General features: G+C 35.2%; 4 protein-coding genes and 2 long non-coding RNA genes across 6 annotated transcripts; 3 read left to right on the forward strand and 3 right to left on the reverse strand.

Annotated features, from left to right (window-relative positions):
• Nucleotides 1-24041: 24041 nt before the first annotated feature.
• Nucleotides 24042-26625, reverse strand: LOC121729044 (achaete-scute homolog 1-like; the record flags this gene model as incomplete). The annotated part of the gene is made up of 2 exons (XM_042117431.1): nucleotides 24042-24591; nucleotides 25900-26625. A coding segment is annotated over one exon (720 nt), but the record flags the coding sequence as incomplete, so codon positions are not given.
• Nucleotides 26626-29855: 3230 nt separating this feature from the next.
• LOC121729153 lies at nucleotides 29856-37442 on the reverse strand. Its single transcript, XR_006035920.1, has 4 exons — nucleotides 37126-37442; nucleotides 30749-30825; nucleotides 30077-30382; nucleotides 29856-29870 (listed from the first exon to the last, which is right to left on the reverse strand). It is a non-coding gene; the product is annotated as an uncharacterized LOC121729153 (long non-coding RNA).
• LOC121729152 lies at nucleotides 32291-37047 on the forward strand. Its single transcript, XM_042117561.1, has 2 exons — nucleotides 32291-34096; nucleotides 34703-37047. Exons 1-2 carry the CDS (start codon nucleotides 32411-32413, stop codon nucleotides 36887-36889), a joined length of 3873 nt encoding a protein of 1290 aa, XP_041973495.1. The 5' UTR covers nucleotides 32291-32410; the 3' UTR covers nucleotides 36890-37047.
• A 1879-nt stretch (nucleotides 37443-39321) lies between the features above and the next one.
• LOC121729151 lies at nucleotides 39322-40462 on the forward strand. The gene is made up of 3 exons (XM_042117560.1): nucleotides 39322-39431; nucleotides 39519-39719; nucleotides 40041-40462. Coding segments are annotated over exons 1-3 (552 nt in total). The 5' UTR covers nucleotides 39322-39429; the 3' UTR covers nucleotides 40390-40462.
• A 5430-nt stretch (nucleotides 40463-45892) lies between these two features.
• On the forward strand, nucleotides 45893-47064 carry LOC121729154. The gene is made up of 2 exons (XR_006035921.1): nucleotides 45893-46316; nucleotides 46421-47064. It is a non-coding gene; the product is annotated as an uncharacterized LOC121729154 (long non-coding RNA).
• A 556-nt stretch (nucleotides 47065-47620) lies between these two features.
• LOC121729045 lies at nucleotides 47621-48829 on the reverse strand. The gene has a single exon (XM_042117432.1). The coding sequence runs from the start codon at nucleotides 48827-48829 to the stop codon at nucleotides 47621-47623; it is 1209 nt and encodes a 402-aa protein (XP_041973366.1).
• Nucleotides 48830-72089: the final 23260 nt, after the last annotated feature.

Raw genomic sequence — 72089 nt, forward strand, 5'->3', positions numbered from 1 at the left:
TTCATGTTAAAAAAAAAGTTTGATACAATATCTGACCCCCTCTTCGGTCCCCTTAAAGGGGTGGGGGAAAGATTTTATACACCAGGTGTTAAATTGGAAAATACAGTTAATAATATGAAGTTAGTCCATTGAAGAAAAAAGTTTGATACAAACTTTGACCCCCTCTTTGGCCCCCTTAGAGGGGTGAGGGGGGAAAAATTTATACACCAGATGTTAAGTTGGAAGAAGATAAATATATCTGCGAAAACTGTATTCAAATCGGATCAGTAGTTTTCGTGTTAAAGAAAAAAGTTTAGTACAAAATCTTACCCCCTCTTTTGACCCCTTGGAGAGATGGGGGGAAAAATTTTTGTACACCAGATGTTAAGTTGGGAGAAGACAAATATATCTGCGAAAACCGCATTCAAATCGGATCAGTAGTTTTCGTGTGATGCTGGAACAAACATACAGACAGACAGACAGACAGACAGACAGACAGACAAAAAACTAACTACAGTTTTGGCTTCTATAGCAATGTAGTAACAGCCCCCGCTTATTATTTTTTGGATATCTTTAATGTACAGAATTGTCATTTCTACAGTTTTATTATATGTATAGATGAACCTTTACAAAAGAACCACGTGAAGCCAGAAAAGATGATTATTCCTCGCGAAGATAACTTACGCAGATAAAGTTCGCTCATAGTTTGAATAAAAATTAACGAGACTATTAACAAATCAATGGCGGTATTCCAATTAAGTAGCCGCGGTTATTAAGAGCTGGTTTATAATTCTCGCCTCCATTTTTATTATCACAAAATGAAATCTTCGAGAAGCATCCCCGTTATATGTTCGTGCGTTTCTCAACGTCATATTTTAAAAGCCATCTTGATCCTAGCGGGGAGGTAAGCAAATTATTATTCAAATCTATTAGCTTCAGCGTCTGGCCTCGTGCTATAAAAAAAATAAACCGAGCAAAACAAAAAGCCATCGGCGGGCCTACGAAGCCTTAAAAATTCAAAGAAGGAATAAAGGATCGCTTTAGTTTATTTATAAAATTAAAACAATGCTTAATTATATATTTCTCGTCAGAAGACAATGGTAGATCTCATAATAATCGTAAACTTCAATATCTGTGCCCCATTTAATCGTTGATCGGAGCCCGCGACTCGCTCTGACCATATAAAACGTTATTGCTTTAACTAGCCGTTTAAGTAACGAGAAGTCTCGGTTATTATTTTTTTAATTGTTTGTATTCCATTCGCATTTATGTGCTTTTATCAGATGATACAGAATTATTTCATTATATTTTATACTGCATTAAGCGTACCATTTTTAGATGCCATTGTTGTCGGTGGGTCCGATTTAGGCTGCAATTTTTTTAATCATGGTAATTATTGCGATCGCTTCGTCTAATCCCGGCCGGACCCACGTTTTGTGCTGATATTATGTCATTAATTTTGATTAGAACTTTTATGTTGATTAGATTCGTCTTGTTAATAAAATACACAAAAGGTTTTGAGAGGCTTTAGTTTTTTATATATTAAAACTAAATGAAAACAGGAGGATTTGAAATATTTATTAATTTTAACAAGCTAGAGTGTTTCCGTCATCATTTCGCGAAGCGGTTCCCTTATGGCCCTATTCAGTGGTGTAAAGGCGGCGTGTCAAAGGTTGCACCTGTACCCATCCGGTTGCCGCTAAACCAATAAAAAATAAAACAATAATTTATGGTCACTATTAATATTAATAAAATATTTAATCTGCTAAACGTTCGCCAGGGTGACCATGGTTAAAAAAAACAAAAGAACAAAATAATGACGTGGTGGGATTATAATTTATGCCTACTTAATAAGTACCCATAATATTATATTTAGAAATTAAGAAAACTTTTATGTTATACCAACAAAGGCAGCTTAAACTCATGATGACTGTTTTCACATCCAAAAGTTCACATCGTCTCATAAAATTCTATATTTTTTATAGCTATTTATAAATACTAGCTAAAAGCCGAGCTTTTGAGGGCTCGCGTCGTCACACCTTGACTGACTGATGATGACACCTACATATGAAAAACCATGACTGACTGATGATAACACATCTACATGTAAATGAAAATTACTATGAGCACACATCAATAGGCTTGATAGTTTTTTCGTAAAGTGTGTACCACAAAATGTAGTAAACAGGTTGTGGGATATACTACGCTACGCTCACCCTGATTAATACCTTACGACAACAATTTAAAATTAAAACAAATTTTAAAGTAAAGTTCCAAGCTGTCCCATTTTCGAACGAAATATTGTTACCCTTAAATGTCAGAATTGTGCGCCAATTTGGACAAAGCGCAGGTCGATTAGTTTCGCCCAAAAATTAATCAAAACGCCTCTTTTTGGTACCTGTTTGTTTTAATTTTTATGTTTGCTTTTCTTTGCTTGTTAGTTTTGCCGCTGATTAAGATTTTATTCATAGCCCAATATTTTATAAGTTTTGGAGATGAAAAAAAAACACAATCTGCTACGTGAATTTTAAAGCATTAAAATTGTTTTGTTTCTAAAATATAATTAGAAATGAGGATTTTTAAAACATAGTTTTTTACGCCACTGCTTTGAATAATAATATAATAAATTTTGATCAATTCATTCTTTTTATATGTAGCATCAAAGATTTTATATAAGCCTATCTTGGCTTCACTTTGAAAACATGTCAACAATTTGTAAGCAGTTAGTGTAACATAGGGGCTATAAATTGCGGTTATTGAGGATAAGTTTATTAATAGTAATTATTCGAGGCTCAAAATACAGCTGTCGATGACCACAGGGGCAAAGAGTGTCCAGATATGATCAGTTCATGTTACAGCCACGGGCCGGGCGCAGAAAAAGTGACGAAAAAAATACCGCTTTTACGTAAACAAGGCAAAGTTTGCAGCTCTACTGACCGAAGAGCAACATTGTTGACTTTGGTTTATGGATTTTTTTACTTATCCCAGTTAGTAGGTACTTATCAGATAGCAGGGAAGTTTGATTCCTATCGGGGACCTAAGTAGTTTGGTTGCGTTACGTCAAACCCAGCTGACAGATCACAATTAACATTGAATTGACATATTCGACCAAATAATATTGGTCTGTCAATTGCATAGGAATCAACTTCCTCGATGGTACATTGATGATACTTTTTTTGCTATATAAAATTTTTATTTTTTATTTTACCTTAATTTTTTTTTGGGTAAGGTTAAAAGTTAATAAATTTCTTTTTCTATGATGATATTTGCTATTGTAGATAGTTATTATCGATTTCTTGTCCTCATGCTTTTGGTGTGACTGTGACTAAAGTTGTTTATAGTTTTTGGCATTAATATCGTAGTGTATTATTGTGCACTGCACTCCGCAAATTCTTTTAGAATTCGAATCTAATATCGCCACCGAATCCGTAGATATATTTGCGAACAAAGCCTGTTTGCTACGGCTTTTAAACATCAATGGGCCGCTATTTAAATGATATTTTTTTGGTGAGGTACGCCAGTGTTCTCTTATTTACCTTTTGTCGAGCTGTGGGCGCGACAATGCCGCAAACCCACCACGCTGAGCGACCGACATATTTTTTGTCGAAAATCCGTATTTTATTTCGTTTATCGACGTTCGATGCAGAAAAAATTTAACGTCTTTGCGCGAAAATAATAAAAGATCATGATATATCATCCTGCGGCTAGGCTATCTATTCTTACATTTTTGAGGTATTGTGGTTGATTTCTTTTGATGGTGTGGTCACCTGAACTAGGTACATACCATCGAACCATTTTGCAACGATTGCTGATAATATTACTTTAAATTGTTGCCTATTTTTTGTAATTTACTAGAAAATTTAAGCAAAACACAATATCGCAAAGCAAATCACATTAATGATCTAAACAATACATTAGTTAAAGAGGAAGAATTACAACCTGAAATCTTCATGGTCAGTTGGGAATAGGGATATTAGGGGGGTATAAGTTATATTTACTCACCTATAAATTGTCAAAATTAACTGCAAAAAAATCAAATGTCTCAAGTTATGGGGGAATCGATGTGGTTTCATGTATCAATCAATGAAGTGATTGACGTCGTGATAATAAGTAGGTACTTAATAATTGTTGAACCCCCCCCCCCCCTCCCAAGCCGACTGGTCCTCGTGAGGGAAGGAGAGCATAACCCTCCAATTTTAAGAAAACGGTTAGAGGAGGCCTTTGCCGACTGGCAAACGGATCTGCAAAAAAATTGTAAGAAAGAAATTCTAGGTTAGAACATAGCTGCGTAGTTAAGTTAAGTTAGTAACTTGGTAATAATTAAAGGACTATATTATTATTTATTATTATTATTAATAATTATTGAAGACATGAGTGGATGAACCGGGTAAGTAAAATTTTACAACATAAGAGCAATAAGTACTCATTTTTCCCATATAATTTGAAGAAACCTTTTATCTTACCTACTTCATCTGGCCAAAACCACAGTTTTCAAATGATTACCCGCTTCATCCACTTATGTCTTCAATTTAAACTTAAAGACATGTTTCAAATAGTTTAAATTAGTCTAAAGGCCTGTTTCACCACTTTCTAATAAAGTGCCTAATAGGCTATTCACAACTTTTTTGACAGATCCTCCATACTTGATCTGCCAAGTTAATTGGTGGATAGCCTTATCAGGAAGTGGTGAAACAGGCCCTTAAACTATTGTGGTACTACCAAGTTAATTGTAATTTGTAACGAAATGAGAAATATTTTATTAAGACATACTTTTGAATGTATCCTATCTAGTACGCCGCAGCTCAAGCGGATTGTAATTAAAATTACAATCCGCCGTATTTTTATCCTAAATCCAATTTTTATCGTAAAATTGATGATAAATGAAATAAAGAAAAAGTATTATTTATTTTGAATTTTACAAAGCATTCATGTGCCAAGTGCAATCCTTTCGGAACGCTTACTTCTCTTCACTTCTGAAATATTTCGTATTAATTAAGGCTTTTCGGATTCAAAGTCCCGGAACACGTGCAAGTTGGCATAATGCCAACTTCGCACAATGTGAGTTTGCATTTCCGGCCGTGCACTTCCTTCATTTCGGTTTTACTTTTTATTGAGCTTTTGTTGTGGTCTGGCCCGCTTTGTGCCTTTGTGAGAACATTCAGGAACGCATCGTGGGTTTCGATTTCGATCGCGATATCGGAACTGCGAAATCGAAAGGAAAGGAAGTAGAGGAAGGGAACTGAGATCGAACAGCTGACTTATTAATAAAACTCATTTTGTATGGAAACGAAGCATAAATGAAAGGATCTCAATGTTTTCAGTCGTATCGTACTTACATAATCTTAGCATGTTCATGTCATGGTACATGACGAACGTCGTCGTCATGTACATGACATGAAATAAGCCCTTTCAAATATATTTCCTCCCGGTTTTCCACATTTTCCTCTATTTCTTCGCTCCTATTAGTCTTAGCGTGATAAAAATATATAGCCTATAATAGCCTTCCTCGATAAATGGGCTATCTAACACTGAATTATTTTTTTAAATCGGACCAGTGGTTCCTGAGATTATAGCATGTTCAAACAAACAAACAAACTAACAAACTCTTCCACTTTATAATATTAAGTATAGATTAACCTATCAATATACAAAAAATCAGCTAGTTATGGTTCCGTTTTCTAGGGTTCTTAGTCAACGAGGACTTGTCGATTGTCAAAAAATGTTCTAGGGAACCTGTTCTATCAGCTTATTTACTACAAAAATTTTACAATATGACAGTTGGAATTCTGGAGGTTTTGCCCATCGAGTATTATTATTACTTATTTGGTATTGTAGGGCCAAAATCTCGTATAATTGATTACGTTTGCTGGCTTATAAAAAGCTTTTAATGTATAAAAATAAGATAATTAACATTTCATTCTACACACACCGTAATCTACTTATAAATAAAACATAGTCTATTTAGAAAAGTAAGTTTTATATATCTATCATAAGTATGTAGGTATCGTACTCGAAATACATGTTTCAAATTCCCATGGCTAATGGATTAACTTGTTTTATCAAAATTTTGAACTTAATAGTCACAAAGATGTCTCTATTTTGTACTTTAAGTAATTTATTTCATAGTTTTATTAACACATAAACGTAAATTATGTTTTATGCCAATCCACTATCACAATAAAATACAGTTACATTATGTTTATTTTCTTTAAATCTATTTATCTTTATGTTAACGACATAATAAGTTTAAAGCTTTGCTGTTTAAGTATTAAAATAGTGTTTGTGTAAATACTAAATATACAAGGATCAGTGTGCATAATTTAGAGAAGCTGGCAGCGACTCCCGGTTGGTGTGCGCAGGAATTTTAATCTCATAATATCAAAAACGTGTTCGGAGTCAATTTAACACTCATAATCTCGCTCCCCGCAATCTCCTGTCAAGATAAGGAGCCCCCACGAAAGCCTTTCTGCTAAATTTATTTGCATTGGACTTAAAAACAAAACCGAACACCTTTCCGAAAAAATCGCACATAGATCAGATAGTACAAAAGGTGTGGGTTAGAAGATAAATAGATTTTTTTCTTTCGAAACATTTTCGTCGCAATGTGAGCTTTACGACTGGAGCATAAGATTTAAATACGAACGATGCTAAATGCTAATGTCCGAGCAGAGTTTCTATTGTGGTCAAGCCCTGATTACTTTTATCGCAAAATATCAGCGACGGCGTCAAAACTCATGTCCGGATCGCAGCGTGGTACAGGAAGGTGGCTCGCAGGAGGTCGATGCCACACAAGGTGACATCTTATTTCGGGAAGATGACATTAATGTGACAAATTAGCGCACGCCACCCTCCCACGGGAGGTAAGCTTATTGTCGTTTCCACGTATAATTATTGCCCCGTATCATCATTGTCGATATTGCCAGCCTGCCAGTATTGCCACAATAAATATCGTGTCGCGGCGATAACGTATAACTCAATTAGCAGACGGCAGCCATGTATCATATCGTAATCGAAATCGTTGTTTGATTTAAAACCGTTGTAGTTTATCTGAATGATGTACGATTTCAAGATGTAGTGTTTTTTCTATAAATAATAGATCAGTTCACGCATAACAGTTGCTTTCTCTTAAAAGTCTAAGTGCCTATAAAGTGCCTAATAAGCTATTCATAACTTTTTTGACAGATTCTCCATACTTGATCTGCCAAGTTTTTTAGTGGATAGCCTTATCAGGAAGTGATGAAACAGGCCCTTAAGTTCTAAACTATTAAAAAAAACCAGAGATTCAGTTAAACAAGAAAGTCGCAATTTTGTCCTTCATGTAAAGTAATAATAGTTATTGCATACTCTTTAGACTTCAACATTCCAATAAAATACAGTAATAACTGTAGTTTAAATCAAAAATATTATTCAAAATCTAGGATATCGATACAATTAAAAAGAAGCTGCGCTAAATTTCTCAATTTAACGGTTGTTGATGTAAGTCGTAAGAGATAGGCATAGGCAGGTGTACAGGCGGGAAAAAACTAAATCTAATATTTCGAGGCTAGTTTTAAATATATTATAATGTTATGCAAGAAAGTAATTAAGAATGTTATCTTATTTCGATGAGCGTTTAAGATAGAGAATCAGATTCTCGATCGGTACAATCATTCAAATTTACGCCAATTTTATAAGCCTAAAAATAATATATTATCTATTCTTTGTCACTTTTAACGACAAACGATACGACTATATTAGGAATCACTCGAATTATTTGGACCTGCGAGTTTTCCATGCCAATCTTTTCCTCTTTGGACTACTGATCAATATCTCCACAAAATACGACTAGAGTTCACAGTCGTAATTACTTCAATATCTTCGGTAGCGTTAATAGTTATTTATTGGTATCGAAATTAGCGACCGCTATCTGCGGCTTATGCTAATATAAATCCAGTAGTAATGAAAGATCAGTAAAACAAAGTGGTAGCCGCGGGACAGTGTTTACATCATTAGCCCGGCACACAGACTAGTGACATTGCATGATATCGTCCATAAACATGATGCCGGCTGCCCCCGGTAGAAGTTGAAGGAGAGGATGAAAATGGACATTATGTAACGGCGGTTAGAGAGCACGCAGCGGCAGTGCTTAATTTGTGGTGTGTTAATGCGTGTAATCAGCCCCTGATTGGCTTGAATTAATCGTGCGCATGCGTGACCGCTACCATCCTCGTGACGCCGACTTTATGAGAAATGCCCGAGCCCCGAAGTGAATTATAAGTAATGGCATAATTAAAACTTACATCGCTCTTTGTATATCTCGTGAAACGGTACGCTTTCGTCGTTACTGACTCCATATCTGAAATAAAATGAGAACTCGTGTTATCAGAATTTTAAACGTTTTGAAACAGAACCAAAATTTTGGTCTTTCGGTCTATAAAATTTATAGAGCAAAAGACCAAAACTTTGTCATTATATTATAATTTAATTACAACAAAATACAAAGTTTGCCTAATGCTCTACTCACATACGGTTCTGCTCGATCGAGCAAAACCCGCGGCTCGGGATTTCGTCCACACATTCAGCATTTCTCGATAATTTTATTCTAAATCGATATATATATAATATATATATATATATATATATATATATATATATATATATATATATATATATATATATATATATATATATATATATATATATATATATATATATATATATATATATATATATATATATATAATTCCATCGAGCCGGCTCGATGCGAGAGCCTTCGAGCTGTGAGTTTTGTGGTGCACACAGCAATTATTATTACTCGAATTGGAGTAAAACTATAGAGTAAAACCGTATGTGAGTACTTAGCATAAAAGGTAACAATGAGATTGTCTGTTCATATTTATTGTGAGACATAGCACATGCCAATGAATTAGAAATTCCAACCAAATCATCTTACGTTCATAATCTATTTAATTCTCGTGAAGCGTCTCTAGGAATTATTATATTATTATTATAATTCTTAATTATATTAGTCTGGCTACGTTGCAGGAAAAAATTGTAAACAATTTCGCAACAGGCTTGTTAATTAGGCTTATATTTTTATACTTATAGATATAAGATAGGATAGATTATAGATTTATCTAAACGTGTACGCCTAAACCAGTTGTTAATCTTATTTGGCGTGCTATTGACCGAATCATGCGAGCATTAAAATCTCATAACTTTTATAAAGTCGTAAGAGAATTTATTTCATTAGAGGTATGGTAATATGTAATTATTATGTCTCTAATTTTACTAAATTTCATCTGCCATAAATAATACGCATAAAATATTGCGTATGCAGTATGCTAATAAGCTCCGTTGGATATTAATGATTTTAATTTTAAATTACCAGAAAATCTTGGAAACCGTTTTATTTTATGTCTATCAGATGATAAAAATGATAAATTTTAACGCATCAACGGCTTATTGAAAGTTTCCATCCAATGATAGAGTAGTGATGAAAAGTCGACTACTTCACAAACATGAAGAATCAGGGAAATTTATTCGAAAGGAGGTCTACGTTATTTGGTAGGATTCTGTCAAATCAATATAATTAGCTATAATCTGGGCTGAGTGAGTGAATTAGCATTATGTTTAATTTTCAGCAGTTGACATTTTGAAATGTATAAAATAAAGTATAGAGATATACATACAGAAAGTTAATACGTCAATCAGGCAAGATTACCAATGATTCCATAAAAATTGATATGAGTATAAACTCATCTCATAAAGGAGGCTCTGAGTTACCGAATTTAGAATCGATCATAATCAAGATATCATAGTCATTAACGCGTTATCGTAGAGGTATAATTAATACAAAATTTTGTAATATGTTATAATAAAACGGGTAATGTAATAGCTATGGGCGGGCTGCGGTTCGATTCGTCAACGTAATAACATCAGTTTCACTAGCTGCTGTTTTCGGACCACCAACAAACATGGCTGCCTGATTTCACATTAATGAAAATATTTTGATTACTTACCTCATAAAGATATTCCAATAAGCATAGTATTACATTTTGGAAGTTTCCGATGAAGTTATCTCGTTTCAATATTTATTAAACTATATCAATGGCAGCCCTGACATTTTAGTTACCCAGACCCATAGTTACATAACAGGAAGTATTATAATAAAATATCTCTAGAAATACAAGCGTCTTCAATTATAATTGATGCGGTTTTAAATCCTAATTAATCTACTTATTGCCTTTCAGTATAAAACTAGCTGTTGCGCGCGACTTCGTCCGCGTGGATTTCAGTTTATAGCGCGCGATGTCAACAAAATTGGTGTCAAAAGCTTTTATAAAAAACCCTGGTACCCCTTAAATCAAAACACCTAAAAACAGCTGCTGTGCAGTGTGCAGCACATAACTTATTTCATTTTTTAAATTAAACTTTATTTATGCCAATATTTAGCCCCCCAATTACACAACTTTACCCATAAACTACTTATCATTGATAGGTTTAAGGTTACGTCACTGCATAGATAAAAGTACTGAGTTTAGAGTTATTTAATAACGTAAAATAGAAATAACATTAGAAAAAATCGGAAACTTAACGAAATGATACGATACCACCTCTTATATAAAGACGTTTAAGTAAGTGTCAGCGCGATGTAGGAGACGGCACGGCGCCATCTATTATAAATTTTTGGAACTTACTTAATTTGAACAAATTTTCGCATTTTCACCCCTTACAACCATTTTTTCCGGTTAAAATTAGCATATGTCCTTTCTTAGGCTTTAGACTATCTGTGTACAAAATTTCATTACAATCGGTTCGGTAGTTTTGGCGTGAAAGCGAGACAGACAGACAAACATACAGAGATACTTTCGCATAATATTAGTATAGATAAGAAGAAGTGGATTATAGTCTGTAGTCAGCTAAATGACCTGTGTAATTTAGCCGGGTTATGTCAAGTTCAAGCCCAGCCAACAAAATTATAAATCGTCATGACATAACCCGACCGAATGGTGTAGATATCCAGTTTAAAATGTCATTGAATCAATTCTTTTGATGGTCCATATGCAGTAAAGTACCACATAATTTAATAGTATATCATATTAAATTTTACCAACATCCAAGTTAATAGTTTTGTTTTATATATGTTAACCTTTGGTGTTAACTGATTAATATAAACGATTAGATTAACGTTCGTGAGGCGTATTTATTTCTTTTAAATTGACATAACAATAATTTTGATTTGTTACGCGACTACTGCCCATTAAACTTTGATTGCTCGAGCCACACTCGATTATCTATGGTTTCCTCAAGAGATGTTTTTACTTCTAACTGCACACCTAACTGTCTATAATGTCGAGTTTTATTTTGTACAAGAGAGTTTCAAAGGAAAATTGTATTTACTGCAAAATATTTCCTGGTATTATGAAGATAACAACGTGCTTTTGTATTTTGAACAAACCTAATTTCAAGTTAAGGTAATATAGCACCATTTATGCTCTCAAGGTGTTTAAAAAGAAAAAGTCGATTTTAATGACATTAATTGGAACGAAGTTCCTTATCGCGCATTGCAAAAGGGGGCTATACGAAAAGTTGTAACGACACAAAAGTATCGTGAGTCGCGTCACACACGAAAGTGTGTGTCGCGTGTTTCTCTCTCTGTCTCTCTCTCTCGCATTGAACAGTGTGCTGTAGTTTTTTTGTTGAGTGTATACAGATTATAGGTTTTTTGTACATAAGAAATAACTTCGTTCCATCCGGGTGTCCCTTGACACCTCTCACAATAAGTGTTTTTTTTTTTATCTTAATCTCATTAGGGTTTGTGAAACGACCAATAGCATACCCAGTAAGAGACCCTTTTAAATCTTCAATGTGCATATTTTTCGGTAAATCGTAATATATTTACGCCAGACGCCAATGCAATAACCGTAATAAAGTGAGTTCATTTTATACGACTCCTACGAGAGTTATGGGATCCCGGTAACTGTTTTAATGAATTTTAAACAATCCAAATTAATTCTCCGACACGTACTACTGTGCCTTGTAGTTGCGTGGTAGACCACAATAAACTCACCGTCATGTTAACGAAGGATAAAGAACTAAAAAACTCTTAATCGTTATTGTAATTTCCTATTAATATTACAAGAATATTAATTTGGTTATATTAATAACACCTCAGGGTATATCGAGAATAGCTTTTTTATGAAGAACAATTCCTTTTTTTTTGGTATTTGCTACTTTACTCTCCCGTAATTTGATTTAATCTTAACGCAAGTGGGAAAAAATCTACCAAAATAATGTATTATGTATTATTCAATGACAAATATATAAGTGTTATTTGAATTGATAATATTCTATGTGTTATGATGTTCTTCTTTTCAATTTTTTTTAAATTTTTATTTCACAACAACTTGTTTGTAAGGCTTGTTCGGATTCCAATTTTAATAAAAAATCAGTTCAGTTCAGATTATTTATACATTCAGAATACAGCCGTGACAATATTTTCTGTCAAATCGATATTTTTTCTAACATAATACATTTTTACAGTCGAGCTGCCGTTTAAGTCCTAAACTATTACAGTCAAAGGAAATAGTCAATATTAAGCTTCGGTTCAGTGCCTCGCTCGTGCCGTACCGACCTGGTCGATGAGACAGAAAATTATCAAACAAACGATGCGGTTTCAAAACAATCTGAGAACTTGAATTTGAATGTCAATGACATTGTAAAATTGTTCTCTTAGTTCTATAATTAAGAAGACATCGATGTCTTTAGAAATATGACCTATCACCACGTGCCCACCTGTAATAACTAAGCAAGGTTTTGCGCCAAAAGAAGTAAATGAAAAAAATCGTTTAATCCAATTTCAGCAAACATGAAACTACAAAGGAGTACCGGCAAAATTGCATCGTAACCGTATCTACATTTAAGAGGATACCACAGCGGCTAGAGAAATGAAAAAAAAGTACGTGTAATATCTATAGCTGTCTCCCTTACCTCAAGCCTATACCGCAGAACGCGATAGAGACAACTGCAGAAAATCCAGAAAATCAACGATTCGTTGTCCCCTGATTCCTTCTCCAAAACTTAACCGATTTAAGTACTTTTTTCATTAAAGATTAAAAAAAGGCTTGAGCTGTGTTCCTATGTTTTGCTTTTTTTGTATAATCTATCCAAATCTGTTTTCTGGACGTTTGAACACAGTGGAAAATCTGGCCATTTTTTTGGGTTTTTGAACGTTCATATCTTATTTAATAATTAAATTATGAAAAAAAAGAAAACATAGGGACATTGTATTAGTGGCCGTAGATATTCAGGAAAAAAATTATAACTCTACTAGCATTATCCAGGGAGGAAACAGGGGACAACGTTTGTATGGAAAAAATGGCGGTGTGGAATCCTCTTAAGAGTCAGTAAAAAATAAAACACGAAGTGAAATAAAAGCTTTTTCATACGATCGATTACGCATTACGAATTCAATTAAATTAATTAATAATTATCATCGCGCTATTGAAATGAAATGTGATGGTGCTGAAGACGAAGATAAGTCAGCAGATTGAGGTGCGACTAAAAAGCCAAGCGATGTACGCCGCTACCTTTGTACACGAAGTATTAACAAATCGCCCGACTCGTTTATTTTTGTATTACGTATTTGTAAATGTCTTTATCGTGCGATCATTTTATCGCCTCGTTAGGTGTTGACAAATGAACAATCCTATGAGCACAATGGTCTTTAACATAATAATATTCGAGAGTCATTTATTAAATCAAGATTATAATTAAACGCACAAGCGTGATTGCCAGTACGTTCGTAATTGTGTCGTGATTTATAATTCTACGAGCTTTTGTCCGCGGCTTCGCTCGCGTTAAGAAGTATTATTATAGACAAACTTTCATCCCCTATTTGAACCCCTTGGGGTTGGAATTTATCAAAATCCTTTCTTAGCGGATGCCTACGTTATAACATCTACCTGCATGCCAAATTTCAGCCCGATCCGTCCAGTGGTTTGGGCTGTGCGTTGATAGATCAATCAGTCAGTCACCTTTGAGTTTTATTTATACAGATTAAGTTATTACTGTATTTTGTATGATCTGACTGGTACCGAATATTTTTGGGAGAAATCTTGATATTTGATTAATACCTCTACATATTCAAAGTCATAATTTATGAGCTTCTTCTGTGACCTAACAAGTAACTATAGCTATTGACAATAATCATAGGTATATCTTTAAGTGAGCAATTCTTTTATATATATATATATATATATATATATATATATATATATATATATATATATATATATATATATATATATATATATATATATACACCTAATTGGAATCTCGGAATCGGCTCCAACGATTTTCATGAAAATGGTATACAGCGGGTTTTGGGGGGCGATACATCGATTTAGCTAGGAATCATTTTTAGAAATTAATGTAATTTTATTCGTGTTTTATCGAATACCAAGCAATGCTCTAAAAATAGCTAGTAACAATTAATACAAAAAGGTCGTAAGTCCCAAGGTCATCTCTTTTGTTGTAAGTCCATTGTGAGTTTGGGTGCTCCTCGTTTAACGAGTTGCGTGCTCGCGTGGACTTATCCCTGCGCTTGCATCTAATTTGTTCTTTAACGATAATTCGATTTGAGCGAGATTCTCGTTTTTTTCGTAATGAATGGTTACAATCTCATTAGTGCTAACCGCCTTTGAGTGGCGGTCGGCCGGTTATTGTGCTGGCGAAATGCGTGACCGATACGGTTACAAATTTTGATACAGTCGTCATTATTTGTTATTAACCTTGCTCATCATTCGAGAAAATTTTGGCTACTCCGAGAGGCCAATATCCGATTTGAGCGTGATGCTCGAACGTTCATTATCTTTTTAACTGGACTTTAAAGTGACGTTAAGTGCGCTATTAATTTATGTTTAGTACTAAAAAGCAATTCAGACTTTATGGTATTTTACCGTTTATTAGGGCTTGCTTCAAATTAGTAAGTCTTACTTAAAACTAATATTCGTTAAGCGTTATCAGTTCCGTGTCCAAGATCTGATAGTGCTAAAGTCCGTTCGCAATAATTCTACCTCGGAGCATCTATGAGAGTGGTCCTTATGTCGTCTGTATAAATGTCATGTTGCGGTAACTGTAACGTAGTTGTAGTAACGAGCTTGTAAGTCACCGGGGTAATGACGGCCGGTAGCGATCTGCTGTGACAGACCACCGGAGGCGAGGGTTTTTTGACCACGTTCATTAGAGCGAAGCAACTGATTGACATGAGACTACGGGTATGCTCAGAAATAACTAACCCTTAATCAACCCTTGCTAGCTTAACTCTAACGAATCAACCGGTAGCATTTTTCTTGTTTTTGGTTTTTTGTTGTTTATAGAGAAGTTGGATCATTTTTTTTTCCAATGAAATAAGGGGACAAACGAGCAAACGGGTCATGCTGCCTGATGGAAAACAACTTCCGTCGCCCATGGACACTCGCAGCATCAGAAAAGCTGCAGGTGCATTGCCGGCCTTTTAAGAGGGAATAGGGTAATAGGGGAGGGTAGGGAAGGGAATAGGGTAGAGGATTGGGCCTCCGGTAAACTCACTCACTCGGCGAAACACAGCGCAAGCGCTGTTTCACGCTGGTTTTCTGTGAGAACGTGGTATTTCTCCGGTCGAGCCGGCCCATTCGTGCCGAAGCATGGCTCTCCCACGTATAAACCTTATAAAGAAAGACGTTTGTGTGTATGTTAATTTCTTTAAATAAAATTATTTGATGAGTATGACAACATATTTTTATAAATAAATAAATGAAAATATGTATTTTGTAGTACACTTGCTGTGAATATGATGTGTGAATAATAAATCAGAAAACTCCAATTCACACATTATAGTATATTCACTAACTAGCATAACAACCTCAAGTGAATAATACTAAAGAGATGACATTAAGCTAAAATAAAATCTTATCATTTTTCATTAACTTTCTTTTATTGTAATAATAATCTAATCACTTTTATTAGGTGACAAAATTGAATCGGATAGGAGGTAACAACCGGAATTTAGAGATAGATGAGAGAAGATTCGGGACTATCGAGTGATCTAGATGAAGTGACACACTTCATTTTATTATGCTATTACAGAAAAGAAAGTTAAAGAATGCGGCAAACGTTACAGACGATCTCGATAAGAATGATGCCTGTTAAAATATTTATCGAAGTCATAACAATCGATAATAGAATTTAAATAGGCTTCATTGATAATGTAATAGCTGTAATCTACGGCGCATTATGCTAGGTCAGTTCTATGGGATCAGATACCATAACGTAATTTCTTCCATATTGATAAATCAATGTTTGCTGTCACTCCACCTGGTAGGAGCGATGAACTTTATACGTTGGATTCGATCCTTTATCTAGTGTTTTATGTTTTTGATATTCTACACTTTTATACGTTTGATAGTTTAACACTTAACGTGCGATCAAATCTTTTGTATATAAATCTCATATCTTTAAGCGAGCAATTCTTGTATATAGATATATATATATATATACAAGAATTGCTCGCTAAGAATATATATATCTCGGAATCGGCTCCAACGAATTTAGTATATAGGGGGTTTCGGGGGCGATAAATCGATCTAGCTAGGAATATTTTTTATAAAATGTCATTTTATTCGTGTTTTATCGAATCGGTCAAACAGCTAGTTTTCATTAAGCTACAAATCTAATTGTTGAATTTTGGTGAAAATACCGCAAGGAAACAGCAAGATTTGCTGAAGAGCAATTAGCTACTGCTCGTCACGTCAAGTAGCTACGTAACCTACTCCTCATTAAATTTAAATTAATGTTAAATTTGTTTTTTTCTTCTTAAGGTTCCGTGCTTATAATAATAAACCCATACATATTATACGTAAATGAGAAAGTATGTTTGTTCAAGTTGGTGTCCAGAAATGAACGTGCTCCTGGGCTAAAAAATGTACGGTTCTCGCAAGGTTATTTCTGCGCAACAAACATATTCACATAGTATAACTAGCGTTATAAAATGTTCGTTTACTTGAGTAACCTCAAAACAGGATAAGAAATTTATTTTACGAATTATAATTAACTTTTTTTATACGAATCTATAAAGTTATCTCAAGTAAATATTTTTTTATTAATGAATTAAGATTTCACGCACATATTAAAACACTAATAAATTAAAGATATAATTTTAATGTGTTTTTAAGTATGTTGTTAAGAATTGAAAAGCCTAGAATTGAGCAAGAGTAACTCTTGACATAAAACTTATCTCTATGGTACAATCTATGGATTTGAAGCTATACTTTTTATTAGCGTTATAAAATTGTTGGTAATTTTGAATTATAGTATATTTTTTATTCATTAAAAATGTTCAAAAGATATAAACCAAAACTTTTGAAGGAATGAGTAATCTGATGGGACTACATTTAAGGTCATCGATTTTCAACCAAAATTTCGTCCATATCTCATTGATATTGAAATGAATAAATTGAATATTTGTATATATTCAGCATTTATTTTTAGCACCAAATATAATGTTTTATAGTTTTTCCCCTCAAATATTTGTATTAGAGCTCCTAAGTATTAGAGTAAGTTGTAAGAGTTCAGTATAAGTTTTTCTCTTGTCACTATATTTTGTAGAGTCCGTGCGATCAGCCATCATTTTTTTTCTACATATTGCTTTTGCTGTATCGTTATTCTTTAGACGTAATAAATAATTATTATGAGCATGATATTCATCGTAATATATATTATGTATTTAATATTTCAATATAGCTTGGTTATCGAAATATGTTACCAAATGTGGGAAAATATATTAAATCAAAATTAATTTCATAACAATTATTACTCTTGAAAAAATATATTTTACTTTCTTTATTATAAATGCAGTATGCATCACTGATAAACAGAAGTCGTAGTTGACTTTTCAAAACTTTTGTTTAAGGCTAATCCAATTAAAACGGCGCGTACCTACAATTTATGATCAGTTTTGTTTCCATTTATACTTGCAGCGTATAAATCACAATTCCCGATTTGGTATAGCAATTTAAGCAGCCAAATTGTTTACATATGGAAAAATTTGCAACATTCGCAGGTGGGTAGCCGTGTTTACATCACTATAAGGCTTTACACGCCGACTATATGGTATTTTATGAGCGTCTCGATACATCACGATGGCTCATGTTTTTGCACCGACGATCCGAACGATTTTTATGTAGTTTAATTCAATGTCCGATGCCGGTATCGAGCCTAATTATTTGAATAGCGCGATACGACGCTTTGAGTTAAGCCGATAACTCCCGAGACGGACGTCCATGGAGCTGCTTCAGATTACGTATTTTCTGTAGGAATGAACTGAATCAAAGTACACTTTTATTCAGCTCATTCCAATTATACTGTAAAGATAAAATAAAAAAGTTGCATCTCGACCAAATTAATGTGCAATGACTACGAGCGACCGCACTTTGTTAACATTAACATAACGATGTAACTAAATCCTAATGTGTATGGTATGGTCTATGACGGAGATAATACGAAGTTTAATCTTTGTTTTTATAATATAACTTAAATGCTTAAAATAAAATACAAGCAAACGCATTTAATGATAAATCCACAATCTAAAAATGTATGTAGGTAAAACTTACGTAATATTTTAGTGCGCGACATCTCCATTCATTTGTTGACTAAAAATGTCAATGCTCAGATTTTCTTCACAATTACGGCTGCAATCTCAATCAAGCGCAAGTCAACTTGATTGAAATTGCGTTTAAAAATATTAAAACGATTTAAAACAAATTTGGATTAGATTAACAAAAAGTTTAATGAGCATTTTGTTTGTGAGCGTAATTAAGGGGACCCGCAACGGAGACATTTGTGGGAACTTGCACCTTTCCTGTAAGTATCATTATTCCGGTGGAGAAATCCAAAATATTTTTAATACGGGCTACCTGTTACCGATCCCTAAAAACTTTATAGCCATCCGGTAATTTATTGCACGAGGACGAAATTTAAAAATTTCATAGTCCGAGCCAAAAATGTGGGAACTGGCAGCCCTTGTAGCTGCGTTTTTTTTTAAATTGGCCACGCGCTGCAGTGCTTTGTAAGTATCTATTTTAATTTTTTTATTATTACCTAAGTATATTGTATGTATCATAGAAAAATTGATTCAAAGGCGGTTAAGTTTTTACTACAAAGCGACTACGACTCTACTCTACCTAGATATTAATAATAAAATATGCATGCTATCAAGGTACGATTCACATATTGTGATCCAAACAAAATTAAAAGATTGAAAATGATCATATACAAGATTTGCATATAAATCTTTTTTTTTTTCTCCCCTTGGACGTCTGCAATCGGCTAATTATAACCATAATCAGATATTATCTAATAATGAATTGGGTTCTATTTGTCCAAACTCCATTAAGTAAGTCCAAGTTTTCTGTATTGGCCATTTTCACCCTATCTTTTGTCAATATCCAGTATATTCCACTTTTTTAATAGTGATTTAGTATTACTAGTAATGAGAGCTCTTGCTTGTGTGTTCACATGTTCATGTAACCTCTTTTTGTACTCGGTACTGTGTCGTTCAGCTTCCTCTTTGACACTTAAGATGTTAAGATGCTCGTGGATTTCTGCATTGCGTGTAAACCAAGATTTGGATTACACGCAATGCAGATTTCAGATTTGCCTCGTTTTACTTGGTTTTCAGGTGTGTGGTCCAGGTAAGTCTCCAATCCAGAGTGAAGCACAGATATTTGACGGTTGTCTTGTGTGGTAGGACATCTCCATCTAGTGTAACTGGCTTACAGTTTTCTTTACAGAGAGTAAAGGTAACGTGGGTAGATTTAGTGCTAGTGGCCTTGATGCGCCACTTTTCCATCCATTTTTGTATTTTTCCTATGTGATCTTGCAGTATGTCTGAGGCCTTATTTGGGTTATAAATCTATATATTGATAATACGCGAGCGAAAAACTTTGGATCCCTTTGGATTTTGACGAAAAATGCGGAAACGTAGATGAATGAAATTTTGCACAGTTATAGTTTATACTAGCTTTTGCCCGTGAAATTCGAAAATATTAAAAAATATTCTTGCAAAATTTTTTGGATATCTTTAATGTACAGAATTGTAATTTCTACAGTTTTATTATATGTATAGATGGTGAAGGAGTGCATTGAACTAATATTATTTTGAAATTATGCTTTTATCATACATTTTTTTAACAAATAAAACATTACACACACTGCAACACACACACACTAGGAGATTTTGATTGACAAGCCCATACACACGAATTGTAGTCTTTTATTTATGGTTGAAGTCTGTTGTTAAATTGAAAATTTTAAATTTTTAAAGGCGTCCATTACAACTATATTTCAATAATAAAAAGTTAATATTAAGTTATTACTGATACATATTCTATAGCATAAACGTATCTGGCAGATACTCAGACGTATTTAAATCTACTGAGTACGGGCCTACCTACTCATTACGCGTACTGGCTATAAACTCGGTTTATAACTATCGTTTTATGCCAGGTAGCCAATTTGTGTTGGTCGAGTGTACGCCCAAAATAACCCAAGCTGAATGATTTAGGTCATACGCTTATTGAGAGGGAACTGTATACACTCGGCCAAGGGCAAAGCTTTGTTATACTTACTTTATACCACTTATTGCTAACAGTTGAGCAAAAGTATTGCCTATTGAATGCCGATTTTTAACTGCGAAAATGGAGAACGTTATCTGACTTAATAATAAATGTGTTTGTCTATGAGATTTGTCGTTATTCTCATTTAATATAGGCGACCAAATTAAAAGCAATATAAGACTAATTAATTATATGGTATCAAATAGACTGATTCCAAACAATTTCCATTAAAGAGCAATCTCTACTATTTCGCATGTCGTTTTAAAAATGACATGTCACGTATGCTAATCTCGGTCTAAGATATATACGTTCCGAATAAATTGAAACCGAAGTTAATTAATATGCATTTTTTGCTCTCGAAAATAATCGTTTTCTGAGCAAGCGACCTGCGAGCAGGGTTGTCAATGCTAACTATAACAGCTGTTCCCTAATGATCTGGCGAAAACTTAAATTTTATTCAATTACATTGATCAATTTAAATATGTACATCAAAATATTATAGGATTTGTTTCTGTCATGAATTATATGTGTTAAATTAAATAAATTCGTGACAAAAAAAAAACAACTTATCGACTGCGCTATACTGTATAGATCCCAAAATATATCAATGTTAATAGCTAGCGAACGATAAAAAAATGACAATAAAATATCAAAAATTCAAAATCCCTTTTATTATTTTCAGTTAATTTTCCTCACATAAAATCTAATCATCAATTAATACCCAGACTACTTGAGAATCCCTACGTTTTGGGATTTCCTTACAGAGTGGTATTTGGCAACCCTATTGTGCAGTGGGCATCGGCATCGCGCCGGGCAGCTGCCTAGCGGCGAGCGGCCAGCGAGCGCGCGCGCGTCGCGTGCCCGCCCGACCGAAAGCTCTCGAACTTACCCGAACTTAGCCGAGCGGCCGCGCGAGTCACACGCACCAATTACGCAGAAAATAATCAGCCAATAATTTATCTAATATTCTAATTATATCTAAGCCTCCTATTATCGCAATTTTATTATTTTAATGTTTGATTTTGTGGACTACGACTATCATAGGACATAGGAATACTTTTAGTTCGCATTGTGTACCTATTTCACTGAAAACAATTTATAATGTAAAGTTATACCAAGCTGAAAAATAGATGAAGTAGTAATAAAAATTGAAAATCAATACAAAAACAATTAATTATTTACTGTAGTCTACAACTAAATACAAAAATATCATTACAGCACGTTTATACTTTTTTCGACACTCTACCATTGCATAGATAATAGAGACGCTCCAAGAATCAAGAGGCGCATAACTTATTCTATTATCTATTCTTGATTCGCTTTTTTAATCGTTACTTCAAGAAAAAAAATATTTTGAAATAGATTACACTAGTGACTAGGCCAATGTCGTACTCCACAACACGGTCTTTTAAATTTATAGCTGGCTGGGCTGCCTCTCGAGAAAATGGTAATTGAAGCCACTTACGACTCGACTGGTTAAGTTGTATACGGCAAAATTACAGGCGTCCCATTTGAAGCATGCACATCAAACGATCGCCCCTGTCGATTGTTCATTTCATACATGGCACAACTAGTTATCCAAACTAGAATTGCAACATAAAAAGTCGCCTCGATGTAAGGGGATGCAGCATTGCCAAGCGACCGACAATTAATATAAGGAGAATTAATGAGACGCGTGGTGGTACGCGAATATTCAGGTGTGCAGTCGGTTTCGCTAACAAAGACGACGGACGTATCCCTCAGCCTTCCCTTCTCTTTCATTATCAAAAATTACTATTGCGCTTCGATTTAGTGACGACGTGATCCTGGAGCCCCAAATTGTCTTTCAAATTAATATTATACTCGAAGCCCTATTTATTTTTTCACCAAATTGTAACATGATCGAGAACGTCCTGTATAATTTCGCCTGCTGCTTCTGCTGCCTTTTTATTGTAGTCTAAGGGTAAAGCAGTAAGGGTGAAGCCAAACGAGCGTAATTTTGTGAGTCGTGAGTCGCAGAATTTCTGCCGCGTAAATCTTTTCATACAAATCATGACTCACAAAATTACACTCGTTTGAAACAAACAGCACCTTTGTATGAAACCGAATGCAGCAGAATTTCTGCCAGCTGAAATTCTGCGACTCACAACTCACAAATTACGCTCGTTTGGCTTCACCCTTACTGCTATCGCGAACTGGCCGAGCCTACTATTTTTGCGGCGACGCTCTATAAATTCATAGTGTAATAAATTATATTCGAAGATTTATTGCGACATAATTACACCAACTACAATTTCGTAGTTCAGTAGTGGTGGTTATGATTTATAAGCCTATTTTATCACATCAGGAAAATTAGAATGTCATAAAAACTGAGTAGTAAAGACTGACGTCACAAATAGCGGTTCATGGTTTTAACTTTAAAGTGTTATGGTGAATCAGATCCTTACTAATAATGAAACTTGATATAATATGAATATAAAAATATATTTTAATATCAACATATTTTATACTCTCCAATAGGTAATGGAACTTTTAAATACTTATTATGTTTATTTGAAAAACTTTTAAAAATAAATGAATTCTGAGAACTCTGAAGTACATTTAAAACTTTACTGAAGATTGTAGAATTCTTATAGAAACAAACTGTTATGTTTATACGTCAATATAAATATCATCAATCCGAACAGGGGTAGATTAAAAATCGAAGGTAAATCAAATTATTTTTATATCGTAAATATAGTATGGATTGGACATTTGTTTATGGCTGGGGCCATAGCCTCCCTCCATAGGGGGAGGTTATGGTATGATAAATGCAACATCCAATTCCTACGCATAATGGTAGATGCGTGTATTAATTAAAGTCAAATCTTGTAAGTCGCCTTAATTGTTGCAGATTATACTATAGAAAACTAAATATGTTTGTAAGTGAGTGAAAATAAAAATATCTAAGTAATATACATTCTATGTTGCCATAATATCGTTATATTATGGTTTGGTTAAAAAATCTAAATGACATGATGAAAATGTGAAGTGACAAAGTGACTAGCAGTTGATTTCACAAAAGAATTGATATTTTCTACATGATTCTGTCTTAAGGAAAATCAACTTTTTGCGTTTCTTTATAATATCTCAATAGTTAATACGAAACCCTCATATTTTCTAATTCTTTTTGTCATTTAAGATTCATGCTTAAAGTGTTAAAATGTTAATAGAAACAGAATGTTCTCATGTAGTTTTTCATAGATCTATTCAAATTTTGCTTCATAGTTTATATTAAATTGATGTTATGAGTGGGCATTAAGATTCAGGAAAAAAAACTATATTAATAAGAATTTAAATTTATTTAGTATTCACAACCAAGACGGTGGATGACGTTGTGTAATAATAACTTTTTCTTATAATTAGAACAATATAATGTACTTAGCCTTAAGAGTATTAGGAATCTGTCTTAGGGTGCTAAAAGCTGCTTACTGTTACATCATAGTCTTTGTTTCAATATTATAGAATAAAGGCACAAACATTACATCTTCGACATATTCAAAACCGCTAACACTTTTATTGCAATCTTAAAACTAAGATTTTATAAATCTTTAGATACTTATATTACTTAAATCTAATGACTAGATAACAATAACGTGTCTAAAAATCTTATCATAAAATATTAGGCTATACAAGGCACAGCGAATTTAAGTCTTCTAAAGTAAACTAAATGCTTAAGTGGAACAATGAATCATTTCAGTCTTGTTGCTATTTCATTGACGTATGAAATGTACGCAGAATGTTCGATCGTCGTTCAGTCGCGGGAATGCTCCGTGGCGTCGTTACACTCTACCATTATCCCCTCTCATTAGGAATATACTGATTGCGCTTAATTAGAGGTTCTCTCTGAGACTCTGTCGTTCGAGCGTTCGGGTACTTCTTGAAGCGAATACTCGTTTTTTTTCACAATCAACAAGCCGCGTAATGGCTGCAATTCCTTCGCCATAAATCACGGTACCTGAGAAAAAAGAAAAGTTCCGTTAATAAAGTTCACGTTTGCGAATCTACGTATGATCGAGGACCTGCGATATTTCCATTCAAATCCGACTGACGTAACCAGATGTCTGCGGAGCAAATATTGTAACACGTGTGCTTCCCCACCGCCCCATAGTTCCTCTTGAGATTTCGACTTCCGGCACGATAAATTAATCGCCGACAAAGTGTTTTTTCTCGAGGTTTTCGATGGCGCTAACAAATTTTATGCAATTCCCGTGAAGTACCATATGGCTGAACGTGCGTTGACAGCCCTTACTGAGCGGATACCCCGTGTAGATCCGAGATACAACCAATTTAAAGGAATATTGAGAAACCTGTTTCCACTTGTAGAAAATCAGAGCTCTATCATGTTATTTTGTAATATTGACCACTTTTTATGTGTGACTTAAGTAGGAGATGCGGCGCCCGATATCGTTGGAAGTAATCGATGCCCTGCTAGTGCTATAAAAATCTATATTTTTATATTTTAATAAAATTCTAAGTCTGCGGATAAAATATAACCTGCACCCACGTCGGTGTTAAAAAATATTATCAAAGGACATTTCGGATTTTGCTTTTGTGCAATATTCTTTTGTGATGGGATTCAACAATGAGTAGATAGTGAATAGGACGATTCAGTGCGCAACTATAATAGATCGTGTTTACTTTTTGGCTCGTAAGCCAAAGGGCCTTAAATCTTCTTTGGAATCGTGCAATATAAAAGCATAGACCTGACCCGATAGGTAACCGTGACTAACGAATAGGACAAAAAGCTTAGTTATGTTTTTTATACCTGAGTTTTTGCTCCTACGCCGAAATTCAGCATGATATTATAATATATAAAGTTCACTGGTTACGTCCCAAATTTATCAAGGTTGTATCATATAATATGATACAACCTTGATATTGGTAAGTAATTCGTAGTGTAAATAAAGTCGCGACAAAATGTAAATAAAATGATATCAGTAATACTCAATACCAATTTTATCAACACGAAAGCTTTTATCGATACCAAAGGGTTCGTTCAAGTTTGGTGATCTATCTTATCTATTTGAAGTTAAAAACCTTGTTCTTATCAGAAGTAAACGATGAAATTTAAGTTAAAAGCACACGACGAAAAATTTAATCAACAGTATATCCCATTCAAATATTTTATTTTTTGATTTTAAATTAGAGTAAAATAAAATTTTAATAATCGTTACAGAAAATTCAATAAAATATTTAATTTGTTCGGTTTAGCATATATATGAAAGTATAGTTAAAGTGAAATAAATTACAGTAAAAAGCTTACCTCAGGTCATTGCTGCTGCCACCACGATATCGCGTCGAGCAGCTCCTCGTCTTCCGGACTCATGGGCTCGTAGGTGTCGTGGCAGTTCTGTCCGATCGAGCCCTCCGACACGAGGGAAGGCGCCGGCGAGTGCGACTCCTCCGAGGACGGCGGAGTCTGCGGGCCGTTCGAGACCAAGCTTAGACCCATCTGCGACTCCGAACATCCCTCGTCGCTCTCGTCCAGCAGCCTCTTCAAGCTCCTGATGTACTCGACTGCCAGCCTCAGAGTGTCGACTTTGCTCAGCTTGCGGGACGACCCTCTCCCTCCGGCGAGAGCCGCGGTTACGGCCGAGGGAATGTGTTGGCGGAGGGCGGCAAATCCATTGTTAACTTGTTTCACTCTGTTCCTTTCCCTCGCGTTCCTCCGGGCCACCGAGGCGGGTTGACTCGGGTAAGTCTGGAGGTAGGTCTTCTTCTTGCATCGGTTCGTGTCGACTGGAGCCGGTGCCAGACGTCGGGGCACGGTCTGGAGCTGGGTGAGTTTTTGGCTAACACCGAGATTCTGATAGGGGTGGACGGCCGCCATCGGCATCGCGTAAATAGTAGTCGACGAAACGGAGACGAGCGCACGTGTGCGTGCCGCGGAGGTCGGCGGTGGATTGGCGGAGGTGGCGCACACCCCCGTCACTAAGTAGCGCGGCGAGGCGCGGCGGTGGGGCGCGTGCCGTGCGCGCGCGCAAGCACGGGCCTACGGGACCCCCGCCCCGCTGCGCCGCGCCGCCGCCTGCTACTTGTAGAGCGCCGATCAAAATACGCCGGCTCTTATTATGCCATAGACTCATCGGCCTGCTCGCCGCGGCTATTGTGCACGTTGTTGCACATAATTATTATCCATTACCTTGTTCAGAAGGAAAGTTGTTTTGTATCTATTCGAGACTCATTACGTTCAATGGACGCTGTAAAAGATTTGAGGTTGCGATTATGCATGTAAACTAGCTGCGTGTCATATTACATGGCTTTTATGGAAAGCTGCAATAGCGAAAAAAGTTTATAAGAAAATTTTAGAATTTCTCTATAACATAATTGGCACTATTATTAAATTGTACCTTAATATACACCATAACATTAGTCTTTGGCGGAAAACAGCTAGGTATTAAAGCTATTAAAGCTCTCTTAAGCTTCACAATCTACGAGCTTTCGGGCAGGTGTTTGAGGCCGTAAAGTGGTGAAGTGAGTAATTCAAATATTTTCCCTGTCTATTTAGTATTTTGTCTATTTTCCAACAAGAATATTTTGTAATATTGAAAAATTATGCTTGCCTCACTTTATAAGACTCTATTCCCTGAAATCTTACACCAATACTTACCAATATTTATAATTACTACAGTAAACATACAAAGTAATACAACAATTATTATTATTGTAGGTGCATTTCATGTTGAGTGTTAAAGAGACGAGTTTTAAGTTATGAAGTTAATTTTAAAATTTGTAAATATGAGCTTGGTGGTAATTTTATTTGTGCACGTCTGAATTTAGCCGTTCAGAGTTATTTTACTTTGTGGTTTGTGAGAATGATCCTTAAATGATCGGTATAATGCTCCTGTCGGAGGTAAGTTAAGGCCGAACGTCGCTGCGGCAGGTTGGCAGGTGCGCGTGCGCCGGGCGTGCGACACCGTTCTCGAGCGGTCGGCACGTGACGAAAACGACACGATTTCACGTAAAATTTTGGAGTTCAGAAATTTGAAACTGAAATCACTCGAAAACCTTTTTCGATCGAGATGTCAAACTCAGTCTAGTGTCTAGACTCTTCTAGAGTACTTAAACAAGAAAGATGACGTGTTATAGTGCGTTTAGTATGCGCGTACAACAAGATATCCCACTCTCGAGTGTAGTTATATTGTCGATATAGATATAATGTCAAATTCATTTTTTGACATTATATCGAAGGATTTTGACGACAGATCTTTTTTTTTTATGAAATAAGGGGGCAAACGAGCAAACGGGTCACCTGATGGAAAGCAACTTCCGTCGCCCATGGACACTCGCAGCATCAGAAGAGCTGCATGTGCGTTGCCGGCCTTTTAAGAGGGAATATAGGGGAGGGTAGGGAAGGGAATGGAATAGGGGAGGGTAGGAAAGGGAATAGGGTAGGGGATTGGGCCTCCGGTAAACTCACTCACTCGGCGAAACACAGCGCAAGCGCTGTTTCACGCCGGTTTTCTGTGAGAACGTGGTATTTATCCGGTCGAGCCGGCCCATTCGTGCCGAAGCATGGCTCTCCCACGTATAAAGATCTACACGAAAAACAAATTATTTTATGTTAGGGAGAGATGAAGAGACAAACCATCAAACATCGAGAAAACATGTAGACAAAATTTTCTCGATTGCGCATCTTAGGCCGGCCGTTATTTTATTCTTATCGACTCGCGTCGTTCATTTTGAATTTTTGAAGTCCACGCACTCGATTTTCCATTTTAACGCAACATTAGGATTGATTGACAGCTGAAAATACATAAAGTAACTAGGTAGTAGACGCGTAGACGCTACGTTATGTTTCATACCTTCATGACTTTAAGGATTTTTATTTAATTCTCTCTAAATTTTAATGTTATATTATATTTTTAAACTTCTGAAACGGGTGAAACGTATTATACAAACTTACATATTTTATCGTTAGACTTAAAATTATTTTTATGTCAAATTTAAATAATAAATTATTAATTTTATCTTAACTTTTATCTTGTTTATAAACATAAACGTGAACATTTATACGTGGGAGAGCCATGCTTCGGCACGAATGGGCCGGCTCGACTGGAGAAATACCACGTTCTCACAGAAGTCCGGCGTGAAACAGCGCTTGCGCTGTGTTTCGCCGAGTGAGTGAGTTTACCGGAGGCCCAATCCCCTACCCTATTCCCTTCCCTACCTTCCCCTATTACCCTATTCCCTCTTAAAAGGCCGGCAACGCACTTGCAGCTCTTCTGTTGCTGCGAGTGTCCATTTCATCACGGAAGTTGCTTTCCATCAAGTGACCCATTAGCTCGTTTGCCCCCTTATTTCATTAAAAAAACGGCATATCTCAAACTATTATAAATATAAATTAAGAAAATAAGGTTAACTAAGCGGTAGAATCTGCAATTGTAATAAAGCTTTTGAATCGTGTTTACTTCTCAGCAGCCAACTTGAAACGAACTTGCTGATGTTTTTATTCTATGATCATCCCCTAAAATAGTTCTGTTTATAACATGTAGATGGCATTTAATATAGTTTTCCCAATATTATAAAAATATCAAACTAGTTTCATATTTTTAGTGATCTTGATTAATAATAAAATTAATGTTTGCCTCAAACTCCAAAAAAACACATCCGAATGCCGAATTTGGAGTTTCAAATCGAAATTTTTTATTCTAATTGGAAATTCTGTTTTACTTCTTAACCCGATTAGAAGCAACAAAGTTTTTCTTATTAGAAATTCTTATAGGAATTGACTGACATAATTATGTAACGCGCCTAACAGATGTCGCTTTTCGATCGATGAATATTGAATGACAGCATCAACCCCGCATGTTAGTTTCCTCACCCTTCCATAGATGGCAGTTTTTATATTATACCTGCTTCTTATTTTAATAAATTAACAAGTTGAAAGTTTGCCTTAAGGCTTAGACCCAGTTTCATCACGCAATGTTAAATAAATAATGGCTTGTTAAATCAGATAATGGCCTGTTAGAGCTATCGAGCGTTCCACCATGCCCTAATGTCATGTTAAATCACCTAACACGGTGTTAAATTTAATTCCTGCTATAGAGGTCCGTTAAATATTTAACAGGCTGTTATATGAGTCAAAATAACAACTTTTAAAGACAATAATATGCAATATCAATAAAAGAATCTGTTTTGACTTTTGAGTCTTTCCGCCATGTTTCCGCTACGTCCTTAGTAGGGAGTTATTGGGCATTCTGTCCCACCTCCGTTCGCTCGCGCGCTCGCTCACTTTGGTGAAGGTGGGACAGAATGCCCAATAACTCCTGTTCGTTTATGCATCAACTGATGGTAAATGAAATGACATGCTCACGACATGCACCTCTGTCCGCTCGCGCCCTCGCTCACTTTGGTGTGTCAGTGTGCCACTTACGTTTATGCATCAACTGATGGTAAATGAATTGACATGCTCATGACATACACCTCTGTTCGCTCACGCCCTCGCTAACTTCGGTGTGTCAGTGTGCCATTTACCGTGGGTAAGATCACGTACCGATCATACTCCTAACTCGTGATCGGTTACGGCCCATGGTAAGATCACCTACTTTTTTACCAAAAAACATACCTCGGCTTAAATATACTAACACACTATGATGTTTAGTATGTTTAAGCTTACATTTCAGGGGATAGGAATTTAGGATCTTATCAATAATTAAACACCAGTTTTTTATGCATTTATACAAATAAACAAAATAATGTCTTCGTTTGTGTCATGTAGAATTCTTCGTCATTGATCATCCGATCTGGAAAAAGAAAACCGAATGTTATGTACATCCACACTTACATAAAATCACCATTTAGAGTCACGAGTACTTTAAAACTACGACGACGATTAAGGATGTTTGAGTAATGTTTCATCTAAAAATTATGGATTAATTATGTTTCTTTGACTTATTGGCATTCAAATAATCTCGAAAATTTTAACGTTATATTATGCAATAACAGTTTTACAGGAAATATATTATGAATTTTTATATTTAAATTTGTTATTATTAAAATAACTATCGGTTATTAATTATTATTCTGATTAAATAATTACCTCTAATATGGTATCTACTACATAAACCTCATTCAATAAACTAGATACATTTAGATTCAAATTTACTTACAATTAAATAATGCCTGGTCTAATCCTTTTTCTGCGTTCCGCTGTGATTTTTGATGAACTTCTCTAATTTTCAAGCATCTGAAAAAATGAAAAAAATAAATACATATTTTTTTTTCCATCAAACAACACACGTAAAAGTATAATAGTGTTTTATGAATAAGGTAAGATATTTATATCATATTACATTATTCAATTAAATTTATAACTCATCCCTGCCATACCTACTCTGTAAAAAAGTTAATGCAATAAAATCATGAAGCTAATATAGGAAAATACTATTCAATAAGACTACCACATTAGATTTAAATATTTGATGGGTAACGAATAAATATATTGGTAATTATTTAATTTTAAAATGTATCAATGTTATTACATTGATACATTATTAATATTATTTATTAATAATGAATCTATTTCAAAAACTAAAATATTATCAATTTAAATCAAAACTTATAGCGCGAAGCACTAAGCAGGCGCCTCGCGCCACCCCTCGCACCGCATCACCGGGGCCAATCATACCGCTGAGACGCTCGGGTCGCGATCGACGACCAATAACACGCTCCGAGTATGAGTATTATCTGCGCGCGCATGTTTAAACTGGAAGCGCGCGCGTCGGTGATCGCGTCACGACAATCGCGTTCGCGCCGTGCTATGTGCAACACGTACAAGTCTCTCGCAGCCCGAAGCCGGTCATATGTAATAATAATAGTTTGTATAGTTTTCATCAGTGTTGAACTCATTGTAAATGTTCAATAAACTATTTCGAACTATAAGTGGCAGCCCAACGTTTGGCCGAAAAGTTTTAAGACCTAGGTTTCCGAAAAGACCTAATAGTGTAACGGTTTTTTCTCCGCGAACTAAACAGTAGGTGTGGCCTATATAGTTTTCTGTTTAGTTTTGTTCCGCGAACTGTTAACACTACGTGTGAAATAATGACTTTCTGGAAGACCTAAGACTGTTTCGGGTATTCTCCGCGAACTAAACAGTGTGCATCTCCGCAACGGTGTAGTTTTGTTCCGCGTTCTGTAATAACAATAAGTACGTGTGTACAGTGTATGTACATAGACTCTTCTAGAATACCTAAGTTTTGTCACCGGTATTCTCCGCGAACTAAACAGTGTGCATCTCCGCAACGGTGTAGTTTTGTTCCGCGTTCTGTAATAACAATAAGTACGTGTGTACAGTGTATGTACATAGACTCTTCTAGAATACCTAAGTTTTGTCACCGGTATTCTCCGCGAACTAAACAGTGTGCATCTCAAGTTCTCAACAACTGTGTTAGTTTTGTTTTCGCGAACTGTATTAATGACAATACGAGTGTTAAATGTTAATAGACTTTTCTAGAATATCTTTGTTCTAGTACCTATTCCGCGAACTAAGCAGCCGCGCGTGTGTCGACTGCTGTGTTAGTTTTGTTTTCGCGCGCTAATAATAATAATAGTCTAAAACATTTCGTTCTATACTTTCCGCGAGCTAAACAGTAGGTGGGCTGTGTTACTTTGTTCCGCGAACGGATATAGTAATAATAGTGGAATTAGTGACTTATAGAATACCGAATACGTAAGGGGGCGTCCACAAGTTACGTAAGCCTCGGTGCTGTGTGGAAGCCTGGACTATAAGACTTTATTTCGGTTCTGTTCCGCGTACGTGGTGACTTATCAAGATGAACACCAGATCAGCCCATGCGAAACAAGCGAGTTCGTCGGCTGTCCTCGAATCGTCCGTGGACGGGACGCCGACGCCGCCGCCGGTTTCGGCGGACACGTCTCCATGCGCTGCCGGCGCTGACGCCGCCCAGGTGCCCGCGGAGGACCCGCAGCCAGCTGGTGGTGCGGCTGCGGCCCCGGTCACCATGACAACGGATCAACTTCTATTACTCATAGACAGGTTGAGTCGCGGCGAGCCTGTAAGTACATTACCAATTTCTACTGGCAATTTCGCCAAGTGCACGGCTCGTTTTAACGGAGAGAATAACAGTAACGTTGAGGCGTTTATCGATGCAGTGGAAACTTATAAAGAGTGTCTCCGTATTGACGACCACAATGCCCTACGTGGGTTGTCAATGTTGCTGACGGGATTGGCCGCTACTTGGTGGCAAGGAGTCAAGGACACTACGTTGTCGTGGCAAGCTGCTTTAGAGGCTCTAAAGCAAACTTTTGGACCTCGCTTGCCTCCTCACAAACTGTATAGGAAAATTTTTGAACGAGAGCAACGTGTAGACGAGTCTACAGATTTGTTTATTTGTCACGTTCGAGCACTTTTCGCCCAGCTCCCGCAGTTTACACTGACGGAAACGGTACAGCTGGATATGGCCTATGGATTGATGCACCGTCGAATTAGAGAGAAAGTCCCGCGTGCTAACTTTACTAGTTTCGCCGAGTTATTGGCTCAAGCACGGCGGGGGGAAGATATTATAGACGAGAGTAGGCCGCGTGTCAATATGGATACGAAACCAGCGCCGTATACTTCGGCGACGGCTCAGGCGGAGCCTATTATTACTACGAGGAAGTTTCGGCCTCAATGCAAGTACTGTAAACAGTACGGCCACCTCAAGGAGGATTGTCAGCGAATTGCCAAGCAGGCAAAGACTAGAGATGGTCCAGTTGAAGGAGCTTCGCGTTCCCCTGCGGTCACGTGTTTCGGGTGTGGGACACCCGGAGTTATACGCTCGAACTGTCCAACGTGTAAGGAGAAAAAATCGAGCGCGCCGCCCGTGCCATCTAAGAGTACATTTCAATCGGTTTCCGCGAGTTGCGCTAATATTGATTCGCGTGTGCGTCCGGTGTTGCGTGTACAAATCTGTGGTGAATTCGGTAATTTAATAGTAGACACTGGAGCTAAACATTCCGTAGGAAGTGTTAGTCTAAGAGCCCACTTATTTAAGCATGGTTGTCAGTTCCAAAATGTATTTACTGAATTAAAATATGCGGACGGTCGGACCTCTGCGCAAAATGTTGAAATAGCGCATGTTAATGTAACGGTGCGAGGCGTAGCGCGAGCGGTCGATTTTATTATGTTGCCGGATGCAACCGAGAGCCTGTTAGGTATGAATTTTATAGAGGACATTGGTATGGTACTAGACTTCGATCGTGGTGTATGGTATGTGAGACACGATAGGTCGCCGGAGTCGATTATTTTTGAAACCAAGCCTTTACGGCCCCTTACCTGTTCGTCTGTGGGTCTTCGCGATGACGAGGGATCCCATCTTTGTCTGGACGAAAGGGAACGTCTGTCGGACCTTCTGAATATCCACGAGGATATTTTTACTCCAGGGGGAGGACCGAGTGATTTTGCCGTACATCGTATAGATACGGGAGATGCGGCGCCAATTGCTAGTCCGCCGTATCGCGTTTCTCCCGCTAAGAAAGACATTATTCGTGAAGAAATAGATAAGATGCTGGAAGATGACATCATCGAAGACGCTGAGTCGGAGTGGGCCTCTCCTGTGGTTTTAATACCGAAGAAAAATGGCGAAACCCGGTTCTGTGTAGACTACAGAAAGCTTAATAGCGTCACACGGACTGATAAGTATCCACTTCCGGTTATCGACGAATTACTGCAGAACACAAAAGCAGACTGCGTCATGTCAACGATCGACTTAAAAGCTGGGTATTGGCAAATTAGTGTCGCCCCGGAAGATCGACATAAGACGGCGTTCACAACGCCCTTTGGAACGTTCCAGTTTCGCCGCATGCCGTTCGGCTTAAAAAATGCACCGGCGACGTTCCAGCGGTTAATAGACCGGGTGAGGTCTGGTCTCAAGGCCGTCTGCGTCCTGGCATACTTGGATGATATCCTCGTTATATCACCAAATCTGGAGCAGCACCTGAAGGATCTTCAGCAGGTCTTCGAGCGCCTTCGCCTGTTCAACCTGAAAGCAAACAGAAAAAAGTGTTATTTTGCTAGAAATGAGGTTACTTACCTGGGACACGTCGTTTCTTCAAAAGGAATCGAGCCGGATCCTACGAAGGTGGTAGCTGTGATGAATATGAAGCCTCCTACGAACCTGAAAGAGTTAAAAACGTTTTTACAAACCTGCTCCTGGTTTCGGAAGTTCATACCCCAGTTTTCTGATCTAGCTCGTCCGTTGACGGAACTTACCAAGAAAGATCGACGTTGGATGTGGGGCGAGGACCAGCAAAGAGCCTTTGATGAACTGAAGGTGCGCCTTTCAAACAGTCCCATTCTTCGACAAGCAAGTTTTGATGAGCCGTTTGTTTTGCGGACAGACGCCAGTGCCTATGCTCTAGGAGCAGTATTATTGCAAGGCCCCTCTCATCATGAAGAGAGACCAATTGAGTATGCCAGCCGGCTGCTCACTGCGGCTGAACGAAATTATCATACCACCGAGCGAGAAGCCTTGGCGGTCGTTTGGGCTTTGGATAAATTCCGAGGGTACCTCGAAGGAGCCCAAGTTCATGTGGCTACCGACCACCAACCATTAAGATGGCTTTTGTCATTAAAGACACCCAGTGGTAGATTGGCCCGTTGGGCGATGAAAATTCAATCGTTTGATCTCCAAATCAATTATACACCTGGTAGAGTTAATCTGGTCGCCGACACTCTCAGTCGTCCAGTGACCAATTTAGCTGAAGAAGCTATTACGGGATCTTGTGGTATTTGTCCCGTAGTCGTCGATTTGCCTCAATGTAGTCCAGAAGACATTCGAAAAGCTCAATTGAATGATTCTGAGGTGAGCAAAGTTATAGAAGATTTTGAAAATTCGGATGACCCTGCAGCAGCTGTACGCTGGACTGACCGGGGCTATTATATTGAACGAGGAGTCCTGTATCGATGTGATCCGGACGGAGTGTCCGAGGAACCACAACTGGTAGTCCCAGAGTCGTTAAAGGCAGAGATCATGAAAGAACTCCATGATGCGCCCACTGCTGGACACTTAGGCTTGGAGCGTACGTTGCGAAAAATTAAAGAAAAATATTATTTTAGAAATATGAGGACTTATGTAGCTCAATACCTTAAATCCTGTGACTTGTGCCAAAAGTACAAAGCGACGAATTTAAAACCTGCTGGTCTGCTTCAGACACCCGTGCTCCAGCAGCGATTCGAAGTGCTTGCGATGGATCTTTTCGGACCCCTTCCTGAAGCCGAAGGCGGAGAAAAGTGGGTTTTTCTCATTGAAGATACGGCGAGTCGGTGGATTGAACTATTTGCACTGTGTGATGCTACAGCTGAGTCGTGTGCAAAGGTTTTGATAGAAGAAGTCTTCCTGCGTTATGGTTTACCTCGTCGAGTTATCTCGGATAATGGTAGTCAGTTTGTCTCGGCAGTAATGCAAAAGGCTATGTTTGTGCTTGGAGTCCAACAGGCCCTAATTCCTGTGTATCATCCGGAAGCAAACCCGGCGGAACGTAAGAATCGAGAGCTGAAGCAGTTACTTGGTATTCTGGTGGGACCAGAACATCGCCAGTGGCCCACTGTACTACCGAAGGTTCGTTTTGCACTCAATAGTGCCTATAATCAAGGAACGGGTCAGACTGCTGCATATCTTACCTTTGCTAGGGAGATGCGCTCCCCTATAACAGTCCACACGGACCTACGAGATATTGTGTCCCAACAAAATTTCGTTCCCCAGATTACGCCTTACCTGAAGGAGTTTGCGCGAATTTTGCTTGATGTTAAGCACCGGGTTGAAGAGCAACAAGATCTTCGAAAGGCCAGTGGTGATAGTAAGAGACGAGAGAGTCCTTCGTTTGCAGAAGGGGACCTGGTCCTCGTGGATGCCCATTTGATGAGCAATGCAGCCAAGGGGTTTACCAGTAAATTTGCCCCAAAACGGGAAGGTCCCTATCGTGTCGCTCAATTAGTGAGTCCCACGTCATTCATTGTTGAGGATGCGAACGGAGTTGTACGAGGCAAGTACCATGCCAGCGCCCTCACACCGTATGTTGGTCCATCCACTGTCGTTGTACATCAGCGCCGCCGTGGTCGTCCAGCCAAGTCACAGACGGGTCGTGCTTGTGACTTGGAGGGGGAGGCTATAGCGCGAAGCACTAAGCAGGCGCCTCGCGCCACCCCTCGCACCGCATCACCGGGGCCAATCATACCGCTGAGACGCTCGGGTCGCGATCGACGACCAATAACACGCTCCGAGTATGAGTATTATCTGCGCGCGCATGTTTAAACTGGAAGCGCGCGCGTCGGTGATCGCGTCACGACAATCGCGTTCGCGCCGTGCTATGTGCAACACGTACAAGTCTCTCGCAGCCCGAAGCCGGTCATATGTAATAATAATAGTTTGTATAGTTTTCATCAGTGTTGAACTCATTGTAAATGTTCAATAAACTATTTCGAACTATAAACTTAAATAATTGTGTAATGAATTAAATCTATAATGAATACAATAACTACTACACTTACTTTTAACTATTCCTTTATCTTCCCATACACTTTTGATGTACTGAGCTGAAACCACGATGATACCTCTGCGCACTGCGTTGCAAATGAATGAGCCATCAGCCAAGACGGGAAATCATAGGAACTGCAGAACGACTGAGTCGCTAGGGTTGTCAAACCTACTATATAATATTATAGTATCCTACTATTTTAAGTGATCAAATACTATATTTCTAAAAAAATAGTAGGCGAAACTACTATATTTTGCGTAAAGCAGAACGCAGTCAAGCTAAAATGAATCTTATTCCAAAAACGTTGTATTGTATTGTGTGCGTGCCACGTGATTATTTTATTTTTTCTTTTTTTGTCATCTACTATATTTTTTAAGTTGATAACTATATAATATGATAAATAAGTATTATATATGATAGAAAAAAGTTGGTAACTCTATTAGTCGCACGCAAATACATGCACACACGATGTTCCTGTGTTGAAACGTGAAGTTATCCATCCCAACATGGTGTTGCGATAATTCAAATTAATAGTTATACAAATAATCAGTAAGACATGAATAAATTCGATAAGATTTATCCAATAAAAATTAAACCATGCGTCAAATTCATAACTAAGTAAAATAAGGAATTATAAACATTGATAGACCGTGCTTGTAAATAATTTTTGAAACAAATAATTGTCACATTGATGTCGTTACGCATATTATATATGCGTAAATGAATTTAAAGGATGATAATTTTCATAATTTGATTGGAGGTAAAATAATCATGTTTATTACCCACAATATTCATTTATAATTTATTGGATTTATAGGGTAAAAACTGATCGCCTCTTAAATTATCTCTTTAATCGAGTTCTCGCTTCTAGTTCACATCCCTGATCTGGAAAAAAGTGCAAGCTGTCAAACAAGAATATAATATTACACATACATACTGTAAAACCAACACTCGTTTTACGGTAGGGGAGCCGAAGAGAGGATTTCTGCAGTTGCTCGAGCGCGTCAGCTTATTTAATTAAGCTAATTATATTAAGCTTGTGTATGCTTCCCACATGTCTCTAGTTAACGTGGTATAGAAATCAGCTTATCTGAGTGGGGCGTTAAAAAAATATTTTTAAGTATCAAATTGTCAGATTAAAATAGAGAACGTTGTGTAGACCCCAAATAAGCTTTTATTTAAAGCACTTAAAGTAAAGGGAAAGATATAAAGATTTGAAATTTTCAAAAATTAAAGTCCATATTTAAAAAACAAAGCCTTCTTGATTTATTTTTTTAATCCTGCTTGACGATTACATGTTTGTTTCCTTAAATTGAATAATAAATTCCCTTTTAAGACAATTTTTATATATAATTACTTTTTTAACTTCTAAATAGCTGCATTTTGTCATTGCCCCACTGTCATAATATTTTTTTCTCCTCATTACTTAATCTACGAAATCTACTAGGTCCCCATGTCACTCGAGTAACTACAAAATTAGCTTGCTCGCCTCCCTACTATGGACAGCGGCAGAGATACAATTACAAAGCATTTCAATGAAACGCCGCAGCGAGCGCGCCACGTAGATTCGTCTTTATTCAATTTTATTCCATATTCAGCTACATTGATCAATAATAAGGTCGAAAGTTGTACTTAAGGCATCATTAGTTTAAATAACGTTTATGAAGCGTTTATATTTCATAATTACCATATTATCACAATTCACATAAACACATTAAATATTCGGATTTACTTGCTTGTTTAAACAAAATAATTTATTTAATTTAATCTCTTCTTGGGAATTAGGTATTGGTTCAAGATTAAATTCGCTATAAAAGTATGCAACATTTAACATGCTTAAAAAAATGCACAGATGTATAAAGATACTTATCTAGATTTTGAAAATTTGGATGCATGATCAGTCAAATCAAATCAAACCATTTATTTCAGAAAATTTACATTCCATATAACGTTAGTAAACAACTAAGAATTGCTTATAATATATAATTAATATTAGTATATTTCCTAAAAATGTAGAACAAACTATATTATGTAGAATAAATAACAATAAATAAAAAACTTTACTAAACATTAATTAAACGAAAAACGGATTAATTATTATTAAGTAATTGTTATTTAAAATCAAGCAAAATTATATAACATTAAAACGGACAAACATACGCACATACGTATCAACTCGCGCTTGATAACTTTTACACATTTTTGATGACAAAGACCTTTTTCCAACATAAAAGGCGATGCACGTTGGAACAAGTCACAATTTTTCAAGTGGCTTCGCACCAGTCTTCAATTTCAACGAGAAATAAAAGAATATAAAATGTCAGTGAGTATAGAATTAATATTATTATTCTTTTTTGTGATTAATTCATCAAGATGGGAAAATAATTTATATTTCTTCTTTAATAGGTCCGATTCAGAGTTTGAGGCCCCATCTGTGGTGTCGGTAGCACCGAAAAAGAAGTCAAAGGCGTCAAGCAGCAAACGCAAGGCCGGCCCCGAAAAGCAACGCGACTCATCGCCTCCGCTGGAGTTGACCCGCACCTCATCAGACAAAAGTGCTCAACGAAAGCGAAAATACTCCTCGCCGCACGAAGTTATAACTACACGGTAAGTTCGATTATTATATACTTTACGTTTGCTGAAATTCTATTTCTGATTCTGCTGGTTTTTAATTACTTACAAAGTGTCTGTAATAGTCAACACAGTCCCAACCACCATAATTCAGTTTGCATACAATGATTTCCTACTTTTTATTATTTATCAAAACTTAGTTCAGTATCCTGTTGAAGTCTGATAAAACTAGGCACCTAATTGTTTACAGTCAAAAGTGAATGTGCAATACACTTATTCCTATTTTGTTTGTTTTTTTACTAATATTTTTTCTCGATTATTGTATTTTAATGATATGTTAATTTTGTATTTTTACAGAACAAGGAGACCGGACTTATTCAATATCTTGCGGGCTGAGGAAGCTAGTTGCAGTGAACCCAAATCTCGTGGCGGGGAAATAATATCAAGCTTCTCCAGCCGAGTTTCTACGGGAACGTCTCGTCGGACTGCGAAGACCGGTGGCGAATATTTTGTGGACCTCAAGATCTACAAAAAATCGGACTACGTGTCTCACGCTGCTAATGTGCGATACAAGACGGCGCTGGTAAGTGTGAAGCTCCAGTGCGACGAGTCATCATCGTCTTGGGAGGCACTGCAAGGCTTCTTAGGACAAGCTTTTACCGAGTTTGAGGAGTCAGAGCCCGTCCATTACAGTGACAAAAAATAAAATTTACTAAGTAGGTTTACAGTTAATCAATTTATAGTAGATATTAATTTTCTTTTTATTATACTAGAATAGATTTATAACCTTTTTATTTTTTTTTACATTAATATCGGTTACTGTATTATTGTTTTGATAGCATTGCCTTTTTTAATATAAAAAAATGCCTTTCTGTACGACGTGTAACGTATCTGTACATAGTAAATCATGGGTAGGTCATTTGCGAAGTAATTCACATAGAAAAAGTAGTAAGACAATAGAATACAGTGATGGTGTAGAAATCGTCAGCTCTGCATTTCGTAATCGTATTGTAACTTATAAGATATTACCTCTTGATCAACTTCAGTTAGCTTCAGTAGATATATTTTTTTTCGAAATTCGTAACAAGTTAAAATCTCTTTTAGATGAAAACCTTATTAAACATTCATGTGTTAAGGTTAATTTCGAACTATTTGGGACGTTTTTGAAGTTCAACAATAATTCACAAGAAATAAAATCTTTTGGAACCAAGAATAAAATATTACATAGTAATTATGATTTTGAAAAAATATATTTGGAAACAGTTAGTTATTTAAAAACTAGTATAGAGGAATTTGAGGATCGTGACAGTGGGTGGACATTTTTAAATAATTTATACATTGAGATTAATATCAATAAATATCAACCACTTAGCGGTTCGAGTTTTATCAGTTTACCCAAATCAATTCAGGCTAAAAAGGCGTGTTTAAATATTATGAATAAAGATCAGCATTGCTTTCTATGGAGTGTGACAGCAGCCTTATATCCAGCTAAAAATCACCCTGAAAGAATTTCATCATATCCTAATTTTCGTGAATTATTTAATATAAATGGAATGTTTTTTCCTGTAACTTTCCATGACATTAAAATTTTTGAAAAAAATAATCCTAATATTAAGTTCATAATTTATGGTTTAAAAAAAAGTAAAACTATTGTTGGGCCGTTGTATAAATCAGACATTAATAAAACATGCAACGAGAAAATTATACATTTGTTGTATCTAGAAAATAATAACACTTCTCATTATTGTTTGATCAAAGAACCTTCTAGACTGTTTAGAAGCCAAGTTACATCTCATCACAGCAAATTGTACTTCTGTGATTTGTGCTTGATATTTTTCAGTACTTCTAAAGAAGTTGAAAACCATTTATGTGGAGGCGTTGTAACTGTCCTCCCAAATAAGGGCTCAGTAATTAAATTTAAAAACTATGCTCGAAAACAAAACATGCCTTTTTGTATTTACGCAGATTTTGAGTCGATGCTACAAACCAATACTGAAGCTAACTGTTCTTCTAGCAAAAATACGACTACATTGCACCAACATTTACCTATAGCTTTTGGTTATTATATTGTTTGTCGTGATGACCCTAGTTACAATCGGTACGTATCATATCGAGGACCTGGTTGTGATAAGCAGTTTGTAGATTCGATTCTTAAAGACGTACAAAAAATATTTGATATACTTAGTACACCAGTCCCTATGATATTTTCTACGGCGGATAAGTCTGATTTTGATAATGCCACACGTTGTCATATTTGTGAAAATTTTATTTTTTCGGACAAAGTCCGTGACCATTGCCACGTTACTGGTCGTTACCGCGGAGCTGCGCATCCGTTTTGTAATTTACAGTATAAACGCCCTTCATTCGTCCCCATTTTTTTTCATAACTTAGCTGGTTATGATTGTCATCTTTTTATAAAAGCGTTAGGTGAGGTTCCTGGTAATATTAAAATAATACCTAAAACAAAAGAAAACTACATCTCATTTACCAAATTTGTACCAGTTACGAATAATCAGTTTTTTCAACTTCGATTCGTGGATTCATTTAAGTTTTTGGGAACAAGCTTAAGTAAATTGTCAGAGACATTAAAACCGGAAATGTTTAAAAACTTACAAAATCATTTCCCCGATGAAGATGAATTTCAGTTACTCACTCGTAAAGGCATTTATCCATACGAATATATGAACTCGTGGAAGCGGTATGACGAAAAAAGTCTACCCCCAAAAGAATGCTTTTATAGTTCCCTAACTGATCATGATATTTCTGATGAGGATTACCAGCACGCGTGCTTAATTTGGTCAACATTTCAAATCAAAGATTTAGGTAGTTATACGGATTTATATCTAAAAACTGATGTGCTTTTACTGGCAGATATCTTTGAAAATTTTAGACAGACTTGCAAGCAACACTATCAATTAGACCCAGCTTTTTACTTAACAGCACCCAGTTTATCTTTTGATGCGATGTTATTAAAAACAGGAATACAATTGGAACTTATCGATGACTTGTCGATGGTGCGCATGTTACACATAATTTATGGTTTAAAAAAAAGTAAAACTATTGTTGGGCCGTTGTATAAATCAGACATTAATAAAACATGCAACGAGAAAATTATACATTTGTTGTATCTAGAAAATAATAACACTTCTCATTATTGTTTGATCAAAGAACCTTCTAGACTGTTTAGAAGCCAAGTTACATCTCATCACAGCAAATTGTACTTCTGTGATTTGTGCTTGATATTTTTCAGTACTTCTAAAGAAGTTGAAAACCATTTATGTGGAGGCGTTGTAACTGTCCTCCCAAATAAGGGCTCAGTAATTAAATTTAAAAACTATGCTCGAAAACAAAACATGCCTTTTTGTATTTACGCAGATTTTGAGTCGATGCTACAAACCAATACTGAAGCTAACTGTTCTTCTAGCAAAAATACGACTACATTGCACCAACATTTACCTATAGCTTTTGGTTATTATATTGTTTGTCGTGATGACCCTAGTTACAATCGGTACGTATCATATCGAGGACCTGGTTGTGATAAGCAGTTTGTAGATTCGATTCTTAAAGACGTACAAAAAATATTTGATATACTTAGTACACCAGTCCCTATGATATTTTCTACGGCGGATAAGTCTGATTTTGATAATGCCACACGTTGTCATATTTGTGAAAATTTTATTTTTTCGGACAAAGTCCGTGACCATTGCCACGTTACTGGTCGTTACCGCGGAGCTGCGCATCCGTTTTGTAATTTACAGTATAAACGCCCTTCATTCGTCCCCATTTTTTTTCATAACTTAGCTGGTTATGATTGTCATCTTTTTATAAAAGCGTTAGGTGAGGTTCCTGGTAATATTAAAATAATACCTAAAACAAAAGAAAACTACATCTCATTTACCAAATTTGTACCAGTTACGAATAATCAGTTTTTTCAACTTCGATTCGTGGATTCATTTAAGTTTTTGGGAACAAGCTTAAGTAAATTGTCAGAGACATTAAAACCGGAAATGTTTAAAAACTTACAAAATCATTTCCCCGATGAAGATGAATTTCAGTTACTCACTCGTAAAGGCATTTATCCATACGAATATATGAACTCGTGGAAGCGGTATGACGAAAAAAGTCTACCCCCAAAAGAATGCTTTTATAGTTCCCTAACTGATCATGATATTTCTGATGAGGATTACCAGCACGCGTGCTTAATTTGGTCAACATTTCAAATCAAAGATTTAGGTAGTTATACGGATTTATATCTAAAAACTGATGTGCTTTTACTGGCAGATATCTTTGAAAATTTTAGACAGACTTGCAAGCAACACTATCAATTAGACCCAGCTTTTTACTTAACAGCACCCAGTTTATCTTTTGATGCGATGTTATTAAAAACAGGAATACAATTGGAACTTATCGATGACTTGTCGATGGTGCGCATGTTACAGAGTGGTATCAGGGGAGGAGTATGTCTGTGCTCTCATAGACATGCAAAAGCAAATAATCCTTACTTAGAAAATTACAAACCATCAGAATCTCCTTCCTACGTCACTTATATTGATTGTAATAATTTATATGGATATAGTATGTGTCAATATTTACCATTATCAGATTTCAGATTTCTCAATGAACAAGAAATCAACAAATTAAATGTAACCGAAATACCGATTGATGCAGAGTGTGGTTATATTCTAGAAGTGGATTTACAATATCCTAAACATTTACATAACTTACATAATGATTTACCATTTTGTTCTGAAAAATGCATTCCACCCGGGGGGAAAACTTTCAAACTAGTTCCAAATTTATATGATAAATTTAAGTATGTTATACATTACATTCACTTGCAAACATGTTTAAAACATGGTTTAATATTAAAGAAAATTCATCGAGTGATTAGTTTTCGACAAAGCCCGTATTTGAAACAATACATTGATTTGAATACTGCTCTGAGACAAAAAAGTTCCTCAACATTTGAACAAGACTTTTTCAAACTCTTGAATAACAGTGTGTTTGGAAAAACTTTAGAAAATAATGAGAAGAGGGTCAATGTGCATTTAGTTAATCAGTGGGTTGATAATAATAATGTGACTAAGAAAAGGCAATGTGCACAAAAGCTTATCGCTCGTCCAAATTTCCATAGCGTGACAATTTTTAGTGAAAATCTAGTTGCGGTACAATTAAACTCTGATCAAATAATTTTGGATAAACCAATATACATTGGTTTTACCGTACTAGAATTGTCAAAAAGTCATATGTATAACTTTCATTACTCTGTTATTAAACCTTTTTATAAAAATAATGTACAGATGTGTTACACGGACACTGATAGTTTTGTATATCATATACGGACCCATGATTTTTATGATGACATAAAAAAACATTTTTTGCCTTACTTTGATACTAGTAATTTTTGTAATACTAATCAATATGATTTACCCATTCAAAATAAAAAAGTTCCTGGTTTGTTCAAGGATGAAATGGCGGGTAAAATCATAAGTGAATTTGTAGGCCTTCGTTCAAAGTTATATTGTATTAAAACCATAAATAGCACAATCAAAAAAGCGAAAGGAATTAAGAAAAATATTGTCAGCAATTTCAATGTTACTGATTACCAAAAAACTCTGTACGAAGGCAACATTGTTCATAAAACAAATGTTTTATTTAAGTCAATAAAACACGAGTTGTACACATGTGCTGTGAAGAAAGTTGCTCTGTCTGGTGATGATGACAAGAGAGTCATATCTAAAGATAAAATTTCAACTAAATCATGGGGACATACTAGTATATTTAACTTTTAACTAGATTTAATAAGCTGTACCTAATTAAGAAATTCTTTGTATTATTTACTTTCTTAGCATAACCTGTGTATTTAGTATGTATATTATGTAGATTTAGAAATAAAATATCATTTACGAAATAAATTTGTTTTATTTATTATTTCTCAACTACATAGATTTTGCAAGCAAACCTGCAGGCTGATGCTAAATTCAAGTAACGTAAAGTTTTATCAAGTTGAAACATGCTTTACTTGAGTAATCTGAATCCACACGTGCCGCGCGCGCATGCCAATATCCCTAGCATGGCCGCCAGTACAAATACGAAAGTATAGACAAACTGTGGACTTGAGGTGTCATTCCGATCTTTTTTCGTTCCGAAAAATTCAATTAAAATGCCACTTTATGACAGACTATAGTCCTAAAAATTCAAATAATATCCTACTTTATGACATAGGCTATAATCTGTCATAAAGTGGCATTATAATTGAATTTTTGTCGGTCGCAATTAGTCGCGTTAAAGATCGGAATGGCACCTCAAGTCCACAGTTTGTCTATACTTTCGCGTTTCTACTGGTGGCCATGCTAGGGCTACAGGTAGTACAACCTACGCTACGTATATATGAGCGCGCGGTACTGTTTGTAACATGAGTCCTCATTCATAATAATGCCACCTACATGATGCAATCACTATAATAATGTGAAGACTTTGTTTTAGTATTCATTCTTGCGTCGATAAGCACTGTAATTAGTTACTCACGTCTACATAATTTACAAAACAAAACTTAACTTATATTATAGTTACTCACGTGTACATAATTTACGTATTTTTTGGTAATAGAGTCTTGGACCTGACTACACAACGGTAAGTTGATTTATTATTGATTTAAGTCATTAAAATACATTTAAAAAATAATCGTTAATTCCAAAGATTGCTGATTTGGTGTTAAATATTTTCTTTTTTTACAGATAATGGAACGCGTAGAAGATTTGACTGCTACATCCGAAGACAATGTCTACCGACATGAATATGGGGATACTTTCCAGTATGCTCAAGATCCTTTGGAAGGATTTACTGAAGAGTTTTTAAAAATGAAAGCTCAGCAAAAGCCGAACGCTGAGATTCGGGAACGTCGTCCAGCAAAATTAAGAAAAAAATGTGTTTCTAAAAGTGCACTAAGTAAACTACATAATATCCCAGTTCATTCGTTTGTGATAAACAGCGTTCCCAAAAAAGGTTTCCGTCTGATAAAGATCTCAGTGTTTGATTTAGATGGATCCCAGCAACATTGTGACAGTATAGACGATGATAATTTTTTGTTATCCGCACAATATGTTGTGAATGAAAACGGTGATGAAATAATGGACCAAACCGAGAAGTTAGTCAGTAATATATCAAAAAAAATATGTAATTACAGTTATACGAGTTGGTTTTAGTTTACTTTGGTATTAAGTATTTGTTTTAGCTGTAGGGTCGCAATAGACTTTAGAATGAATAAGTCGATAAAATTGCAAGATATATAATTTGTATGAAAATAATATAAGTTAGGGTTTGTTTTGTAAATTAATGTGTACGTAATTATTGCTTAAATAAATTGTATGTGTGATGTGAATATATTTGTTTTATTTCTATTTCATTCAACTTTAATTATTTAAATAAAAAGCAATAAATATAAGTTATTTTTTATTGAAAGTGTACATTATTTTCTAAACACCATTTTTTTAAACATAATACATTTTTTAAGGCACAATACTTCTTATGAATAAAACAGTTATACGATTCTTCCTTACAATACAGATCGTACAGAATGTTAAATCTTGGAATGTCTTTGTAACTTATATCTACAATATTATTATGATCACACAGTTCTTTCACCCATTTCACTTTCTCTTCACCTTTTACGATAATGTTTCGGTCTTTTAAGTAAGGTTTAATAATTCTTCTGAATTCTCTGTAATCGATATAGCCTTCGCTCCATCGAAACCCTCTATTTCTTTCTAACCACCGAACATTCTTTTTTTCATCATCGGTTAGCGCTGAGAATGGGTATGGTGGTTTAACATAAAATGTATGTGTATGCTGTCGAGTGGCTATACATAATTCTTTTACTAAAAAGTCGTTATTATTATTTTTAAATCCTTGTAAGTCAACGATTATTGTATTACTATTCATGATATTTTCTTAACGATATTACTCAAAGGCTTATACTCAAATATGCAGTCGTTTAAAATCAGACAATATGCAGCTGTCTGATCAGGTATTTCTTGGTCTGTTTCGATTTCTACTCTCACGTCGATTGAGCCTTTTAACGTTTCGTGCTGTCGCGAACAGTCGATAACGAATAAGGGAGCAACGTCTCTGAATTCTTTCAAACTCATCAACGGCTCTGACCGACGTCCGTGATACGACTGTTGAAATCTGGCATACTGTTCGTATAATAAAGTAAATTTGTCTTCTGTAAAACTGACGTTTAATCCCTCATATGGATAGTATGACGAATTTAAAAACACTCTCACATCACGTACGTGACAGTGATCAAACTCCGCCATCGACAATTCACTGTTGTTTTTGCGGTTGGTTTGTAAAGCTAATACAACAAATCGCGGTTTTTCTATTTGAGATGAAGTTTTAATGGACCAAGTATGTTTACGAGTTTTGGGTAATAATGGATACTCGTATAAATCCCAGTTACGATATGCTAATGGAATAGCTCGATCTTTTTCTAATTGTTTTAGTAAATTTATTCTTTCGCGGTCAGATACTTTAATATGAGGTACTCTCCAGATAATTTTACTTATAACAATATCTTCCAAAACTTCTCCTGTTTTCAACTTGATTGCATTAAGGTTAGTGTTACATCTAAGCAACACTAACTCATGTTTGCAGTTAATGATAATTTTTTCATAATCTTCCGCAAATCCTAAAATCTTGTTTAGAGGAATGGATACAGAAAATTCTCCACCACTTGTATTATTTATACCTTCTGGCGACCACCCCCAAACTCGAGCATATTTTGATTCGTTTTCATTTAAGGACAGATAAGACTTTATGGTCGTAGTTACACCTGCGTTTTTTATTTTATCTATTTCTACTCCATTTAATTCATATCTTATGTCTTGAAATAGAAATAACGCTGGATTATTAACGAAATGTACATTTGAAACCTTTTCTTTAGTTGTCCTGTTGTAGACAATTACTTTGCCTTCGATATACAAACTGCTGAGCGAAGGCAGCACATATAGGTCTTGTTGATTGATGGGGATTCGTATTTCATCATTCTTGTTGAAACTTGTTACATACGGTCTGTACGAATGATACTCAAAACTTTCGATGCTGTTGTCGTATGAGGTTTGTTGAGATATGTTTAAAATATTCATTTTATTAAACCAATTAGCTTGAGGTATTCTTTATTGCTTTTGGTAAGCTTCTTTTTTAACTGCTGTCGTGTGTCTTTGTGAGAAGATCTTTTAGGACTGACTTGGACATTTGATATGGCAGGGGTTTTATGAAAATTTATCATTTTTTTCTAAAATGTAAATACAATTGTACCTCTTCACCTCGTAAATTTATTTCTTTGTTATCAGCGTCTAACAGTCGTATATTGATGGAACTAATAGAAGTTTGATTGACTGGAAAATAAATTAAATTTTTTGGTATTTCTATTATTCGATAACCAGGAGGTACATTAGGTACAAATTCGTAAATAATATGGCTTGCTTTTCCGTTCACAAATGAACCACTAACTACATCACATTCAATCCTCACGATAGTTGTTGATAGAATGCTGACAGGATACTGTGAATCAGTGCTTATATTAGCTTTTATTGTTTCCATTCCAAAGCCTAGTATGTTGCCAATTGAATCATCTTTATTAAAATGAACGTCTTTAGAACAAAATATATTTGTTTTCAATGTGTTATTATTGCATCTTAGTTTAAGCAGTGTATTTTTTATGTTAGTTTTCAAATAATCACAAATATCTTGAAGCTCGTAGGACCCTTCAGGAATTTCGATCATTTCATTATCACCGTAATAAAACTTGTTGTTTCGTCCATCAATATTAGGTATAGAGTTGAAAGTTGAAAAGTGCAAAAGACCACATTCATAGTCTCCAAGAAGTTCCAACGTCGGAGAATAGTTTGTCGTCAAAGAGGCTCCGCTCCCGGTTATAGATACAGTGAAAGACATTTTGATACTGACACGTTTATTTATTTTTAATATTATTTAAATGTTTCTTCCAATATTTTTTTAAAAATTTAATACATAGATGACCACAGTTTGTTGTTCCAAATGCTTGATGTCTGTTATAATTATAGTTTATGGGCAAATTATACATATATTTCATCAGTTCTAATGGTGGTTTTAAATTACCAAAGCTATCATAGTATTCTACGTAGCTGTTTTGTTTTACATAGGCTACCCAATGTGTGCCAGGATTCACGTTACTATCTAAATTTACAATTCCACATTCTATTTTTCTAGGTTTTAAAGGCAACTTATCTCTCATGTAAACGCCGCGAAAGTATGGAATATCACTAGCATACTCCAATATGTCTAAATTCGTGAGCGCACGCCTGGGCAGCCGCCTAATTAGTTTTTTGATGGGTTCAAATATAACCCTGCTCCTTTTTTATGAGGTTTAATATATAATCCTTTTCCAAGAGCGACCGCTTCCATCATTCTGTTGTGTCTTTCAGATTCTTGGAGACTCTTTTGTGCCGCTTTAGAATCGTTTACGGCTTTGGCTATACCTGCCGCACCTCCTGCTAATGAACCTAACGCCGACAATCCCGCAAAAATAGGAATAAGCGGTAAAAGTCCACCACATTTTGGAAGTGGAATTATACGTGGTAAACATATTCCTTTCTTTTTGCTGAACAGTTTTTTCGCAGCTGCATACGCATATTTTATAGCAGAGTGATGATCCTTGGATTTAAGTTTTTTTAAATAGGCATGTATTTTTTTAATACCTTTCTTAAATGATTTAATACCACTTCCAGCTCTGATTTTTGTTTTCATAGCATTTTTTACTATCCACGAGGCAATCTTTTCTCCCTTACCAGCATCTTTTGATTTCAACCTCTTCTTTGCCATACTCAAAAGTTCTAAATCAGCTTTACGTCGAGCACTAGGATCTTTATTTATATAAGCAATATCGTGATGCATGCAAGCTTCATCCAATTTGTTAACTCCTCGATCGCCTTGTAGTATTCGTTTTTGAAGTTTCGTCCCAGGACCGCAAAATTGATATCCAGGTAAATGCAACTCAAACGGTAAATGGTCTATCAAGTTATTGATTACACCACTACCTTCCTTCATTGATAAGTATGTATTGTGATATAGCACTGATTATGTGCTTTATATATCTAAATAACTAATTCACTTTTATCTATCCAACTGTTTTCTTCGGCACTCAATCCTAACCACTTCACAAAAAGTTTGTTGCCTTTTTTCTTTAGAACTTTTTCGATAAGATAAATATCAGGAAATTTAGTTTTTTGTAATTCTTTTCCATAAAAACAACCAACAATGTTTTGTTTATGTTTGTCTTGTAATTGATACGTTTGAGGACTAGTTTCGTTGACTTTTATGATGCGAAATATTTCCGTTGACCAATTAGGGGTGTAGCCTTTATAAAAATCTCCTTTGTATTTACTTATACGAACAAAATCGCCAACTCGAAAAGACGATTCTTTGCGTACTTTTTTTGGCTGTTGGCTTTTGATAATATTCAATCGAACTGTATTTTGATTTGAACTGTTAACGTCTATTGGTTTATGTTTTGTAATGCGGTGCAGAGTATTGTTATAATTCTGCACAACGGACTTCAAATTATTTTTATACCATTCATATTTTCCACATAAACTAAATAATTTGTAAAGACGTAATTTTATAGTTCTTATCACTCGTTCGACGATAGAAGCTTTTTTTACAGAACATGTGGAATAATGATTTATGTTATAAGTTTTCATTAAATGCTTAAAAGAATCATTATAAAACTCTTTACCTAGATCTGTTTGTAAGTTTTTAGGTTTTCGTGTGGATTCTGATAATATACTGCACATAGCACTTGATACAAATTTTTTAGATTTTGATTTTAACGGTCTAACCCACACGTATTTTGATAAAACATCAATTACTATGAGAACATATTTAAATCCTTTATTAATCGACGAATATTTTTGTAAGTCCACTAGGTCAGCTTGCCATAAATCATCCAGACCTTTAATGACTGTATGTCGACGAGCGAAGTTTCGTCTCGCTCCTTTGTGTAGTTCATTCACTATATCTTGTTTACTCATTCTGAACAGATTTTGCTGCAATCATGTTATCGATTTCTTGTTTTGTGTAGTAGATTTTACTAAAATTTGTAGTAGTAATTTTTTCTAAACTATGAAGAAAGTTTCTGACATTACTTTGGATTTTCATCATTTCATTTTTAAGGGCTTGGACACTTTTATCTACGTATTCTTTATTCACAGCCTCGTCGTCTTTTTCTGGAATTTGCACCCCTTTTAATTTCGATGACTTTAAATCGAATTCCCCTGTATCGGACCTTACCAATGTATCGCTAAGAATTTCAGAAAATTCAGATAATCGTAAACGCTTATGAACGTGATGACCAAATTTGTCTATATTCATTGCCGTCTTGCTGGGTTCTGCAGTGTAATAGAACTGCTAAATTTTCCTGATGGCAGCCTTATATATTTCATTTTTTTAATGATACCAGCTTCCTTCATTTCTTCAAGTATGGCATTAACTTCATTATCTAATCCCGTATTACCAGCTGCCCGAGATGCAAGTAATATTTTTAGTCTCTCAACTAACTCATTAGGATCATTCCAGTATACTAAATCAGTGTCTTTCTTAACTTCTTTCAAAATGTTGATTCCTTCACCTCGCTGAAGACTTTCTACGCTACTGGTATTATTTCTAGCGAATTTAAATAGTGGCTTTATCACGTGAGTATATTTGAACCCTTTATTACCATTTATTTGGTTCGATGGTTTCCAGTTACGTTTATGTGCATTTGTGTCGATGAGTAGCAATTTATAATTTTGTAAGTCTTCCTCTGTAATAATATCTAAATTAGGTTTTTTTTGTACAACAATTCTGCCAGACCAGAAGTTTTTTTTAAAGAGCGGCTTCTAATTTTCAGAACTTTTCCATCATCATGTAAACGGGTTTTGCCTAGCCAAAGTTTTCCTCGTTCACTTCTTACTCCATATGGTATATCTTCTTTCAGCGCTTCAGACGATACAGACCAAGACAAAGAATCGTTTGCGATACTCGGTGATGATTGAATAGATTTAAATGAGTTCTCATGGATATCATTATCCTCAGAAGGTGATGTAGTAAGCGTTTTGTCAGGTGTTTTAGAACTAAAGTCGTCATTATCTGAATTTTCTTCATCATCAAGATCCGTCTCAGATTCTTCAAATTTTTCATGTGAACGATTTGAAGATTCTTCCACGTCTTCTTCATGACTTTTTTTTTCAGTTTTGCTTGCTAATAATTTTAGCGGACTGACGATCGGTTGAAATATCGTCTCCAGTGCCATGTCATTTGTGTTTTTAGTATTTTTTATCATTTCTACCTTTCTTTTCACTGCAGACGCTGATTTCACAATTTGTTCCTTAAGATTCCGCTCCATGTTAAGAATTCTACTCTGATTGATGTCTCAAGTTATACTACTACGTAGTGGGGTACGTATAAGCTTTATAGAATAAATTAATCCACTATTATAAATGTATCAAATTTCATTCTGTAACAACCATTATTTCGTTCACAATCCTTATTGATTACCACATAACTGTATGGTTTACTCCACACAGTTGAACACATTTCACGGAATTGCGACCACGTCATATCAGACCCTACATGTTCATCGTAGATGTGTCTTAGATTAATCTCGTCTTGTTTAAACAATATGATGAGATTGGCATTATCTCTTACTAGTTGTTTCGGTATTTTAGTATAAGTTTGGTTAAGATAAAAGCAATCAATATTTTTGTGACGACCCATAGCAAAATAATCACGTATATTATTTTGATTTTCGCATGCAACATCGTCAAATATTATGATAGAATTAGGTAAGGCTTCTTGTGGACTTAAAATTTCACTGTTATGATTATACTTGTGATACGATGTATCCTCAACTTTTTCCAATACTTTTTCTAAAAAGACGTATTTAGGTTGATACAAAGACTTTGAATACACATAAAGGTTTCTGAATCGTGGACCATTCGGGTGTAGTAACAAACTGATTACTAAATTTGTTTTCCCACAGTTTGAGGGACCACAAACAATACTGCGAATGGTATTTGGTAGTAAATTTCCATGTCGCTTAACTTCATTTTTAACTGCAGGACAGACACATTCTAATTTAAGTGATTCTTTTTGTTTCAGAAATTTCATATCTGTTTAATCCAATCGACCACTGTGATTAGTGGATTATGACAAAATGATAATCATGCAGTGTGTTGACTCATATAAACAGATAGCTTCAAACATACGAAATTCAATGTTCCTATAATAGCTCTCTAGATTTTTCAGCCGTCCAATCATCGATGAGAAGCGATTTTTGATCACTTGATGCATGAACGAACAGAAGTTATTGGGTATTCTGACACACCGAAGAGAGCGAGGGCGCGAGCGAACAGAGGTGCATGTCATGAGCGTGTCATTTCATTTACCATCAGTTGATGCATAAACGTAAGTGGCACACTGACACACCAAAGTGAGCGAGGGCGCGAGCGGACAGAGGTGCATGTCGTGAGCATGTCATTTCATTTACCATCAGTTGATGCATAAACGAACAGGAGTTATTGGGCATTCTGTCCCACCTTCACCAAAGTGAGCGAGCGCGCGAGCGAACGGAGGTGGGACAGAATGCCCAATAACTCCCTACTGTCCTTATTATTAATTATTTTCATAGTTATGAATAATTATTTATTTTCACTTTGCCAAAAATTCAGCCTTCGGATTTTCCTTGACATTGCAAATATACTAACTTGTATCAAAATTACCAAACCGAAATATGTAAATAAAAGTTTGTATTACGATTCATGTTTTCAGCTTTGACAGATAATAATTATTAACCTGATAAATTAAGAAGAACTATTATAGCGTAACAAATGTATGTGATCAGTGATATTTTAATTTGGTCGCATTATCTACTATTATACTACTATGGAGGAAAGTGACACATTGCGGCAAACATGTCGTATTAATCTTGTACATTGCAATTTCCTCGCGTTATAACAAGAATGAACGAATTGATAGTTGTTCACTCGTTGTTCACTTAACATTGCATTTACTAATCCGCTGTTAAATTTTTACTGTGGGACATAAGTATTTTAACAGTCTGTTTAATTTTCCAAGGTCCGTTAAGTAATGCCTTGTTAGGATTTAACAAACAGAGGTTGGTGAAATTGGGTCTTAATCTATGGGCCACACAATATACGTTAATGTCAAGAATAATCGTAAATAGTCATAAAAACATGTCTTTTTGCCATCGCTTGATGCCACAATGTACTTAGAAAATAATATTTATACAATTTGACATTTGATGATATTACTAGCTATTTGACCGAACTTGGCCCGTTATTCGATAAAACACGAATAAATAAGTAATGGCACTTACTTGGATATGCAATATGCAGCTCTGATATTATTTTAAAAGAAGCCAGCTCAAAAATTGCATGCATTTTATTGCTTCATCCATGCTTCATACGCTCGGCTTGATGTATGAAATATGACGTCTTTAGACAATATGTAATTTGGAAGTTAAATTATAATTTAATTGTATTATTAAGTCGGGCGGTTAATGGAGCAGGAACGGACCTCCGTTATCGGGCTCTTTGATTATGCAGATACCTTCGAAGCCTTCATTACAATTACGTTGTCATTCGACGAATTTATTGACATTTTTAATAACCACGTAGATTGAAGGTATGATTTGTTCAGCGGATTTGCTTAATTACATTTGATATAATACCGGCCTTGCAACTCGATTCTTTAGTGCTTTAATGGCTAATTTTCTTTATGTGTTTACTGTTCATATAAGTCAAAATCATCTTCAATCCACTTACATGTGAAGTAACTTGTGAGTAGATGTGAATAATGATTAGATTATTTAGGAATACAAATAACAAAAGAAAACCTTTTGTACTATGCAATACGCCTATAAGGGCATGGTGGCCTACTACGAAACCGTTTTGAGAATCAAACAATCGGGCGAAAATGCCGCGTCCCGCTCTAACAACGTAATTTCACGTTTGTTAGAGTAGGACGCAAAATTGTCGTACGATTGTTTGAGTCTCAAAACCGTTTCGTGGTACGGGCCCTGTTTCACCATTTCCTGATACGCCGTATAGGCTATCTACTACTTAACTTAATAGATAAAGTATGGAGAATCTGTCAAAAAAGCCTATTCGGCACTTTATCAGAAAGTGGTGAAACAAGCCCTAAGTGTTGCACTTCTTAACATAAATTTACTTCGCACGTAGGTCCCAGGTAAAGCCATATTATGAACAGATTTAACGATGTCATTAATTTATTTTAAGAAATATTTTGTTTTATGTACGAATAAACGCAAAGATACAAATGATTTAAGAGATAAAATGGCGAGATCGGACACAGATAGATTTCGAGTGTCAACCGCAACGGACCTTAAGAGGAGTCCACACCGCCCTTTTTTCCATACAAACGTTGTCCCCTCTTTCCTCCCTGGATAATGCTAGTACAGTTATAATTTTTTTCCTGAATATCTACGGCCACTAATACAATGTCTCTATGTTTTCTTTTTTTTTCATAATTTAATTATTAAATAAGATATGACCGTTCAAAAACCCAAAAAAATAGCCAGATTTTCCGCTGTGTTCAAACGTCCAGAAAACAGATTTGGATAGATTATACATAAAAAAGCAAAACATAGGAACACAGCTCAAGCCTTTTTTTAATATTTAATGAAAAAAGTGCTTAAATCGGTTAAGTTTTGGAGAAGGAATCAGGGGACAACGAATCGTTGATTTTCTGGATTTTCTGCAGTTGTCTCTATCGCGGTCTGCGGTATAGGCTTGAGGTAAGGGAGACAGCTATAGATATTACACGTACTTTTTTTTAATTTCTCTAGCCCCTGGTGTATCTTCTTAACATTGCGCTAACTCTTATAAAGTTTATTCCCGCAAGAATGTATTTATCTAGAAGCCTATCAGTAACCAAAGAATCAAAAATAAAAGAGCGCATATTTATGTCGTATAGCTAAGCTTATTAGTTAGTTGGCGCCAGCGATGTATGTGACTACGAATGCTAGATTAATAGTGGAAGTTTCAAATAAGCTTTGGAGATGATAAAGCTTCGGATGATGGTTATATAAAATGTCCGTATGGAATATATTTTTGTAAGACAAGTAAATGAAAACCGTGAAAAAGTTTTTAAACAAGTGTTCATAGAAAATCTATGTACTAGCGACGAAAGTGTCCTAAGATTAATTACAATTTATAAAGTTACTAGCTGTCCCGGCAAACGTTGCTTTGCCATAAAATAAATCAATAATTTCACCCATATTATTTTATTGAAGTGACTAAATAAGTATGTTACCAAGACAAAGTCCATCGCTATCCCGTCTCACAAACAATGGTTGCCGTCAGTCTCGAGTTGTAATAATTTACTATTATTTATTCAACAAATGCACTTATCAATATAATAAGTACCCAGTAGTCGATTCTCAGACCCACTGAATTTGCATATAAAATTTGGTTAAAATCAGTAATAAAGCTGTTTCTTTAAGAGGAGTACGCGGCCTAACATTGTGACACGAGAATTTTATATAGAAGATGACAAGTTTGAGACTAGACGAATCTTTAGACTACAGATAAGGCTTGTTTTTTGATTGCGGCCACATTATGTAAAAAGCTTAGGTATCTTCTTGTACTATTTTGTAGAGAATGTTCTTGGGACGTACACTGTACAGTCTCGATGTGCACAAAGCTTGAGTGTATAATTTTGCGTCGCTGACACCACGGCTGACACCGGCGCGGCCGCTATTCACAATATATCACGCGCGCACGTAGACGCCGTTCGTAGTTATTTCACCTGAGGATTTGTTTGAAAGTAAACCTTATGTTATCGGCATAAAGATAGTAAGGATGTAAAATAGTTATGAAAGCTGTGTAGCCGTTGCAGCGTATAATTCGTATAATTTATAGCTCCTCTAGCACTGGTAGCCGTAATAGCGGGTAGCCACGCGACTGCACACTCGAATTTGTTTTTCAAATTAGTAGGCAGTTTAAGAGATGTTATTGATGTGGAAAAAGTGTCTTTGGAACCAATTAGGAGGAGAAAGTCATTAGTATAATATATTAATAGATAAATTGGCGTTAGAATTGTTTGTTTCTGAGTGAGATGTGGTTATAATTTTAATTTTAGATATCATTCTGACGACCTCTGTGGCTCAGTGGTGAGCGCGTTGGTAGCTCAAGCCGGGGGTCGCGGGTTCGAATCCCGCCGACGGAACAAAAAGTTTTCGAAGTTCCTGGGTCATGGATGTGTATTATAAATATGTGTATCATATAATAAAAATCTTAAATGTATGTATAGTATAAAAGTATTAAATATATTTCCGTTGTGACCCGTAACACAAGTCCTTCAGGTACTTACCACGGGGCCAGACTGACGTGGTGTGAAGCGTCTATAGATATTATTATTATTATAATATAATATAGATAATTTGTATTTGTATATAGTAACATATTAACGTAACAATTTCTTTATGAAGAATACATAAAAATCAAACAGGGTGTATGTATTATAAACAGGATAATCTTGTAAAATAATTAGAGATGTGCCGATCATGACTTTGGCCGACTAGCCGATTAGTCGGCTACAAAGAAGCCGACTAATCGGCCGACTAGTCGGCCAAGCCGTTCATGGCTTCGGAAGTTTCCGTAACGCTTTTTTACTGCTGTTTCGCATGGCACACACCGCCTGCAAACGTGTTGAATTTACTTCGCGTACGTTTATTTATTTTGTTTAGCTATGATACAGTTGATGGTTTTCATAAAATATTTCATGTACATGAAATCTCGATTCAATAATACATACTTACTTAATTTGTTGTTAAAATTATACCTATTTACAAAAATAATAATTTATTTACTAGCAAGTAATTTCAGAAACACTTCATTTAATTTTAAAATGTGTAACACTGTTTGAGTGTGATCTGAATTCTGAATACATTATAAATAACTATGTTCCGCGAGGCTTCGCCCGCGTAATTTACGAATTACACGGAAATCGTACATGTTTCCGCAAAAAAATAGCCTATGTCCCTTCACGTGGTATATTCTTCATGTGTGCCAAATAACATAAAAATTGCTCCAGTAGTTCTTGATATTAAGCAATTTCAAATAATTTCCCCCGTTTTTTCACATTTTCCTGTATTTATTCGCTCATATTAGTCTTAGCGTGATAACTTGATAAGATACTATAGCCTTTCTCGATAAATGGGCTATCTAACACTGAAATAATTTTTCAAATCGGACCTACTTTCCTGAGATTAGCGCGTTCAAACAAATTCTTCTGCCTTATAATATTATTAATATAGATAATCAAGGTTTCTCTTTAATATAATTTAAATAATAGCAAAAAACTAAAAAGCCGACTAGTCGGCGCTTTTTGCCGACTAGTCGCCGACTACAAAAGTGGCCGGATAGTCGGCTTTACCGACTAGTCGGTACATCTCTAAAAATAATATACTAATGATTAATAATTAAAATTAGGTACCTATTTTGCTAGTTTTAGAGGAGAAAACGCCCTATCTATTGTGACCTATATCAACTCTTATATTTTGTAACAATCGAGCATTGACTTGTGGTTTTTATATCTTTGAACTGCGAGCAAATTTGATCTTTCAGGTTCTGTGCCTTAGTCAAAACATTTGGAAATTATATAGGATAGTAACGTAAAAAGAAGACGCATGAAATTCCCTGGCTTTTAATTTATGCCTATAATTTATGGCCATTACAGAGATAATGTTTAAGTAAAAAATGATTTTATCAATTTTTCATATTGTACTTCGTACCTACCATTGCGCATATTTGTGGTGGTGCTGTAGACCTGCATCGCTACAGGCGGCAGTAGCACTTAACATCAGGTGGTCCGTTTTATCTTTCAAGTTTTTAAAAATGTCATAAATTTTCTCATTCTTAATGTTATTTTGCGAAACTATCAAAAATGTCGACTTTAAGATGTCGAGCCTCAGCCATACGGTACGGTACTAGTAGTTTTTGACATGAGAAAAATAGAATTCCCGCATGATAAATTTATATTTTAATTAATATCAAGTGGCTCGTAGCTTCTAATCCAGGGGTCACTAATTATTTTCGCTCGGGGTCCATTTTAAGAAATAAAATGCTTTTCAGGCTTCACGGTCTTTATTAACATAATATCAATGTGTCATTTTTTCTTTGCTTGTTTGGAGTGAAATTGGTGCAAGCTATTGACATTAAATCTTGAATCAGTAAGTCGAGACCTAAATTTATTTTTATCGAAGTTCATCTTCGAACATGCTTGGTCCACACACAATGGGTCGGCGCGGCGGTCTGGATGCGGTCCGCCATTTGGTGTCCCCTTAGATTAGAAAATCTATAACAATTTTACCACGGTCTCTTTCGCATGGTCTGTTTTAAGATCACAAGCTTTTCTATGTAATGATTTATTTAAGGCGCTCCCCCTACGGAGATGCCGTAATTTACCGCTTTAAGAGCCGTATTAACTCATAATTTAAAGGCTACAAAATTATAATAAAAATACAGGAATAATCTTCAGTTTATGAACGTTCCATTCATCGCTATTAATTTCCTATTTTTGTTTATTATACTCATGATATCAGCTTCCAAAGTAATACCAATTTATTTAAATTCAAGCATACATTCAGTATCCCTCTAGTATTTACAAATTACGGTTATTTGAAACACACGCCAATAGATCGACAATTGCATTAACTACATACTCCCCGTTTGAATTTTTTTAGGTCAATTTTGCACGAAGATAAGTTTAAAAAATTAATGGATTTTAGCGCGATTTCGGCAACGCGGCAAATGTATGGTGTACCCCTTTGCTCAGGGGATGGCCTTAAGCAGCTTGTGATCTCGAGGTGTAGCGGCAAAAGTCCAAACCGCTCGCTACCTAACACTTAGATTGTGTATCTAGACTTTAAGTATCTACACAAACCGACTAGGCGTATTCTAGACTGAACTATTGTCGCAATACTAGCTGCTATTGGTTCGTGTTTAGTGCTTAGATTTAGAATGCCTACGCTCTCCTCCAATCACCGCGCTAGGCTGTAGTAATCGTGTGCTCACATACTTGGCCATATTATACCTAGTTTCAACTATGCAGGGATTAATTGTGAATTTGTAAGTATTTCTGATAACACAATCAATTTATATTAACTAGAGATCGCCCAATGGTCGAAATTCGACCTTAACTTGATCGACATTAGGACCACTACCTATATTTTGTAAAAAACATGTCTTTATAGACTTTATCATATTTTTTTCAACTTTTGTCTCTGGGACTCAGCTGATCTCAGACTGGCCGTGTAAGCATTGTCTAATAGTATCTCAGATTCAATAAAAAAAACTATAATCTATTTTCAATTTGTCGTCTTTTTGTCAACAGACTTCAATAATAAATAAAAGAGTATAATTCGTATGAATAGGCTTGTCACTCAACAATCTGTCATTTTTTCTAGTGTGTGTGTTGTAGTGTGTGTAGTGTTTTATATTAATAATAAAAATGTAATTTCAAAATAATATTAGCTCGATGCACTCCTCCACCTTATAAACTATAACTGTGCAAAATTTCATTCACCTACGTTTCCCCATTTTTCGTCAAATATATATACTTACAAAGTTTTTGGCTCACGTATTAATAATTATATAGATATTACTTATAAATTATTTTTCCATTATAGTTAGGTAAGCACCAGATTAGTATAGCTGAAATGGCAAATAAAATTATATACTTAATATAATATTATAATAAAAAGTTTTGAACACTTACGAATGTATTCAAAACTTTTTATTATATACGGAGATCAATTTTGATTTCCATTTACGTGTAAATTCTACTATAGGTATAATAAAAATGTTTACCTGTAAAAAATATTTCAGTGTTAGATAGCCCATTTAATGAGGAAGGCTATATTTTATCACTCTAAGCCTAATAGGAGAATGTGGAAAAAACGGGCGAAATTATTTGAAAGGGCTTATCTCGCGAACTACTGTAGTAAATTTTATGTTATTTGCCACAGATAAGAAGTAGACCACGTGAAGGATCATAGGCTATCGATTTTAATCATTTTTTTAGTGGCTATATATTTTATCCCCGTGCAACGCCGGGGCGGGTCGCTAGATTAAAATACAGTAAAGTTAAAAATTCGGCATGAAAATGACCAACGAAAAATAAAAAATAATAATAATATAAACATTTCCAACTCTAAGAAAGAACTAGACTGCCTTTAAATTACAAAACTAGTTCTAAATATTTTTTCATCTAAATGTAATTAAATCTCACCAAATCTTAATCTGAAAACAATCTCATTAACATAATCTGCAAGGTAATAGGTTAACAAGCCTATATAAAGTAATTTATTTGAATGATTTGCTTAAAGATTAAATAAAAATAAATAAAATAGATAAAGCCTAGTGATACACCCATCTAGATATCTACCTAAGTTGTTACAAAATAATTATGTTTATAAATATTTTAAAGAACAATAATTATTGAGGAAAATTTTAAAATTCAATTTAATTTAGATTTTTTTTATCATTTACTCATATTTTAAGCAACGTATTTAATAAAATGAACGAAGCTTTTACTATCTTTTATGCGTATTATTTTTCACCTACCATAGAAATTTAGCCTGAAATTTCTATATCGTAAAACTAGGAAAAGTTAAATGGTATGTGGTAATATTATATTACATTTTTTGACGACCTCTGTGGCTCAGTGGTGAGCGCGTTGGTAGCTCAAGCCGGGGGTCGCGGGTTCGAATCCCGCCGACGGAACAAAAAGTTTTCAATGTTCCCGGGTCTGGATGTGTATTAAATATGTGTATGATATAATAAAAATCTTAAATATATGTATAGTATAAAAGTATTAAATATATTTCCGTTGTCTGGTACCTGTAACACAAGTCCTTTAGGTACTTAGCACGGGGCCAGACTGACGTGGTGTGAAGCGTCCATAGATATTATTATTATTATTATTATTATTTTCTTCCTAAGTGCTTCATTACAATACAAATCACGTCGGATACGATATGTCGCTAACGACGAGGAACAATAAAAATCTGGCGCCAACTCGTCACACGTTTGGCTTAATGACGGTCAAATTATTAATACGTGATATTTGGATATTTTTTTCGTAAAAGTTAAAGCATTGTGTCGCGTAGTCGGAAGCCGAAACACGGGCGTGACGTGAATCGAATTTGTTTTGGGGGTCATTATGAATGAAAGTCGATTTCTCGGTAGCCACCATGGTGGGCATTAGGATACAATATTATAAAGTTGATCAGAGGATATAAAAATTAAAAATAATCTTTAGACTAACTGCTTCAACTAAGTTATAAGCACTCATGCAATTTTTAATCTTCTTCTTCTCTTAAATGTCTACCGACAAAATAAGACACACATTGTTATGGTTTAAGATAATATCTCTTTTTTTAATACCTCCCCAATCTTTTATAATTTTAAACAACTACTAATCACCTCATGGAAGCCGATTTAGGAAATATGTATTAGGTAATAAAAATAAATAATAGCTCCCACACCGGTTTCGGTGACGGTGGCCGGTTTCATTGAAACCAGGCCAGCTACGCAGGAGTAATTTTATAGTGCCCAAGTATGTGCGCAGTACACAAGAGCACTCTCTATTCCTTTACTCTCATAACCCAGTGGGACGGACGACCGACACGACTGGCGGGAGATCAGGCGCAGGACCGACTTTTTACATGCCCATCCGACGCATGGATCATTTTACTTGTCAGACAATCAGGTGATCAGCCTGCATTGTCCTAACCAAACTTGGAAATAACATGCGGGAATCGAACCCACGACCTCCGAGTCAAGAGCCGCGCACTATACCACTAGACCACGGAGGCGTGTATTAGGTGTAAAATTATCGAGACACATCTAGAACACTAATTCTTGTAACTATTAACGGCTTAGGGATTTAAGATAGAGAAAAAAATTTCCAAGCTATTAATATTTTTCTCCACATTGACAGAAACTCATGCTCTTTTTGGCTACCAATAATGTGTTATTAATTGATCACTTATAACCGCGACTATTTTCTTGATACATGTTTGGTAATATCAGTCTAAGACAACGGTTACACGCTCAGTCTGGCATCAGTTCACTCCATCAATCTGAGATTGACGCCAGAATTATGACTGAAAAGTACGTAATAAAGAAATCTCAGTCAGTCAGTCCGTCAATCAACCAGTTAGACGATCATTCTCCCGTCATTCTGACCAAACTGATGGACTGAACTGGTGCCAGACTGACCGTGTAACCGTTGTCTTGAACGCTAAATAAGGCTTACGTCATAGTGAATTAAAGGAAACATAATAAAATACTTAATCAATACGTATGGTATCTTGTGCCTAGCATTAATCAGATATCGGCGTGGGTCTAGCATTACACTCGGTTAATAATATATTAGTGAGTGAGCAACTGATTTGCATCGCGTGATGGCTATACTTCGATAAAAAGTAAAAGTTAATCTAGGAAAAGGTAGAAAAAGAAATGAATTAATGAGCGCGAGGATAAGATATTTATAGGACCGAAACATCGGTGCTACGTTACAAAGTTTCATATTGCAAGTTTTCGAATTCCAAAAGACTTAAAATATGAATTATTTCTGTCCAGTATCAAAATATAAAAAAATCAATATACTGATCATAATATTAGTAGAAATTTAATCTTAATTCAAATTATAAACTGCAAATCATAATAAAATAAATTTATGCTATAATTTTTTACAGTTCTTGCTAATCTATAGCTAATGCTAGACTGTGACAGGTTTTGTTAGGTTTTTTTTCACCTGAGCCTACTTTTGTTGCCTGTATTAGATCCTCAAATAACTGTTTTGTTTTAGGTATTACTACTATGTTTTGCATTTAAATTTTTAGAAGGTATCTACAATTTTCAATTTTATAATTTATTTCATTCTCTTTTTAGGCAAACTCTTGCGGAATTCTATATGTACAGAATAAATCTAACAATCGTAATGGAATAAATACTCATTTTTTAAGTCAGTGAAAGTAAAGTTGCATGAAAATGTTTAAAAATGATTTAATGCATTATAAGTCTTAACATAAATCACGTGTATATTTTTATACCAGCTTTATATCTTGGTTTATTTGTTATATATTATGGAACAATAAAATCAAATTTATTATGGCTTTATAGTGGCACTATAAGTGCTAATTGACAACAGTTACAAATAGGAGCCGGTCCGAGGTAAATAAATTCGTAAACAATGAAGTCAAAATATTTCTATATTAATGTCTACAATACTAAATTACAATAATCTTGTTTATCATTCCTAATTAATTTTAGACAGCTTATATTATATCGCTCAACACAAATAAACTGTGTTTTTAACCGACTTCCAAAAAACGTGGAGGTTATATGTTCGGCTGTGGTTTTTTTTAATGATTTAATTTATAAATACGAAAGATATTTTAAATGTTTCATATCTAAAGCTTGCTGTGATAATTTGAGTTGGGCACATATTTTAAACTAACGCGGTCAAACGACACGCCTCTTACATTGTCTTGTGTCAAATGGCCCCATTTAGAAAACCCTGCTGTGATTATATCGCACCGCGCGACAATTTCACAAAGGGTTGATTATTTCTACAATAGGGTCGGGACGAACTGTGAACACATTATGCCCGGCATTGTTGAATTAGGACATAATTCAAAAGAGTTTGTTTTTCTAATTATGCGAGCGATGCATAAATTTTCGATCAAAGCTTTTTTAGCCTATAATATTTTGGGATTTTACCTCGAGTGTAACATTTCAAACAAGCTGATAAATATTATTGTCCGATCGATTTTTTTTACGTGTTTGTTTATTTTGTAAGCGAAGGCTGTCAATGAAATTGAAATTTTATGCATGACTGAATAATGAGTGAGCTTTTAGTCGACGTTAGTTGTGACAGAACGCTAATGAACCATCATCACTAATCTTTGACCACTTAGGAGTTTCAAATGACTTTTTGCGCCATCTTAAATAATAAATAAACTAAATAATAATTAACTTTACTTTAAACAGTTTTATCTACGTAAGAAGCAAACTTTCTGAAATAAAATAAACAAAACTGCGGTACACAAATTACATAAGCAATAAACTTAATAATAATTATTGGGAAAAACTTTACGAATTCGGCATGAACAATTATTTGGTGTGACAAAAAGTTTAATTGCTACTGAAGCCAATAAAATCCAACTAATCGCTTGACATTACGTTTAAACTTAATAACATCACTTATGCTATCAATATAATGATCCAGCGCATCGGAAATCTTTTTTATCAGCGACGATTTAATATTAGCATAGATCATTGACTTTGGCAATGTTTGGTTCGACTTTCCTAGCAAGCAATTGATATGCCAGACATGTCTGCTCATATTTTTTAGCTCTATGATTTTTTCTCACGATAAATATGATTTAACTATTTCACGGATCTTTTGTCAACTCATTATAAATTCTAATGAAATGCATTTACAAATAGATGTTTAATGTAGGTACTGATAAAAAATATAATAATAAATAATAATCATAATAATCTATTTTTATTACTCCTCAATACATGATGTATAAAATTATAAATACCAAACGTGTTTTACACTTTTTCTCCAGATTAAACATCATGGTAACAAAATGTTTACTTGTTTTAAATAAAATAAGCGTAAAAAAGAAGAAACTTGGAATTAAAATCATTTGTATTTGCATTCAGAGACGAGAATGCTCTTGTCTCAAGATATTGTCCCAATAAAACTAATTAGTGATCTAGCTTTACGACGTAATAAATGAATAAAATGGGTTCAGAGAGTTCACACGAACGTTATACGGCGAGCCGCGCCGACGTTCAAGTCTTTTTGTTCTGCCTTATGGCGTGAAACTTTTGCAAATAAGAAACGCGTTTTACAATAATTTCATGAATGAGATCCGCTGACAACATAATATTTTATATTTAGTCGTTCCTAAACTAGCTAAAAGTCGAGCTTTGTGGGGGCTCACGTCGTTTTTCTGCGTGGTAATAATAATTTTTATATCAGTTTTTTTTAATAGTAACTAAACCTTGACTGACCGATGATAATACATCTACATATAAATAAAAATGACTATGTCAAAGCACAAATCAATAAACGTGATAGTTTTTCTGTAAAGTGTACCACAAAAGTGCTGCACCAGGTTAAGGGATATACTAGGGCTCGCTTCGCTCGCCCTGACAAAATCATTTATTCCGTTTTCGTGTTTTTTACTCATGACTTAAGGCGAAATAAGGATTATTTAGCCTGCCAGCTCTAATGTTACGTAATATTATAAACGCAACCCAATAACGAGTGAAACCCGTGGGATATTATTGACCGTCGATCGATTAACGTAAACCACCGTAGGGGTCCACAAATGACGTATAAACCCTTGAACTCGCTGCAACAAAAACTGATTTGCTCGCGGGTAAGCCACGTAACAGCGGGATATTTAGGGTTAAAAAATATAATATGACTAATTATTTTTGTGATATATATATATATATATATATATATATATATATATATATATCGGGATCGTTAATTAGCAACAATGGTAACTGCGAGAGGGAGGTTGTCCGACGGGCTCAGACGGCTAAATCTGCGGTTGGGCGCTTAGAAAAGATATGGAAGAATAAGAACATCTATCGTAGCACAAAAATAACACTAATGCGTTCCCTAATCTTTTCAATATTTTTATATGCCTCCGAGACATGGACACTAAAAGCACGTACTCGAGCTAAGATTGACGCTTTTGAAATGTAGTGCTGGCGTAAAATGCTCGGCATCCCTTGGACCGCACACCGGACCAACACGTCTATACTTCAGCAACTCAAAATTACCACCCGCCTGTCCACGCTTTGTCTACAACGATCACTTGCCTTTTTTGGCCACATAGCCCGCCGGGAGCCTAATAATCTTGAGAGTCTCATACTAGTTGGGCAATTAGAGGGGAAAAGAGGCAGAGGCAGAGTGGCTACACGATGGACAGACGCGATTGTCAAGGCTGCTGACTGCACGTTCCAGGAGGCATTTCATCAGGCCAAAAATAGAGACAAGTGGAGAGCCCTATCCCAGAAAGCAAATTTTGGTGGTCACGTCCCTCAGCCATGAGGATACGACTAGGAAGAAGAAGATACAATAAACAATACAAAAAACGATCGAAACGATCTACATCAATCACGACAACCATGATTGACTATGACTATCACAGCACAGAACGCAACGTCGCGTCGTGTTTGTTTACGCGCGCGCGTTAACCTACTACTTACGAAAAAATTTATTAATAATGTGAACTTGTATTATAATCAAATACCGTCCTCTTTTTGTACAAAACAAATAAACAGAAACAATAGGTACTATTATAGATAATAACCATAATTTAAATTTTACAAACAAAGTATATATATTGTTGTGTAATTTTTGTGTAGTTGTGTAATTTTTTGAGATTTTGGACTGTTTTATCTTATTTTTGATAGGTACGTTAATAATTTTTTAAACGTTTTTATTTTTCTTTTCGACGCCTAAAGGGCCTTTTTTTGAGACTTTGTACTGATAGGTATGTCTGATATGTGATTCTTCAGGTTAATATTTTTCTAAGCATTTTTGTTTTATTTTTTTAACGCCTAAGCGGCTAATAACGAATTTCAATTTGTTAAATTTTATCAACTTGTCACGTGGGCAGAGCCACGATTGAAAACTAGTATTGCTTGCATACACAAGTTAACTATAGTCAATGTCACAGTAAATTAGCCTCTCAACTGGTCGTTCTTAAAATTGTTAATTTCTTAAATTACTTTTATGTTCCTATTTCGGTGTATTTGATTTGTCCGACACTTTGATTATTATGACTATGGGTTTATTATTGTCTATTGGGATCTATTATATAGGTACCTATGTATGTATCGATATAACATATAAGGTTAGGAGGAAGCAACAAACTCAACAGTTTATGGCGTACATACAAAAATAATATACGGTACCGATATAATCTCAAATATAGTGAGGAGTCATTTAATTAGTAGAATGCATGGAATTAATATAGTACAATATACGGTATCAATATAACCATACATTTAAATGGATGTAGGAAAAACGATTAAATGCATGGAACGAATACAAAAATATACAATGTGTCACATGATTTCCATCGAGAACGGAAGCAACAAACCAGCGAGAATTATTTCAAATTGAATATCTAATTTTCGTACGTAAACAAAATTTCTCGTCGACAATAGAATTCACATGACAGCAATGTAACTATATTCGCACGAATAACAATTAAAAAGTCATTGGAAATGGTAGACGCCATAGGGTTCGACTTTGAAAAGACGCAACAAGTCTTCGGCGATTTAAATATATTAATTAGATTTAAATAGATTTAAATATATATATATATATATATATATATATATATATATATATATATATATATATATATATATATATATATATATATATATATATATATATATATATATATATATATATATATATATATATATATATTGCTCAATTGATGATAGCCGCAACCGTATATTTTAGCGGGATAAAATTACCCGCGTTGTCCATTCCCGGGACTCAAAGTATACCTTATTTCAGCGAAATCAGTTCAGCAGTTTGTGCATGAAGAGGTAACAAACAGACAGACACACTTTCGCTTTATAATATTATTATAAGTATGGATTGTTTTCAGACCAGCGGCAGCGGCGTATTGAGGACCAATAATTACGGAGTTCAGCGTTAAATAGGTAAATAAAGATTTGACAAAACCACGACAAGAAACAATCCGAAAAACCCCAATAGACCTTATCACGTCCCCCACAAGGGCATATTCATGAAACAGCGCACGAAGACTATGTTGCATCCTAAGATCTTACGGGTCTTTCCCGTTTCATACCACATATTTTTCATACCGCGGTATGAAACAGCGAAGTACTGTTTTTGAATTGCCTGTTTCGTACCGCGGTGCTTGGAGTGATATGAAACGACGAATTCTTTTTTGGTATGGGTGGATTTGTACCATGAATTTTCTTAAATATTTTTAGTCTAATCACTTATTTATACTGGCGTATAGAAAAGTGGTAACAAGAAGAAATAAAAAAATATTTTGTTTAAAGAAATGTCATTTATTTCAAAATCAAAAAATATATTAATAAATACTATCAGATTTCTAACAATAGTATCACAGTTTGATTTAAATTACACATAGAACTTTAAAATTAACCTAACACTATAGTATAATTAATTTTAAATTATCAAAAAGAATTTAAATGTACTTATGGTCCGGGAGCTGTCAATCTCAAAGTGCACTCATAGTGTGCATTGATTTTTTTACGAAAATAGGTAGTTTAGAAAATACAAATAAAAAAGGTAGGGTTTCGTAGTACCACTAGTTTTTTTTTTAATTTTTGTATGGATGTAACGTGGGAGAGCCATGCTTTGGCACGGATGGGCGAGCTCGATCGATCTCACCGAGTGAGTGAGTTTACCGGAGGCCCACCGCCCAATCCTCTACCCTATTCTCTTCCCTACCCTCCCCTGTCCTATTACCCTATTCCCTCTTAAAAGAATAGCAATGTAACTGCAGTTTTTCTGATGTTGCGAGTGTCCATGGGCGACGGAAGTTGCTTTCCATCAGGTGACCCGTTTGCTCGATTCATATTCTATGATTTATTTCAATTGATTGTGTTGATCTTTTTGAATTTTTTACATCATTAGGTTTTTTTAATAAAACACAATAATACTTAGAGTCTTTTCGTATACTTACCATCAATAAATTGCCCAATATGTATTTGGTTTCTCTGAGATGAATTTATTTAATTTAAATGATCAAATAAAATAAAATAATAATATGTAAATAAAAATTATAAATAATAAAATAAAATTAAATAATTTATTATTTTATAATTTATATAATATGTAAGTATGTATATAAATTATATAGATATTTTGAGCTTGACTGTACTAAAATGTGCGCTGCGGTACGAATCGACTACCTAATTCAAAAAAGGTCTTCATTGTTTCGGACGCCGGTATGAAACAGGCAATTCAAAAACAGTAGGTACTTCGCTGTTTCATACCGCGGTATGAAAAATTTGTGTTATGAAACGGGAAGGACCCGATCTTACGAATAATACTGAAATACATTTGAATTATTTACGAATACATATTAGCTTTTGTTTATGTTGTATTTGAAATACGCATTTATAATCCATTCAAATGTTATAAATTCGAAAATATTTATGTTCGTCTGTTTGTACTTTGTTACCTCTTAAAATTTCAACGGCTGAACTGATTTGAAATTGGTAAATATTTTAGGTCCTGGTAAAGCATAGTTTTTTTGCGAAAAAAATGTGTAGTTCTCGGGTAATAAAGGTATTTCAGCCCAGAGAAGTTGCGAGTACCATCTAGTACAAAATTATAATAACTAGAGATCGCCCAATGGGCGAAATTCGATCATTGGACCTCAAATAAAAATTAAATTATAAGTTTCAAATTTCAACGCTTTTCTATTGATCTTCTTTGTCAAAATTTTGACTTTTTTAAACATGATTTCTGCGACAGGCCCTGAGTTTGTCGCAGGAATCATGTGTTAATAAAGTCAAATGATGACAGACGGGCCGTGTAATAATTATTGTCTAATGCAGTATTTAAGATTCAATAAAAAAAACGAAATCTATTTTCAATTTAACAACAGACTTCAACCATAAATAAAAGAGTACAATTCGTGTGTATAGGCTTATCAATCAATATCTCCTAGTGTGTGTAATGTTTTATTTGTTAAAAAAATGTATGATAAAAGCATCATTTCAAAACAATATTAGCTCGATGCACTCCTTCATCATATAAACTATAACTGTGCAAAATTTCATTCGCCTACGTTTCCGCATTTTTCGTCAAAAGGGATCCAAAGTTTTTCACTCGCGTATTAATATATAGATTAACTAATAGAAATGTTAATGAGAATATTATTGATAAGGCAAGACGTTTCTAAAAGCAACAAGTGATTGTTTATGAACTTAATATCGTTCCTTATCCTTATAATATTACTAAACGCTCCTCGTTTTTTATAAGTCGAGATGTGCACTTAAACAGGATTACAAATGTTTTTTCCTTTTCGCTAAAGAAAAGCCGAGACATTTAATGCAACTTATAAAGCGGCTACAAAATTACCCGATCAGTTACCAAGTACTCGCGGTTATGAGAATATAAAAATTTCTCTCTCAATTATAAAGAGACATAATCTGGCTAAGATGTTCAATATCTAATTGCAACCTGTCTAAAGTAAAAAAATCCGAT

Source organism: Aricia agestis, chromosome 7 (assembly GCF_905147365.1).
Source record: "Aricia agestis chromosome 7, ilAriAges1.1, whole genome shotgun sequence".
Lineage (NCBI taxonomy): Eukaryota > Metazoa > Arthropoda > Insecta > Lepidoptera > Lycaenidae > Aricia > Aricia agestis.

Coding starts and splice junctions, on each gene's coding strand:
- LOC121729151 (XM_042117560.1), top strand. Junction 39,720..40,040: donor CACGAAGTTATAACTACACG/GTAAGTTCGATT, acceptor GTATTTTTACAG/AACAAGGAGACCGGACTTAT.
- LOC121729045 (XM_042117432.1), bottom strand. CDS start 48,829: ATGAATATTTTAAACATATCTCAACAAACCTCATACGACAACAGCATC.
- LOC121729152 (XM_042117561.1), top strand. CDS start 32,411: ATGAACACCAGATCAGCCCATGCGAAACAAGCGAGTTCGTCGGCTGTC. Junction 34,097..34,702: donor TTGCTAGTCCGCCGTATCGC/GTTTCTCCCGCT, acceptor AAAGGAATCGAG/CCGGATCCTACGAAGGTGGT.